Raw genomic sequence first — 72089 nt, forward strand, 5'->3', positions numbered from 1 at the left:
GATTCCACCACTATATTCGGTATCCCCAGTGGCAAGCATAACTGTAAACCCCTCAAAACTGCAATTAACTCAATTGTAGCAGGCCCCTCTACCTCAGATTCAATTTTAGTAGCTGCCATCACTATCTCACCACAATCATTTTAATCAGCACTACACCAATACCAGCCCTTCTCATTTCACTAAAAATAGCACCATCAAATTGAACCTGTGGAATTGCTTTTGTCAATTTACATATTTTAAATTTGCTTCACTTCGTTTCCCAGATGGACCAATGGCCCAGGTCTTTCACATGGATTTCCCTTAGAGGATCATAAAGCTTATTTAAGTTTAGCATTATGATAGAACTTTTCCTATATTTGAGTTTGAATTGCTCTAAATGTTATTTATAAGAGGGCCAAATGACTAATTGCAGGCTCTAATATAGCAGGACAAGGTCGAGTATAGTTAAAGAACATTAGTAATTGCCGCTTGCAATATTTCTTAGATTGCTCTTAGTTTTAGCTGATTCATTTGGAGAAATATCATCCTATCGTGTGATTCTCTTGTTTAAATTGGTCAGTTCTTGATATGGAATCTACAACCTTGAATAATTTTTTATTTGTTATCATTCTCCAGGTGCCGTGTTTGTAGTCAGATCCTCCCAACATTCTGCCAGCTGAGTAACAGTTTCCCAAAGCTTTCTTTCATATACGCAGATATAGATGAATGCCCACAAACAACTCAGCAAATTCGTTATACACCTACATTTCATTTTTACCGGGATGGTGAAAAAGTAGATGAGATGTTTGGTGCTGGAGAAGAGCGGTTGCATGATCGTGTGTGGTTGCACTCCTGAAGGCTTTTCTCATGGCTAACAAAAGCATTCAAGTTTGGCTCACAATCTGTTGGTAGTCTTTCTGTAATATAGTTATATATTTTTCTTTCCTTTTACCTGTGAGGGTGACATGAATGGGCGAACGTAAAGATCAGATGTCTTCAAGCTGCTATAGGTTCAAAGATTATGTGATTGTATCTCCTAATCATGAACTGCAAACTATGTACGACAGTGTTAAATCAGCATTTGATAGATTATCAGCTTATTCGCAGTTTCTTCTAACTTGTTTTGACTATCAACTGGTTCAAAATGACGAGGATTAGCATTGGCTTTATCAAAATTTTCAAAATTTGATAAAGAGTACATATTTTTCATAAATTTAAAATCTCTCTATCTATAACTCCATATTAAATTAGTCATTAGATTTATCAAAATAATAATATAATATTATTTTTTTAATAATGATGTTTTTAATTTTTTTTTCATATTTTACAATTACACTAACCATATGCACATTAATAATTTAATTTGATAATTAAATTATTGTTTCTCAACTAATTTTTTTCCTCAACCTAATTACCAAACAACCACATTTCACAAACTAATTTTCAATGGATTTTGGCAAAAACACCTCACAAAGCCGTTTGTAGCTTTTATTAGGAATAAAAAAAAAAACCAAAGACGTCTCCCACACTTGCATATGTACATCTCCATAAAGTATGAGCAAGAGGCTAAGTCACAATGCATCTGTGTGGATTAAACTGGAATAACAAATATATTTGGTTGATGGACAGTAACCCTTCAAATTTAAAAGACCCATCCATTTACCGTAGTTCAAAACTTCCCACTCATCCTTTTAGTTAATCTAATGTAACTATGTTTTGATGAAATTTATTATATTTTGCATTTGGCTAGGCTGTTGATGAAGCCAATGCCAATGCTAAGGAGAGTATTATAACCGAAAATGAATCAATTGAAACAAATGACATTGTAGAGTCCACGTCAACCATGCAGGTTGGCCGCGGAAACAATACATGAACAATGGAGTGGTAAAAGCTGAAGAAAAAAATAGAGAGTGATAAATGGTGAATGACAGATGCTGCGAATGCTACAAAATCCCTCTTTATGAAACACCTCAACTTAACGCAAACATCTCTCTCCACTTCTCATCTTGAGCTGTAATGGGTATACTCGACATCTGAAGTACGCATCGAAGGCAATTTATTCTTTCTCTGCAAGCATATAAGGATGGCTACAAAATGAACCAATTGTTGACTCAAGCCTTAGGCTTGAGGATCTTTACTGTTTCCCATGTAAAATCTGAATCATCACGGCCGAAATGACCATAAGCAGCAGTCTTTTGGTACCTGAAATTACCTCCTCTCTTAAGATCTAGATGGATGGCAATCATTCCTGGCCTAAAGTCGAAATTCTCCTTAATCAGAGCCAGAATGTCCTTGTCTGGAATCTTCCCTGTTTTGTAGGTGTCCACAAAAACTGACAGTGGTTCCGGCACACCTATGGCATAAGAAACCTGCACAATACAGCGTCGGGCAAGCCCTGAAGCCACCACACTCTTTGCTGCCTGCCTAACAATATATGCACCACTCCGGTCCACCTTTGTTGGGTCCTTCCCTGAGAAGGCACCTCCACCATGAGCACCCCACCCACCATAGGTATCGATAATGATCTTCCGACCAGTAAGCCCTGCATCTCCATGAGGTCCACCAATGACAAACCGACCCGACGGATTGAGGTGGAATATGGTCTTGTCATCAAGATACTGGGATGGAATGACAGGCTTGATCACATGCTCTTTCAAATCCTTGGCAATCTGCTCATTTGTCACAGTCTCATCATGTTGAGTTGAGATGAGAACAGTGTGCACCCGGATAGGGACCATGGCTCCATTTTCATTCTGATACTCAACAGTCACTTGAGTCTTACCATCAGGCCTCAGCCATGAGCATGTGTTATTCTTTCTGACCTCGGTGAGCTTGGCACCGAGTTTGGTAGCAAGAACATGAGTAAGCGGCATGAATTCAGGTGTCTCATCTGTAGCATAGCCAAACATGTGGCCTTGATCACCAGCTCCAATTTCCTCAGGTTTCTTGGTGAGGTGGCCATGAACTCCTTGGGCAATGTCAGGGCTCTGTTGCTCGATGTTGACTAGGACCTTGCAGTTATCTGCATCAAGACCAACATCTGGTGACACAAACCCTATGCCTCTGCAAGTATCTCGAACTATTTTCTCATAGTCTACTTTAGCCTTCGTCGTGATCTCCCCGAAGACCATGACCATGTTAGTCTTTGTGCAGGTCTCGCAGGCAACTTTGCTCTCTGGGTCTTGCTCTAGGCAAGCATCAAGGATGGCATCTGAGACCTGGTCGCAGAGCTTGTCAGGGTGGCCCTCATTGACAGATTCAGAGGTGAAGAGGAAGGTATCCATCTCTATACTGGGGAAAGAGATAAGATAAGTTAGTGATCCTCCACTTAAGCACAACAAAGAAGTGGAGTTTCATGCTTTAACTTGTAATCGACACTATCGAGCATGAAGACGAACATTAAAATGTAAAGGAATGATATACAAACACTAATCTCACACAGAGTACCCAATTCCATTAGCCAATTATCTGGAATGACTCAAAGTAATAACCATGATTAACTGGTCTTCAAGTTGTAGATCTAGCGGCCAATATTCTAGATAAGGTTGCTCGATGAACAGCTAAAAGCAATAACCACAATAAATGCAAGCAGCAAGGTAGATTGGGTACGACATGTGAGATATAATAACAACAAATCCAAACCTAATACCCCTACTGTCTACCACATTATATCATGCAATCACATTTAGGAGATTTGCAATGCAGACTGACCCCATGATCTTACTTATTACTTAGCATCAATGCAGGTGCCTTTGGATCACATTAGAATATGAGATCTAAATATGTTAACAAGAAAAACATAAATGCAAACGTCAATTAGTTTTCGTGTTGTTAATCTCAGGAGTCACATGACTCAATCCACAGCAGTCCCGCATAGATCTAGACTCTAGTGATCTAGTGGAATGGAAATTAACAACACCATATATAACCAAAGAAATCAACCACATCAAATAAAGGAACATAAATAGACAACTCAATTAATGGTGTACAAACACAAGATCCGATGCTGTCAATTAGAGTAGAGGAAAACAGATCAAAATTGAATGTTGTTCGATGAAAGGAATAATTGATGTAAAAACAAATGCAGAACTCAAAAAGAAAAGAACAAAAAGAAAATTGTTGGCATGATGGAATGAACGTAAGAAGATTGATACAGATCTAGAACAGACCTGGAACCGTACGTATGTATGTGACAGAGGAAAGAGAAGAGGGGAAGAAAGATGGGAAGGGTGCGGATTTATATAGTAGAGAGAGTGGCGGTGGCGAGAGAGAAATTACGTCTGACTCGCTCTTTCGTTTCTTAATTTTCTCTGTGCTTTTGATTTGTGCGGTGGCCTTGGTTCATGTGTGCGCTCTTTTTATCGCATTCCTGCCCGCTGTATTCGCAGGCTGGCTTTCCAGTTTGCATCAACCACCTACTCCATATGGTCAGTTTGTGGGTCCCAGTCTGTACCAAATTTGCATTTTTACGTCTCTTGCAAATAGACGGTTGAGATTGAACCAGACGTATCGAATGGGTGGAGAGTAGTGGAGCTCCACTACCACACCATCTGGGTCGTCCCTGATATTCTTTCTTACATCGCCATGTGCTGATTGGGGGACATGATCCCAAGTACAGGACTCTCAGATCCAGAGCCAAGATCTCGAAGTTACAGGACAGCGAAGCTTCCCTTGGACATTATTGAATTATTCAGGAATTCAAAAGGTGTCTCCACTTGTTCACGACCCAACACATAAGGCTTAAATCTCTCTCTCTCACCAAATGGGACAGTACCACATGGATTGAAAGGACAAAATTATAAGAGTAATGCTACCTATTCTTATAATTTTTATTTATATTTTTATTTATAAAACTCATTTTCTTAGTTTTGTTTTAATTTCAAATTTTAAATTTTAAATTTTATTAATTTTCAACATATTAATAACATCTAAAAAAAAATTTGTAAGTCTTTATTAAATACAAATAATATTTTTCTAATTTTAATGTCTGAATAGCTGATTACAGGTAAGGTGCATGTTGTACCATTAATTTGCAGCAAAAACGTCAAAAGGACAATTTGTAAATGGATCGTGAAGCAAGGTCTAACGGTTGCTTATTTTATGCAATATGTTTTGATGGTAGCTGAATCCATTTTTACTTGAAAATTGGTACCCTTGAACCTCCAAATATGTCAAACGTGAATTACAAAATCTCTAATTCAAGCTTTATTCGATTATATATGTTTGTTCAAAGAGGACTGCTATAATTACAAAGATATTACACAAAAATAATCTCACAAACTGACGTAGTTTCATGTGATTCGTTAGATCTATTTTATAATAAAAATAACTTTACGATCTAATGAACCATATGAAATTATTTCAATTTGTGTGATTATTTTTGCATAATTCATTTGTAACTAAAATATTTCTATTGTTCAAATACGAGTTAAGCTCAAGGTTATCATCCAATTAGTCCTTAAGTTCACAAACAACTCTGTTACGGATACACCAACTTAATTGTGGACAATAGCCAGAGATGCATTCAATGGGACGTGGGTTGCACGCAAGGGAAGTAAACCCTCAGTAAATGAGTCTGAATAGAGTACTATAGTCAACTGCGAGATGTTTGTTGGTTTATATTTATCAAATATGGCTGCTCACCAACTTGCCAAGGCTGCTCTAATCTGTTCTGAGGATTTATATGATATTGAAGAGTGTCCTTCATGCATTTACTCAATTGTAATAAGAGAGATGTTGTAAGCTCTTCTTATTAATGAGATCAGTTTCATTTTAAAAAAAAAAAAAAGTAGAGTATATATTAGGCCTACTACATATAGTACTTTTTGTGACGGACGAAACCGACATACAAAAAAAAAAAAACAAAAATGGCACTATATACTTTACTTGACATAAAAAAGTCGTCACCAAACCGACACAAGAACCACATTACCAAATAAATGTTGTGTCAGTTTACTATTTAACCATCACAGAATATATTTTTTGTGACAATTGTATATTCTCCATTCGGTTTATTGTTCAAACGTGATACTCAATTTGTGACAGTTTGTTTGTGTCACCTAAATAATGTTCAAATGTTATCGTCAAATGTCGTGGCAAATGCACGTTCGAATGTAATAATGTAACGTTCTATTATATTAGTGTGAACAATAAATAAAAAATAGTATGAACGCTGGTTATGTAACGTTAGAATGATACAATGTAATTAGTTTGAACACCAGTTTAAAATTCATTCAATGTTAAATTAGTAACATTTTGATGTACAAACCTATGTTTGCACGCTGTAAGCAACATCTTTGAACGTGGAGTTGTTTGTTTGAACGTTTGTCATCGCATTTTCTAAATGATTTCCGTTTGAATGTCAAATCGAATGTAAAGGTTAAGTTTGAACATTGTAAGTTTACATTTAAACATTGTGGTTTACATTCGAACATAAAATTTAATATGAATTAAGAAATATATAAAAGATATTATATATTCGAAATAGTCCAAATTGTATCATAGATTCATAATATACAGATAATAATTAAAATTATTTTCAAAGTTTAGAGAAGAAAATAAAAAGATTAACATCATTTCTTCTTATTTTTCGACTACTATGATCCTGCTGTGGTGACATTACGCGCTTAATTTATATCATCATGTCTCTTTGAATTTGTTCTTGCACTTGAATGCGTATTCATTCCTCCTACTCCTTTTTCTGCTCCCAGAAACACATTTCCAGCTCTGATTGTCAAGATATTAATCTTCTAACTCTTGTTGTCTTGCCTTCATTTGCTCAATTTCTTGGTACGGAGTGTCCAAATCCTGGTAAGATTATTTACTCCAGAACCTGAGGCCATGGACGTTGAACCCAAACGCTTGATAGAACGTCCCAGTCCTCTCACATAACTAGGCTTGGTCCCGAGGATTTGGGTAAATATGTTGATGTCACTGTTGGAAGATTGTTCAGGAGCATACTGCAACTCAATCATTTTCTCTTACAAGAATTATAGGAGTAATGAGTAAGATAATAAAAATAAAAAATAAAAAATAAAAAAAGAAGAAGAAGAAGGAAAGAAAAGTTATTAATAATGAAATAATTTGACTTACATAATTCTCTTTGGCTATAAGATCAATCCATTTGCAATTGGCATCAGCATGACTTGTAGCATACACATGAATGAGGGAGAAAGTGTCAGGATCCTCACATTTATAATTAAATCACATTAGCAAAAACATATTAGCACCTAATTCATAAACTTACCCACAAAAATATACACTACCTAATTACAATTTTTGAATGACCTCAAACCCAATATACGCAAGACACTTGATGGAATGACCTCAAACCCACTTGATGGTGGATTGTCAATTTGATCTTTTCTTTAAATTGATAGAACTCAAGCTATGCATGAAGAATTAAAAAAGTAAAGTTATACCCTATGAAATCATCATATAATTTTAATAATTTAGAGAAAAAATGTAATTGGTTGATAATCACGGCTTGAGAAAATTTCGTAACACTTCTTTCAATCGTCTAAATTCATTCATTGGAAAGATGTTTGGATCACCTTCTTGAACGTCTCAAATTTTTTAAAGTGTTCATGACACCTACCCTTATGACTCCAAAATAATGTAGACATCAATTCATTCATAGTTCATATATATTTTTTATGACCAAAATTGAGTTCAAATTCATCCTAAACAATAAATACTTAAGATATCGTTCAAAACAATAACACCACGTTGCAAAGAAACTAATAAATTCTATATAAGAATTTGAAAAAATTCGGCTCTGGATTTTGTCCTTAACTTCATTTGGAACCTCTTGCCAAAATCTCACGTAAAAAGATGTATAAGATCTAACTATTGCCCGACATGGGAGGAAAACCATGTACAAGTCTCATCCACACCGCCTGCATAGTCTTTAAGGATATTGACCTTAATTTTTCTCTTTCGCAGCACCTTTTCCAACCCCCCACTCCACATGTCATGCCACACCCGCGACGATGTAATAAATTAGCTAATATATTTAAATGTATGAGAAACATATAATTCTTCCTAGACATGATAGAAATAGTCAATAATATGAAACAATGTACTTATAGTCATCAGTCGGTTGGTCAACCTCAGGAGAATCGATGTGTGTTCTCCTCATTTGGTGAGTTCTCAAATTCCAGACTGGGTGGCAGAGACACATTTTTTGTTGCATTTTTGGTGGCGTTCTTCCGATTCACCATCATTGTTAATAGATTAGCATATAAGTGATTGTGGAAAATATATACATCAACTTAACCAAAAAAACATTTACTATCTTTATTCTCCATCATCCTTGAATATATTGTCCATGCTTATTCTAGAATTTTGAGGGATCTTCATCATCATCATATTCTTCTTCTTCTGCTTTGGAGTTCTCAACATCTTCATTTGGCACATCACTTAATATTGACACATCAAGACATCAAGTGGAACATCATATTGCATAATGGGATTAGTTCATATGCACCAAAGGAAATAAATAAATTCATACTTTGTCCACTTTCTTGGTGCTTCTGTACCACTCGGCAACTTATCTGCCCATTATCTTCATCAAGCTCTTTTATTGGATCAAATCAAATAATACACTTGGATCACTTGACAAACCAATACGAATGGATCATCTTCATATCATTTACATGCAATATTCACACTTGTGAAGTTGCTATCTCTATGCATTGACAACCTACTACCGCTTAGATCCTACCGATCACTTTTAAATAAATATGTTCATTTCCACCAAAGTATTTCAATCCAATGATGTATTAATGTCACATATGACACCATGGTGGTCAAACCCTCGACCAACACACCACAATTTTGAATCTTTCGATTATGCTCACGCTCCACAATATGAAACATAAAATCCCAAGCTGTGCAAACAGTGGTTCGAATGACTCTTTTTGAAGGACCACGTATCAATGCATACAATTTAGAAGATACAATTCGGGCTTGTGGTCACGTAGTTGTAAAATCTAAAATGTGAAATACAAAACATTAGTGTTTTTAATGTGTTTTAATTGAATGAAATTACGAAACATCGACAGAGGTTTCACTTTGGTATATAGACGTTATCCTAGTGACTATTGTAAAACTTGGTCTTTTTTAAGAGTAGGAGATAGTTTGTAATAGCGCTACACCAAAGAAATAATACAGTAAATCCACCTTATTTTTATCATACACCATCTAGATTTGTAAAATTCTGAAACCAATAAAGAAAACAAGCAGAGATGCCGCTGGCATCAATGTTAGACAGGGGTTAGATATACATTAGACCACACGAATTTCCCCTCAAGTAAATGTTTTGCTCATTTTATAGTCCAGTAAGTCTAATGCACGAAAATTGTTCTTCATCGCTTAAGCAAGATAATAAAGTTCCTCATTAACTCAAAATGGCTGCTATAAGAATGGTTGCAGAGAGAGGCTCTGTATTCTCCCCCCCCGCCCCCCCAAAATTATGAATATTGAATTATCTGTTTTTTCAAATTGTGGTTTCATTTAACTATGAACACTCTTAAAAACCTAATTTGAGTTTGCTAAATAATCATCAAAGTCAAATTAGTAATGCAGTGCATGGGACCGGAGTTTACTCTGCAGGAGTAGATCTGAAGGGCCCTGCCTTCAAGAGGTTCCCTGACATATTAAAAAAAAAAAAAAAAAGAAAGAAAGAAAGAAAGAAAGAAAGAAAAGAAAAGAAAAGAGTGATGCTGTGCTTCATCCTAAATTTTGACATCCCCAACACATTTAATAATGTGACACATCATAAGTGGCTGTGGAAGTAATTCATAGAAAAAGCCACTTAAAATATGTTATATCAAGTATGACTAGGGATGGCGGGATTTAAGATGAAGAATAACATTGCTCATACAAAATACTATTGTTTATCCACTCTCTGTGGCTCTGAAATAAGTACTTACCATTGGGGAGGTTAGAACTGATGAGCCGAACAGCATATTTGCTGACTCCTTTGCATGGGGAGAATTCTTAGGACTCTAGATTTTGGTCTAGTCTCTTCCCCTGGGCATCACTCTATGACCACCGGAGCATCAAATTCAGTACCGAAATGTTAAGACCAAACTATCACCACGGAATTTGACTTCCATATCCATTCAAACAGCAATTGATCTAAACTTTCATACGGTACAGATTTCAGATCAAAGCACCTGATTGCTTGCAAGTCATGTGCTGCCTTACCGAATGAATATGAAAAAAATAAAATAGAAAATGGGAAATGACAACAATACATTGCGATTGTGCAGCATAGGCTAAAAGTCTAGTGTTGGTACAAGATAATGCTATCAACCGGATATCTACAAGGTCTTCCAGGCCTCGCTCCATTTCTTTTACCTACATGGTGAGCTTGCTCTTTCTTCGACGCCACCTAACGTATTGACAATACATCCTTATTTTCTGTACACTAACCAAAACCACAACATGATAAGTATACAAAATCTGGGTTTCTGAGGCATGACTAAGAGTACATATCTAGAGAGCTCTTAAAATTTACAAAGCCGGAGATGTCACCAGAGAAACCAGAGACAAGCAAAATATGGCTTGAATGTAAATAGCCATGCAAAGGAAAATATTATATTGGACTATGATGGATCTGTGAGAACAGTTTTTTGTAAATTTACAGAGACAGAAGATCACCATTGATCAACACACTTCTAAAAATTCCTTGTCTATTGCCAATCTTGTCGCCATTTGTAGATATTAAACCAGATTGTTTCATAGTGACATGGATTAGACAAATTAGTACAAATGAGAAGTCAATTGTCTACGGCAATTCGTGAAAATTGTCAACAACTTCAATGCATATGGTATCAGATCTCCTTGTGACCATCTATTGATAGACAATCCATGTCAAACATCCAGTAATGGCGCTTCAAGTATAAGGCTGTGAGACAAGGACCTAATGTTACGATTCCATGGAGGATGACAAGCCTATTTTAAGATTATCAATTATTGCTGGTTAAATGAAAAACACTCTTAAGTAACTAAGTTGGCATACCTGGAGGCCGTCTATAATAAAAACATTTAAAAGAGTGTCAATATTAGGATTTTGAAAATCCAGAATTTTGGTCAAGCAACTTGATCTTCTAACCCTTTCCTCGCTTTGGTTTTTATGTTAGTGATGAGAAACCTCAGAAACTCTGTTTGAGTGAGAGAGGAACCAAGAATTATTTATATAGTTTCTCAAAGTACTACTGAGCATCAAGAGTCAGAATGAATACTCTTTTAACTTCTTTTAAAATTCAATAACATTTATGAATCTTTGGGTACAAATTATAATGGCATAAGTTGAGAAAACAAAAAAGGCATGCATTAGAAAATTAAAAGGCAACTATTTTCTAAATAATAAATTAATTAAATATAGTACTTTTCATTTAACTAGTGTAACTTGATCACATATATTGTCTAATTCTCATTTAGTAAAAACACCACTGAGAAGTGGATGACCAGACTTAGAGGACTAACTTTGTTTAGTAATAATTTAATGGAATAGTAGATGCATGATTTTATAGAATCAAGGCTCCGTGCTTTGAAAATTGTATGGTATATAGATTAAGGAATGGTGAAAAGTGAAGAATTTACCTAATGAGCAAATGGATGGCAAAGATCTCCTCACAGTCAAAACTGTATCAGTTTTCAACTCGGAGGACATTATTACATATGTTACCCCTTGTAAATGACTCTCTTTGAGGATCAATCTTCCAGTGGCCATCAACAATGAATTTTATCTGCAATAAACAGGATATCATATTTTTTTTATCAATATGACACAATGGAGTATCACCTTCACAGTAGGGACTAATAAAATGACTTCACGAAATCCAAACAAACGGCCATTATAAATCTCCCAGAATACCAAAATCCGCATGGCTGAAATAATTAATTCTGTTAAAAAATGGATATCAGCAATTGCTACGGAAATTAGGTGGTAGATCTTCACACCTCATACATCCCAGGATAAAGCCACAGAACTGTTGCCCAAAGTCTGGATTGCCTGGAAGAACATATTACGACATTAGGCTTATTTTTTAATCTATTAAATGATATAGTAAACACTGCACAGGCAGGTTTGAAGAGAAAAGTCATTGACTACAACAGCAGACAGAAAATGCAATATTGCATATTTCTTCTGCACATAGGGAAGTCATGCAACGCATTGCGTAATATGCCCTGGCCGACGGAATCATGGTATCAGACACCAAACTTTTTCACCTAGTATCTTGCAATAGATTCCACTCTGGATCAGATTGTACATAATACGCCTGATAAAAGAACCTTGGCTATCAAGATTCGAGAGTCCAGGCTGAAAAGCTGAAAATACATGCACAGCTCCTCTAGGGATGGAGGTAGGCCTAGCCCAGGCTTGTGCAGTTAAGGTTGTTGTACATGACCTCACAAGAAAAGAATAATAATAATAATAATAAAAAAATGAGGGAAAAAAAGGGGCTTGGTCACCTTTGTCATTAGTTTAACATATAATATTTTTTTAGAAAGAGTTTATAACGTGGCATCACACTTCCAATTAGCACACTAGATGCATCTCATCTGGCTCGATATTATTTAATTGGGTTCTAAATATGTTTCCATATTCTGAGTGGTAAGGAGAAGGTTGTATAAAGCTTTGGATGGAAAGCGCTGGGGAAATATAGGATATTGGATCGCGTTGAAGGGCTGAACCATCCAGAGAACCCCAATCCTAGAACTGGCATATGTCTAACAGAAAGGCAAAGGAGCCTAACTGTAGCCAGGCTTTAGGATGTAAGAGTATGGGGGCTCAAATGAAACGGAAGAAAAACGATAACATAACACAAACGTTATTCCAATGAGCAAAGGATATATCAACAAAATAATCTTCTCTCTCCTTTTCCTTTTATCATGATCAACTAGCAGAGAATACCATACATACCAGGACAAAAAAGTAAGATAGATATGACAAAATAAAGGAGAAGAAAAATAACAATATAAACACTCGTGCGAGAAACCCATGACCCTCACCCACTGTCGTCACCCTCACCCATCGCCGGCGTGTGACTCCTCACCGCTAGCACAGTTAAGATCGAAGGTCTCCGGCGACCTCCTTGAGGGTCGTCCGACATTGGTCAGCCCACCAGCATGAGAGAAAAGCTTGTGCAAGAAAAAAAAAACTGTGAGGAACCCCGTTCAGACGTAAGTGCCACCACCCCAACCCAACCACCTTAGTTCGGTGTGTGGTTCCTCATCACCGGCACAGTTGAGAGCGGCTGGCCTAGGCGACCTCGCCGTGGGTAGTCAGGCATCAGCCTACCCTCCAACGACCCAGATTCTTGCTAGATCCATTTCGGGGTTCTTGCTGGCAGTTTCTCCCTGGTGTCGGATCTGCCTCCACCGACACAAAGAGACCGGCTACTTCTCCGGTGACTCCAGTGTGCCCTTTCTCCGTGTCTTTGAAGTGTGTTGTTGTGTCATTCCATTTCTCTGTCATACATGAAACCGGTCACAAGTTTTCCATTGATCCGACGAGGTTTTTTTCTATTTTAACGGTGGTCTATTTTTTTGGTTTTGATGGGTTTCACTAGGGAGTTGTTGATAGACTCCAAATTATTTTTATTAGTAAAGGAAGGTGGTCTGCTTCATATTATTGAGAGAGGATGGAAGAAGGATCATGAGATTACGGTGGAATCTACTACTGTGGTTTGGCTTCAGAAGGCACTAGAGGTTTGTTTGAGAGGGGAGAAGAAGGAGGTGTATAGCACCATTAGAGAAGGTTACCGCAGCTTTTTAGCTTAGAAGTGCATAAAATCTCGAGGTTGTTATGTGGTGGTTATGTGAGGGTGGTAGAAGAAATTTCATCTTCATACCTGAAGGGGAGGGGGGAAGAGGATGGAGAAGGTTGAGAGAGGCACTGGGCAAGTGCTGGCAAGAAGGCAGAAGCAGAGGGACTTTCAGGGGGGTCTTCAGGGTAGTAGGAGGACGTGGCACGGCCTGTGTCTTACAAGGAGGCGTTGGTTCCTGAGAGTAAGCAGCATCAAGCCCCTCATGGTGGAAATGGTAGGGGGGAGGAGTGGGACGTGCACAACATGTGGGAAGAAGTGATGAGATTGTTGCAGTTTCTGTAGAAGGAGATTGCCAAAATAAAAAGTAGTGTCGAGGAAATAAGGCGATGTTTTAAGACACGGGGGTTATAAAGGGAATGGGCCGGGCCTGGAACAAAGGCCTTCTAAACAGAAGTATGGGGAGGGTTTGCAATGGGTTAAGGTGAATGGGCCAGTATCAGTAAAAGGAAGGGACGGGGTTTTTGATAAGGGGAAGGGCCAATTGGGTGGACCTAAATCCACAGGCCCTTCGGGAGGCCCCCAGGAGAGGCATCACAGGCTCAGGCAGTGGGCCAATTGGTAGGGCCTAAGCCCATAGCCCAACAGGATTTTTGTGATGGGCTGTTGAGGACCTCACCGTGTAGCTCACCGGCACAGGTGTTGGTGCCGGGGGCAAGCCAGAAATCGCTGTCGGTGCCAATGGCACCCTTCATCGATGGTCCACCTGAGCAAGAAGTTCGTATTTCGACGTTAGAAGATGCGAATGCTTCGCAACCTCTACATGGTGGTTGTTCTTTGTCGATTGGGGGCTAGACTTTGCTAATGAGTTGAGAGGAGGTAGAGGCGTTACCAGCAAACCTATCTGCTAGCCTTCATGTGTGGGACCAGATAAGGCAGATGAGGTGTGAGGAGGATGGGGCATCCCTGGCTAACCTTTTTGTCCAGGTCGTGTAAGAAACTATGGTAGATTTGAAGGAGGGGGAGTTCACGGTTGATTGGGTGGAGTTGGTGTTATCTGTTAATGATTTCTCTCAGAGTTTTGTCCAGGCCATGGGTGAGCACTTAGAGTTGATGGAAGAGAATCGAGATACACAAGTGGACAGCAGGGAGGTGGATCCATTGCCTCTGAATTTTTTGTATCCTGATCTTCCTGAGGTCTCGGATTGGATCATTGATAAGGTGAAAGAAATCCATAATATCATGGGTTTAGAGTGTGAAGGTTATGAGGAACAGTTTATGGCCTTGTTTACTGCCATTGAAGCGGGCCATAAACAACGAAGTAAGGCGGGCTCCAAAAAACAACGTGAACTCAATAGATTGATGTGGTCTATGAATTTCGAGGGCAGTGCCAATAGGGGTAGGTCGAAAGGGAAGGGGTTGGCCTTTTCCCAATGGGACCAAAGATTGTGTTGTAAAATGTTCGTGGGCTCAACAAGCTCAATAAATGTTTGCAGATTAAAAATTGGCTTCATGAGTGGAAGGCGGACATTGTTTGTCTACAGGAGACTGAGTTGAAGATGATCAATAGGAAAATTGTGAGAAGCTTATGGAGCTGTGCTCATATGGATTGGGTTTTTTTGGCTTCTAATGAGGCATCAAGAGGGATTGTGCTCATGTGGGATAGAAGGGTGGTGGAAAAAATGGAGGATTTCGTAGGGATGTACTCAGTTGCTTGCTCCTTCAGGAGTTTGTTGGATAACTTCTTATGGGCTTTTGCAGGTGTCTATGGGCCAAACTTAGACATTAACAGAGCTTCTTTGTGGGATGAGTTAGTAGGAGTACACAGTTGGTGGCGTATTGGGGGAGAATTCAATGTTACTAGATTTCCAAGTGAGTCTTCAGGTAATAGGAGAGGGCGGCCAGCAATGGTAGAGTTCTTGGAGTGTATCTTTGACTTGAACTTGGTTGATCTGCCACTAGTTGGGGGCATAGCCACCCTGGCTAATAATCAGACATGGTCTCGGTTGGGTCATTTCTTAATATCCCCAGAATGGGAAAGTCACTTCTTGGATGTTTGGCAAAAGCGATTGCCTTGTGTTAGTTCGGATCATTGGTCCATCATGCTTGATTGTGGTGGCCTTCATAAAGGACGACGGTATTTCAAATTTGAAAACATGTGGTTGAAATCTGAAGGTTTTGTAGAAAGAATAAGGCAGTGGTAGTCCACGTACCAGTTCGAGGGTACCCCTAGTTTCGTTCTTGCGGCGAAATTTAAAGCGCTAAAAAAAGACTTGAAGTTGTGGAACACGCAATCGTTCAGAGACATATGGTTGAACAAAAAGTGCAAGTTGAAGGAGATCCAGGAAATTGAGAGAATCCAAGAGGGTAGGCCTCTTACTCAGGAAGAAACAGAGCAGAAGGTGTCGTTGGGGGTAGAGCTAGAGAGGATCATATTATTAGAAGAGACATCTTGGAGGCAAATATCAAGATCTTTGTGGTTGAGGGAAGGAGATAGAAGCACGAAGTTTTTTTATAGTATTGCAAACTCTCATAGGAGATACAATAATATAGAGATGGTGAAGATTTATGGGGTATAATGTAGAGAAGAGCAGGCGATCCATGATCATGTAGTTGGTTTCTATGACCTACTATCTGAGCCGATGGGATGGCGGCCCTCCGTTGATGGCCTTGTTTTTGATATCATAGGACCAAGTGATGTCTCTCGGCTAGAGAGGGTATTTGAGCAGGAGGAGGTCCTTGAAGTAGTAAGGAAGATGGGCAAAGACAAAGCGCCGGGCCCTGACGGTTTCTCTATGGGTTTCTTCCAAGAATGTTGGAATGCCATTAAAGAAAATCTTATGAAGGTGTTTAGGAGCTGTTCGTGTTTGGAGAATTTGAGAGAAGTTTAAATGCCACTTTCATCGCGTTGATCCAAAAGATGGGGGGCTAATGAGGTGAAGGATTTTCGTCCTATTAGCCTTGTGAATGGGGTGTATAAGATCATATCCAAAGTACTTGCAAATCGACTGAGTGAGGTAGTGGGGAAAATCATCTCCAAACCCCAAAATGCCTTTGTTAAAGGTAGGCAAATCCTAGATGCGTCTCTCATTGCAAACGAATGTCTGGACAGTAGGTTGAAAGATGGTATAACAGGGATCATTTGCAAGCTTGACATGGAGAAAGAGTTGATCAGGTTAACTGGGACTTCCTTTTACACGTTCTTGGGAGGTGCAGTTTTGGAGAGAGATGGCGGTCTTGGATTTGTTGGTACATATCAACGGCGAAATTCTCGGTATTGATAAATGGTAGCCCAGCTGGCTTTTTCCATAGTTCGCGAGGCCTAAGACAAGGCGATCCGTTGTCGCCTTCGTTTTTTGTTCTTGTGATGGAAGGTTTAAGCAGGATGACATCGGCTTTGTGAATAACAACTTTATGGATGGCTTTTCGATTGGGACCCTGGATAGGGGTATCATTAATATATCCCACTTGTTGTTTGCAGATGATACACTTGTTTTTTGTAAGCTAGATCTTAATCAGATTCAAGCATTGAAGGCCTTGCTGCTTTGCTTTTAAGTAGTCTCCAGTTTGAAAGTGAATTTAAATAAATCAGAGATGGTTCCAATTGGAGATGTTCCTAATATTCGGCAGCTAGCTGGCACATTGGGGTGTAAGATAACCTCTTTTCCTTTGATGTAGACGGGACTTCCATTCGGGGTGGCTACGAGGGCGTCCTCCTTATGGGAGACGGTGATTGAGAAGATAGAGAATAGACTACCAGGATGGAAGAGAATGTACCTATTGAAAGGCGACATGATCACTTTGATTAAGAGTACACTCTCTAACCTACCAACTTATTTCTTATCATTGTTTCCTATACCTGCAAGTGTGGCAAACTGAATTGAGAAACTTCAACATGACTTCTTGTAGGGTGGCATGGGGGAGGAGTTTAAATTCCATCTAGTAAAGTGGGAAACGGTCTATCATCCTATTTCCAATAGTGATTTGGGTATTAGAAATGTGAGGATATTTAATCGGGCATTACTTGAAAAATGAACCAGAAGCTTTGTGGAAGGTAGTGATTGAGCATAAATACAGAGGAAGCTGGGGGGGATGGAGTACTAATGAAGTTAGATGAGCATATGGAGTGGGGCTGTGGAAACATATCAGAAGAGGATGGGGGTTTTTACTCTTCTGGCAGAATTAAATTCTAGAAAGATATTTGGTGTAGGGAGATCTCCCTACAAGTCACCTTTCCTTTGCTTTTCCAAATTGCTAATTATAAAGATGTTGCAGTGGTAGATGTCATGGGGTTATCGGGTGGACAGAGATACACTGGGATATTAGTTTTAGTAGAGCAGCTCAAGATTGGGAGATGAACAACTTTGATGATTTTAACAGCCTCTTGTACTCCGTCAAACCGAGCAGTCAACAAGAAGATGGGTTGTGATGGTCACCCACCGGGAAATGTGCTTTTTGGGTTCGCTCTTTCTATAAGGTTCTCACCCAAGAGCCAAACCAAACTCTCTTTCCCATGGAAAAGACTTTGGAGACATAAGGCACCATCCAAAGCTGCATTTTTCATGTGGACAGTATCGTTGGGTAAGATCCTTACACATGATAATTTGAGGAAAATGAGGGTCATCATAGCGGATTGGTGATGCATGTGTAGGGGAGGGGGGGAGTCGGTGGACCATCTGCTCTTACATTGTGATACAGCAAGGGCTTTGTGGACTGAGGTGATCGGTTGAGTAGAGTTGGCTTGGGTTATGCGTTTTTTTTTTTTGATAAGTAAGAAATTTATTGATTGAATGAAACTAGGCAATGCCCATGTAGACAGGAGGTATACAAAAGAGACTCCTAATCACATTCTAGAAAGCTGAAAAGAAAATGAGAACTCGTGAACGTTCCCTCCCTTTAGTACAATAGCAGCCAACCATTGAACTAAAGAAAACACGAAAAAATTCCATAATTCCCCCACATTTCTCTCCTTATTGTTGAAGCATCTCTCATTCTGTTCTGTCCATATACACCACAATAGACACAAAGGAACCATCTTCCATGTCGCTGCGAGTTGAGGACAATGATGTTATCTATTCCAACATGCTAAAAGTTCCGTCACACTCTTAGGCATGACCCAAGACAGCCCGGCTCGACTGAAAATACCCGCCCAAAGCTCCCTCGCCACCTCACAATGCAGGAAAAGGTGCTCAATTGATTCGCCGTTACTTTTACACATATAACACCATTCCATCACGATTATACCACATTTCCTCAAATTGTCAGCCGTCAAAATCTTTCCCAAAAGCAATAGTCCAAGTAAAAAAAGAGACTTTTGGGGGAACGGGAGCTCTCCAAATACCTTTCCAAGGGAACCGAATGGGCTGATGAGCTGCCAACTCTTTATAGAAGGACTTAACAGAAAATATTTTGCGCCCTGAATGTTTCCACAACATTCTCTCCCTCCCATTTCCTCCTAACTTCTTGGAATATAAAAGGCTGTAAAAACCTGCTATTTCATCCACTTCCCAGTCTTGCGCATTTTTGAATAAGATCAAATTCCCTAGAACACTCCCATTGTTACGGCACAATACGTCTGAGACAGCGGCCTGCTGATTTTCAGCCAATCTGAAAACAATAGGAAAAACAGTAAATAGAGCACTCTCGCCACACCATACACCATACATCAAACCAAAAACTGATTCTAGTCCCCACTCCCACCTCAAAACTAGTGTGTTTTACGAACTCCTCCCACCCCTTTCTGATAAATTTCCAAAGGCTTACACCAAAGGAACCCCTACCCTCCGTAGAACACCAACCCCCCCAATCACAACCATACTTCCAAACAATAACCAATCTCCACAATGAATCCTCTTCCAGTTGAAATCAACCACTTTCCCAAAAGGGCTTTGTTAAAAAATGACAGGCTACGCATCCCCAAACCTCCCGACTCCTTTGGGAAACACACCTTCTGCCAACTCACAAGATGAAATTTAATGTTCTTCCCCCATACCACCCCACAAGAAAGCCCTAAACAATTTCTCCATCCGATTGGCCACTCCCACCGGTAAAGGGAACAAAGATAAAAAATAAGTACGAAAATTGGAAAGGGTACTTTTGATGAGGGTAAGTCTCCCCCCTTTCGACAAGTAGAGCCGTTTCCAACCTGCCAATCTTTTTTCTACCTTCTCTACAACTCCATCCCATATGTATATGTATTTTGCCTTGAATGAAGCCCCCAAAGGAAGGCCTAGGTATTTCATCGGAAGAGAGGCCACTTTGCACCCCAAAAAACTTGCTAGATGATTGATATTGTCCACCACCCCCACTGGGACCATTTCCGACTTTCCCAAATTCACCTTAAGACCCAAGACAGCTTCAAAACACAAAAGAACAACCCTTAAAGCTTGCAACTGTCCACTATCAGCATCACAAAGGATTAAAATGTCATCTGCATACAATAAATGAGAAATAGAAAAAGCACCAGAGGTAGAGTTACCCACCGAAAAACCAGCAATAAAACCTCCCCTTACCGCCGCTTCTACCATACGACTCAAAGCCTCCATCACCACAACAAAGAGAAAAGGAGATAACGGGTCCCCTTGTCTCAAGCCCCTTGAACTCGAGAAGAAACCACAGGGTTGCCCGTTAACTAAAACAGAAAACCGAGCGGATGATACACAATGTTTTATCCAACCACACCACCTATCTCCAAAACCACACCTCCTCAACATATATATAAAAAAATCCCAGCACACATGATCATAGGCCTTTTCCATATCCAACTTGCAAATGACTCCTGGAATACCTTCCCTCAACCGCCTACCTAGACACTCATTCGCTATCAAAACTGAGTCTAAAATTTGCCGGCCACGTACAAAGGCATTTTGGGACTTGGAAATGATTTTATCCATCACCAGGCTCATTCGATTAGCTTGGGTTATGCTAGAGACGGTAAGGGCAGTGTTGGCTAGCTGGACAACTATAGGAGGTTTGCAGTAAGGTGAAAGCGGTTTGGAAGATGATCCCTATATGCATCATGTGGTGCTTGTGGCAGGAGTGTAATGCGAGGACGTTTGAAGACAGAGAGAGATCACTAGAGGAACTTAAAGCTTTATTCTACAGTACTCTATGTACCTGGGCCATCGCTGTTGATTTCAATGGCATGGACCTACATGATTTTCTTATTTCTTTGGCGCATTAATTAGGGCACACTGAATGTCCTTTTATTTGTATCATTCTTTGATCAATAAAGTTTTGTTTACCTATCAAAAAAAAAAAAAATACAGGAGAAAAAATAACTTCACAGTGATGCTTGATCGTAAGGAGAGAACTGGAAAAATATTAAAGACCTTGATGTCACAGGGCCCATGGTACTACATGGTGGCTGTGGATCCAATTTAATGTGATGATGCCAACCATTGAAGCTACCTGACACCTCCACAATTTCACCATCCCCATGGAATTGAATTTGAACCTAATAGAATCAGGAAAATAAATGTCAGCTAGCAGGCTTAACTTGATAGTCTAAGCCAAAGTACAAAGACCCTACATTCATGTTGCTGACACACAGTCTCTAAAACAATTTAAAAACACTAATCATACAGAACAGTTCTCAAATGGAAAGGTGTCGGTTTAGTTGCTGATGCCTCAATGATATCTGTGTTTCAAACCATCATAATCCTTTTCTGTGGTAAGGGGATTTATTGTGTTTCAACACATCCATTGTGTGATTGATGCATTCCAGCATGTCCAACCAGTGTCCGAGTGTTTTAGTGACGTGGCCACTTAAATTTGTCTTGTTACGTAATGCAATCATTTCCACTGGACTTCTGTTCAGTTTTTGCTTCAAGATTTGTTGGAGGCATATCAACGGGGAGCTGAGAGATTTTCACAATTGGTGGAATCTCAATCATGTGTGCTATAGAACTTGAAAGAGTATTGTGCAACGAAGTATTCCAACAAAGTATTATTCAAATTGACATTGACTACCGGCCCTGCATATATACACACTCCCAACAGGCAGTAATTGCATGCATTATAAATTATAGATGACATAGGTCCAAGCAAAACACAGCATATGCGGTACCTCTTTCAGTCCTGAAAGGCTTTCTTCAGTTCCTTGTAATTCTGCATCCTTTTTCAAGATAAACTTTTGGGCCTTCCTGATTTCAGTTTCAGCCTTGGTTTGCAAATCAGATAAGGAAAGCTAAAGGCAGAAGTGAAATGCAAAATAAAAATGCGTTATTATTGCCAATAAAAAGCGCACTTGCAAAAATGGGTTAAATAGTGAATATCAACTCTAAATACTTTACTTCAAAATATATTAATGTCTAGAATTGGTAACATAAATAAAATACATATTTTCTGGTTTGGTCAATATGGTAGGATTCATGAAATCTATAGGGTATACACTAAGGTATACACTAAGGTATAAAAAACATTACTGAAGAGTTCACTCATTCTTCTACCTGTTATGAAGCAGTAATTGTTTTTTCAATTTTCAAGTACTACCTTTTATCTATCCCATGCTTTCTTACAATAAGTCACAAAGTTAAGTTGCATGAACAAAAGGTTGAGAAGAATGGAAACAGATCCCTCAATGTGCATTGTCTCTGGATTGAGAGATCACTTTCCCAAGCCATCAGAAACTATCAAGAATTCTATAATGCATTTATTCAGTCAGCACTTTATTTGTCCAATCTGGCAATTTTATGTGGTGAATCCTGTGAAAGAATGAAATGCAGCCCCTTGTCCCAAATTGGTCGTATACCTTTTCCTTCTTGATCTGTTCTTTCAACCGTGACAGTTCCAACTCCTTCTGACGCTACCCATAACATGTACGACAAATAATGTAATCAGGTATTTAGCTCATATAACAGAACTCCATTTGGGTAACAAAAGTACAAAAGATAACTACCAGCATGAACCTGAGCTGGTTAATCTCAGCTTGCTTCTCTCTTTTGCCACTCTGCGTCAGAGAAAATACAAAAGTCAAGGAATAATGAAAAACTATGCAGCCAATGGAAAATGACTTCCCATAAAACAATATGCAGTATGACCTCTGTGTCCAAATCTTTGTCCAACTCAGCAGTCATTAATTCTTCAGACGACAACAGATCATCCCTATAATTAATTTAAACACTCAATAATACTGTTAAAGAAAACATTAAAGCTTATAATCAGCCAAAGACCACAAAGCAGAAAGAAAATTTGCGGAGGTCCAAGAAAAAGCAACATCTAATTTCTGACTTGTGGCTTAGTTGCTGAATAGATAATGTAATCAAGAAGGAAACAGAACTATTGGGAATACAATTTCCCAAGCTGCTTCTTTTTCTTCTTCTGTCACCATGTGGGGGAGGTGGCATTTTATTATATAAAAAATAAGTATTGAAGAATATAATTGATGCACTTAGAATAAGTGAAAAAACAAAAAAACTAACAAAAACGTGTATCAAGGATCTCCATGACAAATTTGAAGTTAATAAATTTCTTCGGTTCAACCTCCTTTGGGTCTAGATTCCATAAATACTTTTAACTTTCAAATCGTTAAAGAATACCCATTTCAAGAATAAATCCATGGATTAATACACAGAACACAAAAAAGGCTTAATTAATGTAGCAACGAATATGAAATTGGAAATTATATGACTTACAGGTCATGACTTTAAAAACATGTGAACTAGTTTAAATAGTTATAAGAATCTTAGAAGGGAAATAAGTAAGAACTGCAAGTTTGGGCACTTGTAACATGTTACAGAATGATAAGTTACTAACCTTAAAGACTGAGTTCCTACTATAACATCAGGAGCAACATGCTTGGACGTCAACATTTGGTCATTTAATGTCACAGCAGCGTTACCTCCATTACGCATATGTTCAGAGTGCTCTTCACCCGGGGGCACCGAAAAATTCTGTGGTTGGACAAATTTCTTCCCTTCTTCATTGCCACTTTCGTTTAATAAACCATAGGAAATATCTGAGCATCAAGCAGCTCCACATACTCAACTTCAATATTCAAAGGCACCAGATTGATAGAAGTTAACAAATCCAATTTTAAGATGGAAACCATTATGCAAAGACATAAAAATGATATCATGACAAATACTATAAGCAAAAGACATGGATAGCCATTTACTTATGGTCACTTGAAATCATCTATAGTGATACCAAACAAGAAAAGAAGCAACATCATCGGTGCAAACCATTTAGATGACACATTCTTGGTCATCTTTTCTATGGTCACTCCTCATGAACATGAAAGCAATTACTACAAAGATTATTTCAAAAGTATTGAAAGGACATAAAAAAAATTGTTTATATCCCTTATCCTTTTCTCCTTATCCTTTTTATGATTTTCTTCATGAAACAATATTTGAACTTCATAAACTAAACCTGTAAAACTCCAGGTACAACTGCCAACTCATGATAAAGATGATGAGAAGATGCTGGCTTCTCATTCATCAGATGTTTATCATTCCAATAAAGGTAATTCGCAGAACCCACATCCTGAGAGGTCTTTTTAACTGCCACAAAACCATCCCCTTTTGGGCCCAAAGCCTACCAAAAAAAATAGTCGTCTCATTTTAGAATTCAAAGAAACATTGGAAGAAAAATGTTGGCAAGACCTGAAAGTATAAAGGCAGATCTGACAACATTTATAATCCAGCCATTGTTGAGCACAGAACATTCTAGCATATTTTACTGAGGACATAGCCACATCTGTACGCAGTCTCCCTCATATAAACAAGGGCAACATACATTACACACACCCCTTAAAATATTGACTGATGAAGTAAACATAGAGCTATTTTGACACAGAATCTCACCGTCAATCATATCCAAATCTCCATTTTGAATAAACCTATCCACTTTTTCCTCAAAGGATGAGTTGGCTGACGTTTCTTTCGGCATGCAGCTGTCATCACCAGAGTTGGCATTCTTAGTCTTCTTGTGCTGATCTACCAAACTATGTGAGGGTCTCTCCTCCATGGACAAAACAGCAGAAGATTCTGTAGACATGCTTTTAAGGTTATTGGGATTGAAATCTGGATTTGAACTCTAGGAATAGTTTATCCTTTCATCCAATTGAAAAGAGCATACCTTCAACCATATCGTTCACCTTCTCATCCTGAACTTGTAGATTAGATGAAGGCTTCTCCTCCAGAAATGAATTGACTGAAGAGCCTATAGGCCTCCAGCTGTGGTCGTCACTGTTAAGATGTTGATTGATGCTTGGACTGCTTTCTATGGCGGAAACTTCATTTGACATGGAAACATCTTCAGCCACATCGTTTACCTTCTTATTGTGACCTCTTAATTTATATGATACATTTCCCTCAGAGAACGAATTGACTGAAGATTCTACAGTCAGGCCCCTAAAGTTATCAGAGTTGAAATCCGAATCACTACTTAAACCATCAGAATAGTTCCTCACAATGGAGACATCAGTTGATGAGGAGACTGCATTGTTCACGTTCTTGTCCTGGCCTTTTGAAATAAAAGAAGTAATCAATTAAAGCAGAGATAAATTGCAGTGAAAACTCCAGCAAGTTGAAAAGAAACAGATATTGACCTGTTAATATATGTTCATGATCACCGATTTCATCTTGGTTCGTATCTAAGCTTTTCTTTGGATTCGGCCCATCACTGTCTGATTTTGTTGAATTGGAAATAAGCTCTCTAATCAGTTTATATCCTCTCCGTCTAACAATATTTGCAAGGTCCTTCCTATAAAACATTAGCAAGCACATTACCTCTTCATGTCAAATTAAAAGAATATAGAGAACTTTCCACAAATTTTTCTTTCTAATAAGAAAATTATTGGCCTTTGGGAAAAAAATGTGAGAGTAACCTAAGAAATTGAAAAAGTAACAATTTCTAATTTCAGAAAGTTTCATATATTGACAAAGCCTAATATGGAGATTTTTTATTTTATTTTATTTTATTTTTATTTTTTTTAATGTTGGGGAACCTCTCCAAGGCTGGGCCCTTCAGACCCACCCCTACAGAGTAAACCCTGGTCCCATGCACCTAAAATGGAGAGATTAAAGAGCCAAATAATTATTCTCAGAAATTTTTTCCAGCCAGGACCAACAGCAAAAATTCATCTTGGCCTTTTTAACTAGCTTAAATGACCATTTAATTAAAACATCAAGAATTTCTGTTACAGGCAGACGTTAGAGATTTGTTTCCACAACAAACACATGACTCCGGTCCTCTGGACAATAAAGAACGAAAAAATAATGCATCCAGTTACTAGTATTCAACCCATGAGGCTCTTCTTTTTCCTTTCTTATTATTTTCTTAAAAGCTTCCAAGTGAATGTAATTCAACAAGATAACTGTAAACGGGACCAACTCGAAGCAGAAACATGGAGTAAAGCAAGATAATTTAAGAACCTTCCATGCTGCGAAAGCTCCTTCATCAACGGCACGTGATCCTCTGGAAGTCCGAGCGCAGTAACAAATTCCCGTATGTCATTGCACAGCTCGGCATTGCTCTTTACTTTTCTACTCCCCCTAAATCATCCATAAATGAATATGGATAAATAATCAAGTAGAAAACCACAAAAGAGATATCTGAGAATGAAAAAAGAAAAGAAAAGATAACACTAAGAATAAGAACTCAACCTGGTGGATTTCTTAGTTGAACAAGCACAGAATGTAAATTTTTTGCGAGGAGGTGGTTCATGGGTGGCCCAGTTTAGCTTGTGTTGTTGCTGCAGCTGCTGCTGTTGTTGTGGGGCCAACAAAAGGTTACGATAATAAAGTGAGAGGAAGCACGGGAAGTGAAAGAGGGTCGCCATGAGAGAGCAGAAGTATGTGATTTTGCAGGCATCGAGAGGTCTGACTGGATTTTGTGATAAGGATTTGGAACGGCGGTGAAGGATGAGAACCCGCAGCCGAAATGATTTTGTGGGTCGAATTGGTTGATCAGTGTCTCGCTGCTCGCACTAGAACAAAAGCCAGTCCCACATTTTTATTCTTATTTTTGTATGGAGTAATTGCAGTTTTTACCAAGGGGTTGTTTGATTTAACATAAATGATACTTATAATTGTGAACTGTACAAGTGTTGTATAAGATTTTTGAAAAAAATAAAGAAATTTAAGATTTATATTAAAATAAATTAATTTTTTAATAATAGATATTATTTTTTTTCAAAACGATTGTATAACGCTTGTGTATTTTATAATTATATGTAACATACTTTTTATTAGATTTTAAAAAATAAAAGAGAAAAAGTTGAATAAAAATATTATAAAATTATTTTTTTTTAATTTTTTAATATTATATTTATTTTGAGATTTAAAAAAAATTAAATTATTTTTTATGTTTTGTTAAGAAGTTTAAAAAAATTATAATGATTATGTAATGATTAAATGAAAAAGTTAAATATTTAAAAGTGAAAGTATTTGTATTTGAATAATATTTGAATATGCGATGAGATGAGAACCTCATCAAACAACCCCTTAGTTTAAATCAAGAATAATACTATATATAGTTGTAGAGTGCGCAAGCGCCACGTAATTATTTTCTAATTCAATTTTTTTAAATCTCAAAACAAATGTAATATTAATAAATAATAATAAATTTAACTTTATAATATTTTTATTTAACTTTTTCTTTCTCATTTTCTAAAATTTAATAAAATATTATAACTCAAATTATTTCATTATTATTTATAAATTATTTTACATTTCATCTCATTTTTCGAATATTTTTAAAAAGTTTTGGAAACTCTCGTTAATGTTTGGATTAAAAAATTATTAAAACTATTTGAGTCTTTTAAAAATATTTTAGGATGTAGTTTTTATCGAGCTTTGTGAAAATTCTGATAATTATTTGAATAAAAGATTATTAAATATAATTTGAATTGGCGTTGATGAAAAATGGGCAGATAAAATTTTTATTGACGCTGGCTAGATTCCACAAATCTAACATATGACGTTAGGAGTGCTACCTGCATGGTGTGGGGCGGGGGCACCCCCTCCCTGCCCCCCGCCCCGCACCATGCAGAGATTGCGGTTTCAACCCTGCACCCCGCCTCGGTAGCAGGAGTTGGGTTGAAACCGCACCCCGCCCCGCCCCCACACTCAATCCAGTGATTCACTAAATCTATAATTTTTTTTAGACCTAAATTATAATATAATATAAATTTTATTAAAACAAAATATAAACTCATTAGAGTTTTATTTTATATTGCTTTGGCCTCCTAGGCCAACATTTATATAGGAGGCCAAGGCAATACAATAATCATTCTTAAACAATGTGAGACTTATCTTGGCCTACAATAGTCATTCTTAAGTAATGTGGGACTTAACATTAAGTTTCACATTGCTTAAGAATGACTATTGTATTGCCTTGGCCTCCTATATAAATGTTGACCTAGGAAGCCTGTAACACCCCGTATTTTAGTGTATTTTGATAAAGGAATTATTTTTTATTGATTCAGAATTTATTCTCTTGTTTTAAAATTATTGGATTTTTAATTAGGCTATTTTTATGATTTTTAGTTTACGAAAATTATTTTTTGAAGTACTTTCTTTAAATTAATTATTGTTATGTGTTTAAATTTCTTCTCGAATTAAATTAACTTGTTGTTGGGTTTAATTAATTATTTTCATTTTAATCACTAGGTTTGAATTATTTTATTTCACTTGCTGTTTTAAAATCTTTTCCGTTTGATCATTTTTGTGACCCAAGTTATGAGGATTGGACCTCATTTCTTTCCCTATATTTTCTCTTTTCTCTTTTCTTTTTCCTTCCTTTTTCTTTTCTTCCTTTCTTTTCTTTCTTCTTCTTCTTTCCCCTCCCGCGCGACCCAGCCCCTCCCTCTCCCCCGTGCATTTTTTTCGTCCGCCCAGCCCATCGCCACCGCTCCGCCGTGACTTGCACCGCCCAGCCCAGCAGCTCCCCCACTCACCGGCAACCTTCCCCCTCCGATCTTAGCCTCCCCGGCGCCGCCGTTAGCCTCCACGCGCCACACGAAGCCGCGGCCTTCTCTTCACTCCAGCGCCGCCGTCGCACCACCATTGGCCGCCATTTCTTCACCACATCATCCTCGACTTCCAAGCAACCCATTGGACCCAACCCCACGTCCAATCCGTCACCGGTGAAGCACATCCAACTCCATTTCCGTTTTGGGTATTTTTGCACTTCAACCACCTTTTGCGCCGCCACCCCCGGCCAACCACCACCACCACTAGTTTCACCGACATCCCTAGGCCCTACCTTATCAACCTTTGGTCTTTGTTTGCACCCGTTGAAAAGTGGGTATCTGTGACCTACAGCCACAGTGTATTTTGCATTGTTCTGCAGCTGTTTTTCCACTTCTTGCGCCTCCGTGATCCTCCAGAAATTATTATATAACACTGTAAGTATTTTCTTAAGAATTCTCGTGAATTTAATGTATTTTTACACTAGCACATTACACTGTATTTAATTGCTGATTGGTTTTGCCGGACTGAGTCCGAGGAGTAACGGGGTTGATTGGATTGGGTGATAGAGTTGTTAGTATGATTGGTTTAGACTATGAGATTTGTTGGCTATTTGGATTTAAATATTGGTGTTTAGTGTATGACGTGGGTTGTGGCGGATATTGATGATTTTAGAAAGTGATGACATATTTTTGGAATTACGAGGGTTTTAAGTTTTGAGGAATTAAAATAGGTTATTTATGAAGTTTAGGCTTAAATATCGAAATATGTGATTGATTGGAAACTTACGGAAATTATGTCATTATTTTTATAGGTGACGATCTATAGTTGGCTCGACATTTTTTAAGAAAATTTTGAAAAAGTTAAGTCGTCCAGGTAAGCGGGGTTCCTATGCTAGATTTGCATAAAAAGAAATGAACTGAGGTTGGTTTGTAAAAATGTGCATGTTGTTTTAAAAAGAAAAAGTGAAAAACAACCTCAGTAAATGTTTCGCATTCCCTCATGAGATACATATGAAAGAGAAAAGAAATGTTTTTGACATGAAATGTGTAGACATGAGCAATATTTGACATGTTTATGAAATATGCAAAAGAGCGAATATGTTATCATTGAGATTTTTATGCATGTGATATGAAATGATTTGGATCTGTTTTTGATAGAATGGAAATGAAATGAATATGTTTCTCACATGTTTTGGATATGATAAAACTTTGGCATACTTATCTGTTCTGAATATGGTTCTGAGATGATACTGGTTCACGTGATATGGTTGGTACCACCATGATATGATATGATATGAGTGCACCCACTTTGGAAACAAAGTGGTCTTTATACGTGTTCTTTCCTATGTGCACACTCGGGGCTCCGAGATTGAAAAATGGGAAGTTCACCACATGATACTGTCTGGTTTGGCCACCAGGGATAGCACAATCCTACCACGGGGGTTAAATATGGTATATGATATGATAAGATGAAAATGTTCAGTTATGTTATGCCAAAGTGTTTTTGAATATGAAATGGATCCTCAAATATGAATTGTTGACTTGAGTATGAAATGATTGAAAAGTCGCTCTGATTTTCTGATACACGTTTTTTTTGAGATTTGTATATAAAAATAAAATGTTTTGTTTCTGCATATTGAACTTTCTGAAAAGGCTCATGTTTACATGCTAGTATATGTTCTCTGCTTACTGAGTTGTTGATAACTCACCCCTTATCTCCACCATCTTTTTCAGATGATTTGAATGTTTTAGTTGAGGATCAAGGATATGGAGCATGGGTGAGAAGAGTTAAGAATGATGGTTTAAGCATAGAAGGTTTATATGGGTATTGAAAATTTTCATTCAGTAAGCTTGTTGTGTTCTGATGTTGTGATTTGTTGGGAGATTGATATTTGTAGTAAGACTTTGTATTATCTTAGAATAGTTATTCTGGAGTAAGTGATGTAAATATATGAGTATTTTGTGCGATATAGAAATATTAGAGTATGTACTATGTGGAAGAAAAATGATTTTTTTAAGTGACATGAGTTAACTCTCCGGACCCTCGGGGACGGGGCGTTACAAAGCCAATGCAATTCATTAACTTGAATTCAAGTTTTTAAAAAATTGTATATAAATTATATATACAAAATTATATAAATATAAAAAATAATTTTTTTTATTATTTTTGGGACGGTGCAGAGTGGGGTGCGGGGCGGGGCGGACGGGGGCGGGGTAGCGGGAAGCGGGCCCCCACTACCCACCCTTATATGACATCTCTAAGCTGTGGCATTTTACTATTAGATTTGTAATTCGAGATGGAAGAGGAACTAATATGAGATTTAAAATCCAAATTTAAAATGCGAAGTAAAAATATAGAAAGCATTTTGCAAAACAGTTGGAAGTTTTTCCTTTTCCCTAAAACTTGATTTGCTACTTTGGTTCATGATTTGTATAAATAAGTTGCTTGAGAATATTCTAATTGACTCAAAGATTAGCTTGATTTAAACCGTAATGGGACTACTACAGTGAGATTTCAACGAAAACTCAATAAGTTAAAACTCATAGTAGCACTAACAATAAAAAATAATAATGATGAATATGAATGCACAAGTTTCATGTAAATTGCATATCATAAGTAAGGTGAAAAATTACTTTTGATTAAAAACACATATATCATAGATATGGTGAGGAATCATGAATTATCATGTGATGCCCCAGATTTTCGCTTGGGGTTGGATGGACTTTGAAGCATTGAGATAAACAACACAAGGTTATATGCCCCTATTCATGACAAATAAAGATGCAATGCACATAACATGCATCTAAACAATATGCAATATTCGTAACATATATATTTTTTTTAGCAATACTATGCACCAGATAAGACATATCCCAAATTAATGTAAGCGTATTTCATAACATAAGATAATAGACGTCCAAAAGTTACAATACTTATCCAAAATGTCTGTAACATCACTAGTACGAGAGACAAAACTCCTCATGTACATAACAAAACTAACATAATAACTGTTAGACTAGCTTAAGGAGTAGCTCGTGCAACTCGGTCAAGATAGCCATAATTCTAAAAAAAAAAAATTGGAGCATCGATGTGATGAGCTCCTCGTGGTTGGGTTGCGGTCTAATTGACCTCGTGCAGATGATCCTCTACGAGTCCTCCTGATCTTAACACATGGTCTAACATTCGGGGGCGAATAATAGTTGGGACTACCAAGTGAGTTTTGTTATAAATTTCAGCAAGTTAACAAACAGCTTAAACTAACAGTATACATATACATGCATGACAATAAGAGACATGATGTGAACATGAATGAGTGTGACATGACTTGGCAAATAGCATGACATGTGCTGAGATAACCTGGAAACTAACAGGAACTGAACTAACTTGAAACTGAATATGAACTAAACTTGAAAATAAACATGAACTGAACTTGAAACGTATTCTTGTCTCATGGGGTTACCACAATATTCTTATCTCATGGGATTTCCATGATACTCTTGTCTCATGGGATTACCATGATAGTGTAGTTTTGTCTCATGAGATTTCCATGATTTAATAATGACTTGAACAATAACTTGACTGTACGTGAACATAACATGACTAGACTTGAAAAATATTTCTTGATGAACTCGTACGACTCATGACATGGCATAACATGAAGTGAAATATTTGTGTGACTAATCGCATGGCATAACATGGTGTGTAACATATAAACATGTACTTGGAAATAAGTCATGGCATGACATAACATGGCGTGTAATAGATAAACATGTACTTGGAAATAAATCATGGCATGGCTTAACATGGTGTCTAACAGATAAACATGGCATGGCATGACATAACATGTAACAGATAAACATGGCATGTCATAACATAACATAACGTGTAATAGATAAACATGGCATGACATGACATAACGTGTAATAGATAAGTATGTACTTGAATTGAAAACATAGTATGGCATAACATAACATGTACATAAGTATAACAAACATGAATGATGGTTTCTACTACCATACATACACAAGTATCTTGAAAGTAAGTTAGAGGCCAACTTATAGTCATTGTAGTGTGACATAAATTAGAACGAAATAACGTGAACTCAAATGAGATATTTCTAAGAGTTAGAAACTCCTCATTAACATACTTGGAAACATAAAATTATAGACTTATGGCTAAAATTATCATTTTACCCATCTACTTGTGGAAAAATGATAATTTTACCCCTAAATTAAGGATTTTGCATCCTAACTTCAAAACTCACCAAAATTTACATTTTTCATGTAAATTTTGTCCTAAATCTATCTAAGACCCCACCTGCTTAGGATTCTCATGCAAAGGGGTATGTAATTCATGCATGGAAGACACTTTGCAAAAAACAACCTTTTTGCTCTCCCATTGTTGTCGTCCATGGCCTCTTGGCCTTCCCTTATTTTATTTTCCCATATTCCTAATCATTTCCTTCTAGGTACCTTCCCCATAGTGACATGTGTCAAAGGCTTCCTTCCACAAGTAAAGATCTACATGCATGCGTGACACATGATAAAAATGTGCTAGCTTTTCCAATGATAGGCGTGTAAGCCAAAACCTAGCTCCTTCTCACCCCTCTTCCCTTATTTCCATCTAGATTCATCAAGTCCTATACATAACCTCATTGGATGTCAAGTACCATGCATAAACCCCAAGTTGGGCGTGAGCCCTAGTTGCATTGAGCTTCAAAACAGTAATTTCCTACAAGGGCTGAAACTCTATTGGGCTTTTTTTTTATACATAAAAGCCTATAAAGTCTTGGTCGTCACACTTTGTGCCAAAAAGGACCAATCACTTGTTTGTCCAAAGGTATGGTGAAAAAGAAGATCTCTTAGGGAACTTTAGTGTTTCGGCAACCCATGTATATGCACACACTCTTCACATGTCACTAGGCACACATGCACACTTGTAAGAGATGGAGGGAGATTTGAGTTTAGTAAAAGACCTCTTAGCCATAAGGTACATTGGACCAAAACATGAAAAGAAAGGGCAAAAGAGGAAGTGAGTTTCGGCTTGGAGGAAGAGGACTCCACATGCAAGGAGGTGTCTTAGGGTTTCCAACTCAATCTAATGATGAGCTAGAGGGAAAAGGTGATAGGGATAAATGATAGTTTTTTTTTTAAGAAAAGCCGATAGCCACATGTCTAATGGTGGCCCCATCCCAAGTTTATTAATCTGCCCTTACTTATAGCGGAGTAATACCGTGGTTACAAACCAAATATTTGAGAGTTTACAAATATGAATTAAAAATAAACCTCCCAAACACAAAACAAACAAAGCCAAAACACAAAATCAAAAGCAACAACAAACTCTAAATGGGCCTAGAATAAAAACCATCTAAACAAGCCTAAAGAAAAAACAGAAAAAAGAAACTTAGGTATGTATAGAAGGCAACTCTGCCTTTTCGATCTGAATAACTCCCTTAAAAAACCTCGGGAAATGCTTGAGATCTTCATAAATAAGATTACTTCCTAACTCGCCTTGTTTAGCCAAAAAATCAGCCGCGATTCCCTTCTCTAAATTGATGTAAAACACGGATACCCATTCCTTGCATTTCAGAAATAAACTCATTCCAACAATCTCATAAATACCATAGAGTGCATTTACCTTTCCGGAGCCAATCCACATCCAAGTTGGAATCACTTTCAATAATTACATTGAAAAAAGATAGTCTTTTGCAAAGCCAAATCCCTTCCAACATAGCTCTCAATTCAGCTCCATTATTAGTACCAACACCAAAATGGGTCGAGATGGCTGCTTTGAGATTTCCATCCATATCCTGCAAGATACCCCCACCTCCCGAAGACCCTAGGTTATTACTACTACTCCCATCACAATTAAGCTTGATCCATCCCGACGACAGCTTTGACCATTTCACTAGCATACATTTATGGGCAACAAGTTTCGGCATCTCCAAATTTAACTCTTTTAACAAATAAAGATCCTGCTCATTATGTTGCCTATGCACTTTCAATTCACCCACCATCTTATTGAGCCACATTTTCACTGAAGTCCACACTTGCATCACACTAGTTTTTGGCCCCTCCCTACGTACTTTACATCTCCTATTCCATAAACACCAAGTGATCATGCAAGGTATCATACCAATGAGATACCCACAAAAGAAGACTTTTTTGCTCAAATCATCCAAGCCGATATTCTTGCTTTCCAGGTATTAAACATCAAACACGACACCTTTAAGAGTTGACTTGTGAATTCCCAAACCAGAGAAGCTATCTGACCCATATCTAAAACATGATCAATGCTCTCCCTAGCTTGCGGCATACAACAATCACACATTGACACAAGAGAAATACCCTTATTTTGAACCCTCTCATCTATGGCCAGAGAAGCAAACTTTTGTTCCAAAACCAATCATGCCAAGGTAATTGATCCCCTTTTTCTAGAGTTACTTCCCAAGCAGTAGTAGTGGTAAATTTACCATCCAAAGTTGGTTTCCACACACAAATATCCAGCCCATTAAGCCCACAAATTTTAGTCTGCACAATTTCTTCCGTAATCGCCTCTCCCACTAACTCCTTCAAGAGTTCAACATTCCATGCCTAATCGATCCAACAATCTCGGATATGAATTCGTTTATTAGTAATGTCTATAATTCTGGCTGATAAAGGGCTGGAAGCTAGCCATCTATCAAACTAGAAAAAAAAAAAAAAGAATTTCCATTTCGCAACAAAATCTTAACATTTTCCATTACTTCCAGAACATGTTTCATTATCGATCTCCACATTCTTGAACCTGTAGCCTTCAGAATATAGGATAAAGGGTGACCATCCCTTAAATATTTTGATTTAAAAAAATCTGCCCACAAACCTTCAGTAGTAGGTAGTTGATAGGCAAACTTCATGTGTAGAGATTTTTGAACCTCATGTAAATCCCTCAGCCCCAATCCCCCTTCATTAGAGGGTTTGCAAATTTTAGTCCATGATCACCAATGCAATTTCCTCCCTCCCCCCACTTCACCCCAAAGGAAATTGGCTAATATAGAGTTTATCCGATCAAGAGTCACCTTCGGAACATTGATCACCAAGAGGATATGTAGAGGTAAACTATATAGCACATGTCACATTAAAATTAAACGACCACCTTGAGACAACAACTGGAATTTCTAGCCTGCCACTTTTTTCCTTCAACTAGTGGCTCAATTATGCAGGAAGTCAATCTACCTATAACAAGTGGCGCACCCAAATAAATCACAAGGAATTGTCCTTCCTTAAATCCTGTAACTCTCTCAGCAAATCATGCTTTCAAGTTGGATTGATAAATTTAGAGGGAAAAATCATTGATTTCTCACGACTAGTCTTTGACTCGACCACCTTTCATAAGTGGTAAGAATCTCAACAAGTCTCTTAATAGACTCTTTCCCCCCATTAGAAAAAATCAACAGATCATCAGCATACAACAAATGAGAGACTAAACGAGCCCCCACTGGGTGAGTAAATCTTCCAATCCAACCATTCTTAGAATTTTTCCACAGCCTTGTTAACACCTCTTCCATAATAATAAATAAATAGGGAGATAAAGGATTCCCTTGTTGAAGCCCTCGAGCAGATTGAAAAAAATATTTACAAACATGGCGACTAAAATACATTCACCAATCAATTTACAAAAATTATTAGAGAAGCCGAAGGACTTTAAAACCTCCAAGAGAAAACTCCAATCAACCTTGTCATAAGACTTAGCCATATCTATTTTTAACATGACATTACCACCCAAAATTTTCCTGTGGAGGGAGTGTACCATCTCTTGGGCAAGTGTGATGTTTTCAAAAATACTGTGTCCCAAAACAAAAGCACCTTGTTCATGGGATACCAACTTATGAATAACCTGAGTCAATCGAGACACAATAGTTTTTGAAAAAATCTTATAGGCCACTGAACACAAACTAATAGACCGAAATTTATCAAAACTGGAAGGATCAGGCACTCTCGGGATCAAAACAATAAAGGATGACGTAAAGAACTTGATTAAAGGGCCGCCCCTGAAAAAATCCCTGGCAACTTCAATAACGTCATCTTTAATGATTTCCCAACACTTTATGTAGAAATTAGACCCGAACCTGTCTGGCCCTAGACTGCTTTGCTGAGGAATTGAAAAAACTGCTTCTTTCACTTCCATCTTTGTCGGCTCAACACACAGCATATTATTATCCACTTAAGAAATAACTGGATGAATCAAGTTGGGTAAGCCAGCTTGCATCACTTCACACAACGAGGAAAGGAAGTCTCGGAAATACTATGCAACACCCAAATGGACAAATTAAGCATTATCAAATGTTGTACCATCCAATAAAACCATTAGAGAAAGATGTGCCCCTTTACGCCTTTGATTAATCACAGAACGACAAAACTTAGTGTTCTGATCTCCTTCCATCAACCATTTCTTTTTAGCAATTTGTCCCAACCGAACTGTCTCCCTCTTTTCCCAGGTAGCAATCTCCAAATTAGTCACAAGATAATTCATTTTCACATCTTCAGAATATCCCAACTGCAGCTAGTTTTCTAAATTTCCTGCCTCTCCTCAAGAGTTCTTAAGTTCTCATCAACCCTACCAAAAACATTTTTATTCCATGCTCGTAATGCAATCTTAGTTCTCTTAAGTCTTGTAGCCAGTTTATGCAATCCTGAACTGGCATCATCTCTATCCCAATCTTCCTGCACACAATCTAAAAAAGTCTCGTGTAAGCACCACATATTTTGGAATCGGAAAGGAACCGGATCATATAATGAAAAAGGCCTCTCCAGATGAACCACCATAGGACAATGATCCATGGTTTTCCGCTTCAAATAGACTAACTGAGCCAAAGCAAACTGATTAGAGAAGGTGTTGTTGATGACCACTCTATCTAGCTTCGCCTAACTTTTGTTTACCCCAAAATGGCCATTACACCATGACATAGTACGCCCACTACTTTGAAGATCGAACAAACAGGATTATCTAAACAATCATTAAACTTTAACATAGAAATTAATGGCCAAGGATGACCAGCAATTCTTTCAAAGTCTATGCGAATAGCATTGAAATCACCCATCACCATCCAAGGCACATTATTCAACTGTCGATTCCCCGATTCTTCCCATAAACCTATTCTTTTTGTGTAAGAACATTTAGCATAAACAAAGGTTACAAGCAACCTTTGATTCGCCGAAGACAACCATCCTGATATCGCTTGAGAAGTACAAAACACCATCTAAAACTCATTCAACTCTTTCCAAAAAATTCACAAGTTGCCACCCGCTGACTCATTGGGACAAAAATAATTAAGATTCAAAAAAGAACTGGTAGCAGCCATACGGTTATTACCAACAAAAGATTCCACACAAATATTAATATATTTTTTATAATTAACGAAATTAATCTCTTCTTCGAACTCCCCAACCCTCTAAGATTTCAATAAAAAATGTTTCCAATCATAAGTTCAGCTATTGTGATTTGGTGTGAACCCGTTTCGACTTCCTCACCATCTTGTCTAATGTAATTTTTAATTTTTCCGTATCCAATCGACCAGGTCCTTCAGAATCGTAGGCCTTCTCTTTACCCCTTAATCCCATTATTTCTCTTTCTTCACGCTCTTAAGAATATCCCTTATCGGAATGGTAGAAGTTGATACAGGTACCCCTTGTACTACAGAATCATGAATTTGGATGGTTCAATGATAAAGGATGAGTTCACCCTAAGAGCTCGCCATGACTTCACTGTAGCCGCTTTAGGGTCTACAGTTCTGCTTCTTCAAGAAATACTAGTTAGTCTTAACGATTCTGAATTCGAGACTTTGCTCACTGACTCGACAAGGAAGTTGAACTTTTATTGGAATTTGGATCTAGTGACCAATATACTCAAGGAGGCTAGCGAGGCCTTTGTTGAGGGGAAAGAGTTAGCGAGGGATGCAGGGCTTTTGGCACCAGACTTCCGGAAGTCGCACGGAGTCTTTTTGGTTTTGTCCCCAAATGGATCCCTATTGGAAAGGTTAACAAGTGAGAATTTAGGAAAGTTTTTGTGGCCTCATTTCTTTGGAGAAGGTCCCATATTTTGGGAGATTAAGAATACTTTACGCTTTTGGAAAACTATATATATATATATATATATGGGAAAAAGACAATGTCAGGTATTTTGTTTAATAACAGTACCAAGTGCTTTGCAATTGCTTATCACATTGCTTAGATTATCTGACTTTTATTTTTCTGCTGTGATTTTTATTACATACTGCTAGTGTACTTAGGTGCATTGCATCTTATCTGTCATGAATGTAAGATGTGTACCCTAGTGTTGCATGTCCCGACCCCACAGTCTTCGTCCATCATAACGGGACTGATCGGTGCGTCAACCCCTACACTTGCCATGCCTATATATATATATATATTCACCGAGAGGGTGACAGCTCCCATGCACTTGCGTATTCTTCCATTATTTACATGAAATGCGTTCATCTCATTTTTGATAGCATTATATTTCATTAACGTTCTTGTCGTAGCTTGTGATGCCCCCTAAATTCAGCTTGGGATCGAACGAACATCTGAAGCGTCAGGACATGCAACACAAGGTTACCTGCCCTCATTCATGACATATAAGATGTAATGTTGATAACATTTATCTAGCATTATGCAATACTCGCAACAGATAATTTTTTTTGAGCAATACTATGCACCAAACTGATAATATCCCAAATAATTAAAACATAATCCATGCATACTTGACAAAATAAGAATCCATGATTACAGTAAGGGTCTCAGAAGACTGTAATCTCAAAACATGGGAGATCAGGCTCCATAATTACATCACCAAAATATACTATTGGGCTAATTCGTCGAGTAACTCGCATAACTCGCGTAACACGACTAACGATGCTAAAATATTGTCCAAAAAACTAACTATGGAAGCCATAAGCTCTGCATCGCATCTGCGGCATCTAATCAACCTCCTCCAATCTGCCAGTGTCTGCTCCCTCCTCTAGTCCTGACATATCGCCTACCATTCGGGTGGAATGGTAGTTGCGATTGTCACAGTGAGATTTGAATACAAATCTCAGCAAGTTAACAGGAAACTTCCACACAGGTTAATGATGCATGCATGGTAGTAAATACATAAATGCATAATCAAGGTCAATAATAAGCATAACTTGACATAACATGGCATGGCATGAACTGACATAACTTGAACTGAAATGTGAACTAAACTGGAAACTTGACATGACATGAACTTGAAATTGAGACTTGACTTGACGTGACTTGAACGTGATCTTGAAACATGACTGAGCTTGAAATTGAACCTGAACTAACTTGGACATGAACGTGAACTTGAAACATGACTGGACGTGAAACTGAATGTGAACTGACTTAGACATGAACATGAACGTGAGATACATGAACTTGGTATCTTGTTTAATAAACTTAATTGATAAAGTGGACCACGTGTGTTTTACACGGGTCCCCTTGAGCCGTATGCCCCTACCGATTATCGCATCACAACACATGGTATCTGGATCAGCTGTGAGTGCATTAATATGTGCTCCACAGTTGTTGTGGCCCCACGTATTTTACTTGTCACAATTGTTATGTCTCACGTAGTGTATGCACCACAATTGCCGTGACCCCATACGTGATCCATCACAATTGTTGTGAGCCCATGAAGTGTTTTGTGCCACAATTATTGTTAACACACATGAAATAAAAGATGGCTCCATCGGCGTTAGTGCCTGATGTGCTTCGGTGACCAGCTAATTATCATTTGCAACCTGTTGACTATATTTCATCAACTCAGGAAATTTAACACCTATTTAGACACTCTAGCGTGAACAAAGAAGTTCAACTAGGATATTACCCCTTCCTACCACTCAGGGTCGTGATAGATATGAACTGACTTGACATGACTATTCCTGAGATACACAAAATGTACCTGAGATGAAACATGACATGAATATGAAAGGACAGAAGTCGACGTACTTGACAGAAAATATTTTGTAACATAACATAACATGTAACAAAGAACACTTCGTAACATGGCATAACAATGTAACATACAAGATTTCATAACATGCCATAATATGTAAGAGTGAATATTACATGATATGACATACATGTAATAGATAGCATATGTAACATGACATACTTGCACAAGATAGCACTACGTGACGGAATATATTATGTAACAGATAAGTATTTCATGACAGTATACATTATGTGTAATAAATAAACATGTAATGACGTGGTATAGCATGGCATATATGGTAACATACAAACATCACTGTAGTTCTCTTACCCATCACACATACATAATAAATTGATAGTAAGTTAAGAGCTAACTTACTTCGATCGTCGCATTCTACGAGAATTCAAGCACGATTATGAGGAACTGTGAATAATGATTCTAAAAGTTAAAAATTTAATCACTAACAATTAGAAACATGAAAAAGGCTAACGTAGATTAAAATGACCATTTTACCCTCTACATGTGGAAAAATGACCATTTGACCCCTGTTAAGGATTTTGCATCCTAACTCCAAAAATAATCAAAATTTACATTCATCATGGAAATTTTGTCCTAAAATCAAATATCAACTTAGAAAAAATTTAAAACAAAACTCAAGCATGGAAAACTCACTATGGCTAAAACATCCATAGGCCATTTCTCTTTATTTTTATTGCAATTCTTCCAACTTCAAAACTCATGATTAAACCAAAATTTTGCAATAAAGATCTTCATATCCTAAGTTTAAAAACATACTTAAAACGTCCATTAGAAAAATGCTAATCATTACCACCAAATGTTTTAGAAAAAAGATCCAAACTTTTTAACTAAAAACAAACCCTTGAATCACAAGTTTTGACCTTATTCAAAACATCTCCAATAATTAAAAAAAAAAAAAAACAAATCTTACTTCTAACATATTCATAACATCATCTTAAGAACAATCATACTTTGAATCATCTAACAAAAGTCACCAAAAATCACAAAAACAACACTTGGAGTATTCGGCTCCACAAAAACTTTTCCTTAACTAGTTTTGATCAACACTTGATCCATGGCTTAAAAAGATCAGATCTTCAAACCAAAATATAACATGGTTTAAAAATATATCCTAAAGAAGATCCAACCGTTAAACTTAAAATCACATTGTTAAAAATAACCCAAAACTTGGATCTAGCGAAAAACACCAATCCTTTGGCCTAACCGAATATCCTCTTGCATAAAAATTTATATCTTTGAAAATAATATCCTAACATGCATATAAGAGGCTTAGAATCATCTAATAAAAATATCAAAGCCATTGAAGTAAGATTAATCCACGAAATATTCAAACTTTCTCAAAACAGAAACTGTTTTTCTTCTTCCAGTTTCTATATTTCTAGATCTAAGAAAATGTTTCATAAAAAATCATGACCTTTCCAGGGTTAAAACAACTTTTGATCGACCAAATAACCACGAAATGAAGGAGTCATCAAGAGGAAATACATACAAGGGGTTGAAAATAACCACACAAAATGACTTAGAAATCTGCCCGAGATAGCTCTCAAGGGTTTCTCTTTAAGAATGGGGTGGAAAAGTGATGAAATGAAATGAAGGGTGTCTTTCACGACTCTAGAATTCTGGAGGGGGAAGGTATGGGCATGAATGACCCTTTGGTTGGATGTGCCTATGTCACAAAAAGTGAAGAATTGTGAGGGAGAAGAACTATTGCGACTGCCGTGAGGTATGGAGGGTGGTGAGGTGGACTTTCCTCTCACATCAAGGCACTATTTTGGTGAAGCCAAAGGCAGAGGATGGCCTGTCATGTGGTAGAGTAAACTTTCTCAAGAAGCTTTGCCAAGGTGGCCAAATTTGTGGGCCTTAACCAAGTGGGCTTCAATTTGGAGTTTAAAGGGAGTTTGGTTAGGTTTAAAAGGTTGGATAACAATGTCATAAAATGATTTTGAGGAATTAATAGCATTTGGAAGTGATTTAATCAAGGAACTAAACACAATGCTAGAAATCGAATCGAAAAGGGTTTCGAGGCCAACTTTAGGGTTTGAGGAAACCGTTTAGGCTTTCGATTTCAACCAAGATTTTGGGGTTTCAGTTGGATTCCAACCATTTAGGGTCTCACTAGGGTTGAAACCCTCTTTGGTTTGGCACAATTTGGTGGATCAGATGGAAAACAGAGTTTTACTTAGGTGGCATGATCTCACACCTTAATTTCCATCACAAATCCATCTAATGGTTCCTCATGTTGCCATGTGTCTAATACTATTCACCAAGTGTGGCTAAGATCTTGCCAATTGTCCAAATAAAACTTCTATAACCTAATTTGGACATCGCACGTTGTGATTTTGAAAACACTGTACTGGATGCTAATATTGAGGTTACTATTCACTTTAGGAAGGTAAAAAATAAACTTTGCACTGTAAAAACCTAAATATTCATAAAACCCCTAATTGTGCAATTTGCTTATTGGATTTCAATCCCGAAGTGTCTTGAAATAAGGATAAGCGTTTTTGAACAAGCGTATTATTTGAAAACTGAAAATGCGATTAGTGCGCCGTAAAATCCTAAATAAATAACTGGGTCTAATAACACAGACCATATCTCAAACTGACACTTCTAACTACCTCAAATAAATAAAATCGCGCTTCTGGCACAATAGTGAGTGATAGCTCTGACTATGCTGACAGACTAAAACCTACGCGATTGATCAAATCATGAAAACTTACGTTGTTTTCAAGAGGTTCCTAAAGCCTTTAGAAATTTCACCATTGAATTTCTAGCGGGCTGTTACATAGCTAGCTAACCTACCTATGGTTTCATTCTTGGGACCATATGTAACAGCCCGCTAGAAATTCACTGGTGGAATTTTTATTAACTTTAGGAATCTCGTGAAAACCCCATAAGTTTTTACGAGCGCACAGGTTTTAGTCTGTCAACATAGTTAGTGTTATCACTCATTATGGTGCGAGAATATGAGTTTAATTATTTGAGATAGTTAGAAGTGTCAGAATGTGTTTTGGTCTACGCCATTAGACTCAGTTGATTATTTAGGAATTTATGACGCAATAGCCAATTTTCATAATTTCGGACGAAATGGCTATTCGAAATTGTGAAATTATTTTTAGGGGCACTTCGGGGATAAATTTTGGTAAACGATTTTCACTACAGGTTAATATGAATATTTAGGATTATTCAGTACAAATTGTATGATGCATTTCTTTGGAGTGAATAGTAATCTCGATAAGCTCACCGAGTGCATTGTTTTCAAAATCACAGTGTGAAATGCCCAAATTAGGTTAGAGAAGTTTTATTTGGACACTTGGTAAGATCTTAGCCACACATGGTGAATAATATTAGAGACTTGGCACAAAGAGGAACCATTAGATGGATTTGTGAAGGAAGTCAATGTGTGAGATCATGCCACCTAACCAAAGCTTTGTTTCATCTGATCAACCAAATTGTGCCAGACCAAAAAGGGTTTCAACCCTAGCAAAACCCTAAATGGTTGCAATCCAATTGAAACCCCAAAATCTTGATTGAAACCAAAATCCTAAACAGTTTCCTCAAACCCTTTATATTCTGATTTCTAGCATTGTGTTTAATCACTTGATTAAATCACTTCCACATGTTATGAATTAATCAAATCCTTTTTATGACATCATTATCCAACCTTTTCAACCTTGGAAATTTGATTGGGCTAATAAAAATTGGTTTTGGGCTTGATAGCATCTCAAACCCTAACCAAACCTCTTTTAAACCCCAAATTGAAGCCCACTTGGTGGGGGCCCACCAAGGCCCACGAAATTGGCCACCTTGGCAAAACTTCTTGAAGAAGTTTCCTCCCCCACATGGCAGACCATCCACTACCATTGGCTGCACCCAATAGTGCTTTTATGTGAAGAAGAAATCCACTCCATCAACCTCCATCTCTCATAGCTGTTGCAGGCAGTCCTTGCTCCTCTCTATTCATCCATTTATGTCACATAACCACCTCCAATCAAGGGTCATTCAAGTCCATAACTTCCCCCTCCAGGAGTCTAAAGTCGTGCAAGACAAACTTCTCTCCATTTTATCACTTCTTTCCCCCGTTCATAGAGAGAAACCCAAAAGAGCTCTCCCGAGCAGGTTTCTGGATCTTTTTGCATGGTCATTTTGGACCCATTGTAAGTATTTTCTCACAATGACTCCTTCATAAAAATTGTTATTCTTTGAGTCTAGTTTTTGTGGATATCTTATTAGTCTCATTACATACTCATTTGATTCATATAAAGTATTTGTAACCATGGAAAGGTCATTCTGGGCATGAAACTGGAGAGTATGATATTTTTTGAAATTTTTGACCAAGCTAGTGGACAAATCTTGGTCCGAAAATTTTATGGAGTGTTGTTAGCTTGTGTTTATGAATTTTCATTGAGGTTTTTTTGCATGAATAAAGCTTTTCATGATAGAGTTCTTAGATTTTGAAACTTGAAAACTGGAAGTGGAAAAAAAACATTTTTTATTTTGTGAAAGTTTGACTATTTTGTGGTTTACTCTTATTCCAAAGGATTTAATATTTTTATATGATGATCCTAAGCCTCTTGCATACATGTTAGAATGTTATTTCAAAGATATTTAGTATTATTTTCAAAGATATGAATTTCTATGCAAGAGGATTTCGGTTTGGCCTAAGATTTGTTGTTTTTGGGTTAGATCCATGTTTTATTGAATTTTAGGCATGTGATTTTAAGTTTGATCATTGTATCATCTTTAGGACACATTTTTAAACCATGAGATGTTTTATTTTGAAAATCACATGTGTTTAAGACATGGATCAAGAGATTGATCAAAGTTAGTGGAGAGAAACGTTTTTGTTTTGGACTAAGTTTAAAACCAAAAACTCTAAGTGTTGTTTTGTGATTTTTGGTGGCTTTTTTTTTATGATTTAAAGCATGGTTGATCTTAAGGTGATGTTATGAATATGTTAGAAGTAAGATTTGATTTTTTTGGAATTCTTGGAGATGTTTTTATTGAGGTCAAAACTTCCGATTTAAGGGTTTACTTTTTCTTAAAACGTTTGGGTCTTTTTACAAAAAGTTTGGTGTTGATGATTAGCTTTTCTTAATGGATATTTTAAGTGTACTTTTAAACTTAGGATAGGAATACCCTTGTTATAAAATTTTAGTTTAATCATAGGTTTTGATGATGGAAGAAATTGCAATCAAAATCAAGATAAAGGGCCTATGAATGTTTCGGCCATTGTGGGTTTTCCATAGTTGTGAATGGTTTTAAATTTTTCTGAGTTGATATTTGAATTTAGGACAAAATTTACATCAAGTAATTTTTGGAGTTAGGATATGAAATCCTTAAGTTAGGGATAAAATGGTTATTTTCCCACATGTGGAGGATAAAATGGTAATTTTACTCTAAGTTGTCCCTTTTCACTTTTCTAATTGTTAGTAATTAAATTTCTAACTTTCAGAATACCCTCTTACAGTTTCTCGTATTTCGTACTTTAATCTCGTAGAACGCGACGATCGAGGTAAGTTAGCTCTTAACTTACTATCAGTTTACTGTGTATGTGTGATGGGTAAGAGAATTGCAGTTTTTGTTTGTATGTTGTTATATATGCTATGTCATCACATTTTATCTATTACACGAATTAGTCTATCACGAAATACTTATCTATTACATAATATATTCTGTCTCATGTTACTATCTGTTGTAAGTATGTCACAATACGTATGCTATTTGTTACATGTATTTCATGTCATGTAATATTCACTGTCACATATTATGCAATGTTACGAAATATTGTCTGGTACATATTATGTCATATTATGAAATATTGTATGTTACATGTATGCCATGTTATGAAATGTTGTCTGTTACAATTTATGTCATGTCTTTCATCTTACGTCATGTCACGTTACGAAATGTCATGTATGCCAGTTAAGTTATTCATGTCAATCATGACCCTAAGCGCTAGGATGGGGTAATATCCTAGTGGAACTCCTTTGTTCACGCTGGAGGGTCTAAACAGGTGTGAAATTCCCTGGGTTGATGAAGTACAATCAACAGGTTGCGAAAGGGGCCTAACTAGATGGTCACCGGAGCTCGCCAGGCACTAACGCCGATGGAGCCACACATTATGTTACGTGCGTCCACAGTAAGTGTGGCACAAACAATTCATTGGGTCACAACAACTGTGGAACATACACTACGTGAGACACAACTATTGTGACACGTAGAATATGTGGGGCCACAGTAACTGTGGAGTACGTATTAACGCACTCACAACTGGTATAGAGACCTGTATTGTGATGCGGTAATCGGCAAGGACACACGACTCAAGGGGACCTGTGTAGCACCCGTATGGCCACTTTATTAATTAAGTCCATTGAATAAGATTCCAAATTCATGTATTTCACGTTATGTTATGTTCAAGTTTACGTTCATGTCAAGTTTACGTTCATGTCAAGTTTCAAGTTCATGTCAATCATGGTAACCCCATGAAATAAGAATACACAATCATGGTAACCCCATGAGATAAGATTACTCAATCATGGTGACCCCATGAGACAACAATATGTTTCAAGTTCATGTTTATGCCATGTTATGTTCAAGTTCACGTTAATGTTATGTCATGTTCACGTTCATGTTATGTTTCAAGTTTACATTTATGTTATGTCATACTCAGGTTCATATTATATTTAAGTTCATGTTCAAATTATGTATGTTCACATTCATGCTATGTTTCAAGTCCATATTATGTTTCAAGTTCACGTTCATGATATGTTGCTAGTCCATGTTATGTTTTAAGTTCATGTACAATGCATGTCACGTCAAGCTAAGTTTCAGTTTCAGTTCAAGTTATGTCATTTATGCCATGTCATATGTCAAGTTATGTTATTCTTATTTATGACTTTGATTATGCATTCATGTTTTTACTGCCATGCATGCATTATTAACCTGTGTGAAAATTTCCTGTTAACGTTTTGAGATTTGTAATCAAATCTCATCATGGTAGTCCCAACTACCATTCCCCCCGAATGGTAGGCGATGTATCAGGATCAGAGCAGGGAGCAGACACTGGCAGACTGGAAGAGGTTGACTAAACACCGTAGACGCAACACGGAGCTTGCAGCCTCCATAGTTAGGTCTTTGGATAGTATTCCGGCATCGTTAGTCGAGTTATGCGAGTTACTCAACAAACTAGCCCAATAGTGTACTTTGGCATTGTAATTATGGAGCCAGGTCTCCGTTGTTTTGAGATTACAATCTTCTGAGATATGTGCTGTAATCGTGGATGTTTTAAGTATGCATGATTTATGTTTTAAGTATTTGGGATATTATAAGTTTGGTGCATAGTATTGCTAAAAAAAAAAATTATCCACTGCGAATATTGCATAATGCTAGATGCATGTTAGGAATATTGCATCTTATATCTTATGAACAGGGGCAGATAACCTTGTGTTGCATGTCTCGATACTTCAGATGTCTGTCTGATCCCAAGCGGAATCTATGGGCGTCACACCAAAGACTTTGATGCAGGTTTTGACCCTAGTATGATGCATGAGGAAGAGGAGTCAATCTCGCCCAAGTCCTAACTAAGGAGGCTAGTGCTCATTAGTAACTTAGTCAAATGCCTAAGGCAATTAACTCTATGTATCTTGAAGGATATAATGTTTGAGTTTATGAAGGGTGAGAAGCATCTATTTTTATGAAACTTAGTTTCTGGCACATACATGTTTACATTGTTGTAACAACATGTTTCGTAATATGTTCGCTACGTTGTCTTAAAATGAGTTTCATACATGTGTACTTCCCTTTGGATCACTACACGCCTAACAAATCCTCTGGGTGTTGACCAATCGGCCAGCATCCTTAGCACCACAGAACCTCACCTAGTCTTTCATGAGGGATGGGACACCACACCTGGTTCACTATCAGGTGAGAGTCCTCATGCACTTCTCACTCGCCCCCAATCCTTCTTTGGCCATGGAGCACTTCATATTTTGCTTCATTGTTTGTCGCCTAGGATAGAGATTTTACAGAAGAATATATTTCCTCGCCCGGTTTTGTTATGAGATAGAGACCTACACCCCCCAACCCCGACATTATGGCACAATAATCCATCAACATACACTTGCCATGGCTTTTCCCTCAGTGCCCTTGATGGCTCTTTCGGGGTGATTTCATGTAACATCCCCTTCCCTAGGGTTAGGAAGTCACATACATACGTAACTAAAGCCAAGCAAGAGACTTGCATAATTAAACAAAAAATTTCTTCAACCCAAAAGAAAACTTAAGTTAAACCATCGTCTAAAACATAATCATATCCAAGTTCCCAAACCCATTAAATGAAAAAGAATTCATAAATATAGTCTAAGGTTCATTAGTCCGCTCCTTCTAAACTTGGCCCACGTGCTTGTAGTCCTCATTCTCCTCACCTGGTTGGTAAAAAGAAAATACAATAAAACTAAAATGAGTCGAAAACTCAGTAAGAACTCATCACAATATAAACATAATAAATAAAAGGCTTTCATAAAATTTTATGTTGAAAGAATAAAATTCATGTCATATCATGCTGATTCACATGCTATGCATGACTGTCTTAACTTATCTGAACTAATTGATTGATTTGAATTAACTGACTGATCTGACTGGCCCCACATCCCGCTGCAGCAAGGGGAGCAGCTGAGTAGTATTTTGGCATACTACGGTGGACCATACTTGAGTCCATGGCTTGCACATCCACCTTGAAATTGAACTAAAAGGTTATCTGATTAACTGATCTTATCTTATCTTGCACTTGAACTTAAGTAGCTTACGTGTCTTATGCGACGTGAGATGCATGACATACTTAGTGATATAAATAACTATAAATTTCTGAATCTAAACATGATACTGAATGACATGATCGTGTGTGGTGTTGGGTGACATGTTTGTATGAGTGGTACATAAAAATGACTGTCAAAGAACTGGTTCTAATAATAATTTATATAAGTTGAACTGTGATGCTTCCAAAACCTCACTTTGTAGTTCATTACCTATACGAAGCACTAGTTGTTACTAATTTTCTAGAAAAACGTGTCATCACATTCCACTAAATTAACCACATTGTAGGAAAAGCAATTTAAAATATTTGGTTATGTACTACTAATATCATATAATTATTTAAGAATAATTCTACTTATCATCCTCACACACCACACACCACACCTATTTAAATATTTTTTTCATTTTTTCTATAAGAAGTATGTGGTTTATAGATGATAACTAGAACAACTCAATTAGTTTAATAAGAATAAAATGAAATAATAAATAATAAAAATAATGAATAATAAAAACTAATTTTAAAATATGTAAGGTGTGTAGTGTGGGATGATGAGTAGCATCCCTCATTATTTAAATGCTTATATCATATTTAATCTCTAAGTATACTTAGTAGCATAATTTAAACTTAATACTTATTTCTTAGACAAGTCAAAGAAATCTAACTTTATAACATAGGTTTAATTGCATTCAAAATGACTAAGAAATAAAATTTGAATCCACATAAAATGCTACTATAATCTAGCTTATAAAAAGATTTATACTAAATGACATAATTTAACTCCTACGTATTTTTTGAAAAAAAAAAAAAAAAAAAGATTTCTAGCTACTTGTTCAGATGGCAACCTACGTGCATACACATAACCTTAGCGCCATTCTCTATCTAGTGAATAAGCAACTTAAACTAGAAATAGAATTATACTTCACTTGGACTTTCCTCATTGAGACACACTCTCCTTCTACCCATGTCTTCTATGTTTTTTTTTATCACGTTTCCTCCTTCTATGACCTTCTTGAGGTTACCTTTTCTAAACTCAGTGTTGTACTTCGAGGTCTTATCCTCTGAAGTGAACCTCCATGATTTACCTTAGAGTTAAGGCACTAAGGCCTTTATCTTATTCTTGTTATTAACCTCATCCTGATGCATGACTCAGACCGACTAAGTCGCGCATCCCAACCTAGACAATACACACGTCATTCCCTACATTTGAGCTTACGCTTACGCTTACGCTTCCTCATCGTCATCATTATCGTCATCCATGCATATCACACGACTCTAAGACAACTCTTAGGCTCAAACATCATGTACTTATACTTAGGACAGATTACCCATTACATATGGTAAATCCATCTGGCACATATGTTTCACCAGATTACACATGTACCCTACGTCCTTATCACTTAAGATCAACATATAACACGTTAATCACCTGCTCGTATAAACAAGCCCATACTCTGATATCAACCTTCTCTTAACCTAGCTAGCATGACTCTTCATGCTACCCGTCCCTCTTGATAGTTCATCCCAACATTTAACACGATAAGACTCCATTCATAACTACACTTTACGTCACGTCATATAGCTCAAGACTACTCCCAAGCTACATCGTGACCTTGTCACGTCACCTGGCATCCCACTACGTCATTTCTACGCCAACTCCTAACTCATCATGAGTACGGTCCCTCACATACTCCTGCGACATCGTGACATCTCGTCACGTTCCCGCTACGTCATTCTAACACTAACTTCTCACTCATCACAAGCACAACTTCTTGTTTAACCATGTCACTTTGTGACATTCCCCCGTCATGCTTCCGTTGCGCTACTCTTACATTATTCTGCCACTTCACACATACTCCTAGCCATAAGTCAACTACATGGTGACACCTGTCACCTCAGACTACAAGCCACATCACAGCTACTTCAGGACATTGTTCTACAGTTCCCGACACTACACATCACGCTCTACGCTCATCAACTACGCAACCATCCTTACCTTTGCGACACACCACACGGTGTATCGCTTCACCTCTTGGAGTACACTCCACGTGTACTCCCTTCACACACGCTACGCCACATCACCACTATGGCATACACGCCATAGGGTGCATCACTCCACCACGAGAGTACACTCCAGGTGTACTCCTCCCAATCCACACAATGCCAAGTTTCCATTACAGCACATACTTCACATCCACACTTCAAAGCATGATTTCCAACTATGCCCAATACTTCACGTACACTGCTGTAATACCCTACTCCTTCCTTCTTATGTACGCTTCTTCTTTCTGACGTATGTTCCGTCTTTATGACGTAAGCAAATCCGAAGGGCAGAGATTTTATAAATTGTCTGCCCCTTCTATCTAGCGACTACGAGACTCTTCATGCGTGTCGAACTATGATGACGTGTTTCAGAAGATATCGTGTGACTTCTAGGGCACGCCCAGTGTTTTAAATACGCTGGAAATATTTATAAGGAGTATTTCCAGTGTTATTGAATTAAGATTTATCTTAAATACAACAATCATAATATTCTTGAAAAGCTCCAAAAATATTATAATCGTCGAAAATGATTTTAATATTATTATTAAAATGATTTCAATTATTTAAGATATTATGAGATTTAAATTATGTTGAGAGCTTTTATTAATCAAATGGTTTTATTCTCTTTAATATGTTAAGTGAGACATCATCATTTTATTAATGATGAAGAATATTATTTTATAAACTAAAGTTAGTTTAAAATAATATTCTACCTTAATTCCTCTAAGCGCTTTTAATTAAGTTAATATTTACGCATTTTCAAATCAGTATTTGAGATCCATCGTTAGATCGTTACGTGGATCCCCAGATGAAGGGACTGGGTTAAATACCCAGACCCCCTCACTTTTCCCTCAGCTCTCTCTCTCTCCTCCCTCTCCCCAGCGTACGCAGTACGCGGCCTCCCCTCGCCCAAACTGCACCATGCCCCAGCCCGGTGCCGCCATGCGTCGCCAGCCCTCACCGCCGGCACTACCAGCTCCACCTCCCTCCGGTGAGCTCAACCAGCCCAGCCTTTCTCTCTCACGCTCTTCCTTTCTCCCTGCTGGAAGTGCAAAGCCCGAATGGGCTTGGTACACGTAGCGCCGCCGTGAGCCGTCCTCCGGCGCCACCACTCCCACGGTAACTTCCTCTACCACCAGCCACCACTCCCAGCGAATTCAACTCCTCCCATGCAGCCACCTTCCTCGTAGCATGCAAGAAGAGACCCACGCACGGCTTCACAATGCGCGGCCTCTAGCGCCGCCATGCGTGGCACCCACGACCACCAAGCGACGCCATAGACCTCCCCTTCCCTCCCCCTTCCTCCTCCACGTGACCCATGGCCAGAAGCCCTTCTCCACTGCACGGGCTTCCTCTCTTCACACGCACGGGTTGCACACCCTCCACCACCGTGCACCACCACCCACGGAAGATGACCACCACCTCCAGCCTCCTTAAGCCACCACCGAACTATCCCAACTGCCATTAGCTCCGATCTACCACCCATGCACGCACACTCTCCCACGGCTTCTCCTCCACCGTGTTGCCAGATCCGCTGCCGTGAACCACCATGGCTCCACCCCAGTGCCACCATGAGCTCCACCAGCAACCCCTCAGCCCAACCCCAAGTCCAAACCACCACTTTGAGTGGTGGTTAGTCACTGCATGTGATGGACATCCACTGCGCGTGGCTGACCGCCACTGTACATGGCTAGATCCGCCGTGTTATGCTCCTTGCCATCATCACAAGGCCACCACGAGCCCTTCCAAGACCACACCTAGCTATCCAAACGCCTAAACAGTTAACGTACATGGGTTAGCCGCCACGTACGACTCTTCCAACATCATCGGCTATGACGATCAACGAGCAACGCACAGGTTAACCTGTCGATGGTATAACCCTCTATCCCTTGTTAATTATGTTAGATATTGATTAGTTGACTAGGTTGTGGACTGTGCTGTTGGTATTTGTGGAGTTATGGTATTGTGATGTGGTGCTATGTGATGAAGTGTTGGGCATTCTGTGTAGTGAAGTGTTGGGCATATCTGTGTTGGATGGAGATGTGTTGTGCCATGTATTGTAGTGTGAAGTGTTGGACGTAATTAGGAAATGTGCTGTGTAGTGTTGTGGATCATGTTGTAATGGTGGCGTGGTATATGTGGAACGGAAAAAGTACACGTTGAGTGTATTCTGTGTGGCGTAATGTGTATGTAGAGAGTACATGTGGAATGTACTCCGTATGGTGGAGTGATGCACCATGTGGCGGATATGCCATAATGGTGTGTGGCATGTGGAACGGGAAGAGTACACACTGAGTGTACTCTGTGTGGCGTAATGTGTATGAAGGGAGTACATGTGGAATGTACTCCGTATGGTGGAGTGATGTACCATGTGGCGGATATGCCATAATAGTGATGTAGCGTGGGGTATGTGAAGAGAGTACACGTGACGTGTACTCTATGTGGTGGAGTGATGTACCATATGTCGAGTAAGCCATAATGGTGATGTGGTGTGTTGTGTATGTGGGGAGTACATATGGAATGCACTCTATGTGGTGGATTGATGCACCATATGGCGAGTAAGCTATAATGGTGATGTGGCGTGTTGTGTATGTGGGGAGTACATGTGGAATATACTCTATGTGGTGGATTGATGCACCATATGGCGAGTAAGCCATAATGGTGATGTGTCATAGTGTGTATGAAGGGAGTATACGAGGAGTGTACTCCATGTGATATAGTGATGCACCATATGGTGGGTATGCCATAGTGGTGATATGGCGTATGTGAAGGGAGTATACGTGGAGTGTACTCCATGTGGCAGCGACACTCCGTGTGGTGTGTCGTCAAGATAAGAATGATTATGTGATTGATGGGTGTGGAACATGATGGGTAGTGTCAGGAACTGTGGAACAGTGTCCCGAAGTAGTTATGGCGTAACCTATAGTCTGAGATGGCAAGTGTCACCGTGATGGACTTCTGGCTAAGAGTATGCGTGAAGTAGCAAAATAAGTATAAGAGTGAGCAGCGGAAGCATGACTGAGGAATGTCATGAAGTGACATGACTATTGACAGTCATGCTTGCGATGGACGAAGTAGCAGAACAAGTGTAAGAGTACGCAGCGGAAGCATGACTGGGCAATGTCACGAATTGACGTGGTTATTGGCAGTCATGCTTATGATGGGTGAAGTGTTAGAGTGTAGGAATGACGTAACGGGAACGTGACGAGATGTCATGATGTGATGGGAGTACGTGAGGAACCGTACTCGTGATGAGTCAGGAGTTGACATAGCAGAATGTTGGGTAACACAACAAGGTCACGGTGTAGCTTGGGTGTAGTCTCGAGCTATATGACGTGACATAAGGCGTAGTTGTGAATGGAGTCTTGTCGTGTTAAGTGTTGGGATGAACTGTCAAAGGGACGGGTAGCATGAAGAGTCATGCTAGCCGGGTTAAGAGAAGGTTGGTATCGAAGTATGGCTCTTGTCCCTACTGGCAGGTGATCAATATGTTATATGTTGATCTTAGGTGATAAAGGAGTAAGATACATGTGTAACATGGTGAGACACACGTGTCGGACGGATTCACCATATGTAATGGGTAATCTGTCATTAGTACAGTTACACGATGCTTAAGCCTCAGAGTTGACTTAGAGCTGTGTGGCTTGTATGGATGGGAATTAGGATTTAGTGTGGGCTAAGATGCATGAAAGTAGTGAGGGGCGTATTGTTAGGATTGGGATGCGTGATTCTATCGGTTGGAATCATGCGTCGGAATGTGGTTGTAAGAAGATAAGACGAATGTCTTAGTGTCTTAATCCTAAGGCGAATCATGAGTTCACTTTAGTGGATGAGCACTCGAAGCAAGACTTTGAGTTGGAAGATGTGGTGACCGTAAGTGGTCCCCGAAGGGTTTAGCATAGTAAAGGGCATGTAAGTGCATGGGATAGAAGGAGAGTGTTCCAAGTATAGTGTAGTTCTATTTATAGTTCAAGTTGCTTATGCATTAGATAGAGAATGACGCTAAGGTATGTGTATGCATGTAGGTTGCCATCTGATAAGCACATGAATGGACTGCATGACATGCAAATAGCATGGAGTCCAGGTAAGTGTTACATTCATACTTTTCTAGAGTTTTCCAAGATACAAGAAACGCTTTTCCTTTAAGATGCTCACGAAAAGAAACGAAAGACGTTTTAAGAAAGAAAATGCTAATTGTTCAAAGGTATAAGTATGTACGGCCCCTCCTTGGCAGCCCCTGTTTACGCAACCAAAGTATTAATTGTACGCATGGAATGGATGACTATACGCTGCATCTATTGTATGTATTTTCTAAGAAAATCTATAAACTGATGAGAATGCATGAAAGGCATGACAACGGATGTTTTTATGGATCCTACGAACCGACGCTCTCATGTGCGCCACAAGGTGATTCTCATGGATGCCATGATTGACGACGTTCAAGGTGACGCTTAGGGATGCCATGAAAGCTGACGTTTAGGCCCATGTATGTTCTTAAATGACGTATGCACGAATGAACTGTTAAGGAAAGGATCTGAATGAACTGAAAAATGAACAAACGATTTTCAGGCTTACGCCCCAAACAATGTTTATCCATGAAAAGAAATGTTTTCTCACGAAAGGACTATTAAATGAAAGAATGAACTGAATGAAAGCTCCAGCCTCTAGGGCTGACATGAACGAACGAATGAAAAGCAAGAAAGAAAGAAATGAAAGCATGAATGTATGAAGATACGTAACAGCCACATGAATGAATGAAAAGGGTACCAATGAATGGGCAGATTGCAATGCCGGGTAAGTAGTACTGGAAGTGCACCCAGTGCTGCCCCCTATGAAAGGGATTCCCATCCAGGTCCAAAGCAAGACCGCTAACCCCAAACACACAGAGCGTAACAGTGTGTACTGGCCTATGAAAGTGATAAGAACGAATGGATGTATGCATGTATGTATGAACGCACGAATGCACGAACCTTTAAGAAATGAAGGCACTGACGGGGGACACGTTTTAAAGAAAGGAAAGCCTTTTGAAAAGAAAAGCTTCGTCCAGTGATGTTTTCAAAAGAACGCACGTATGCACGTAAACATGCACGAACTCTTGAAGAAATGAAGGCACTGACGGGAGAAACATTTTACTAAAAAGGATGCTCGTGCTTAAAAGAAAAAACCTCGTCCAATGACATTTTCAAACGAATGCACGTATGACACGTATGCATGCACGTAATAGTATGTACAAATGATGAATGCATGAATGAAAACCTATATTGTCATATTTTAACTGTATGAAGTAATGCTTACGAGTCTTTGACTCATTTTAGTTTTTATGCATGTCCCTCCCCCCACAGGAACTGCATGATCGGGAAGGACAAGGCCCATGGGGAAGAGCACGGAAGTCTAGGCACGAGTTTTAAACATACGAGAGCTTTTTATTTCAAGATTTATGTTTTCCACTGTAAACCTCTTTTATTGTCAAAGTACATTTTAATTTATAAACATGGAGTCTCGCACCCTGGGTATGCAAGTGAAAAGTTTTTAAATAGGATGGTAATTCCCGTCGTCCTTTTATAAAAATATTTTGTAAAAAGTCCCACCACAACGATTGGCGTTACAACTGCACATCACATCACCACACTACACAATGAACTCCACAATTACTAATAGCACAGTCCACAACCTAACCAACCAACTAAGATAATAACGAGGATAAAGGGAAAGAGAGTTATACCATCAACAGGATAACCCATGCGTTGCTCACTATTCGGCATGGCCAGTGGCGTCAGAAGCCACTAGCTTGGGCAGTAGTGGTCACTACAGTGACCTTACAATGAGACTATCTTGGGGACCGGATCTAGGATTATAGTCAGTAGATCTAGGCTATGCAAGGGTGGCCGACATGGTGGGGAGTCTGTGGGTGGCGGCTAAGGCTATGTACAGTGGTGGTTAGCCAAGTACAGTGGCTATCCATCATGTACGACTATTTGAGCATTTGGATAGCTATGTGGTCTTGGAAGGGCTCATGGTGGCCTCATAGTGGAAGTGAGGGGCGGAACACGGTGGATCTAGCCTTGTATAATGCACCTGACAGGGTGAAAGTTCGTGTGAAGCAAGGGACAGCTAGGGACTACGGCTGGCCATGGAAGGGCTTAGGAGGTGTTATGGAGGGGCATGGTGGCGACTGAATGGCAACACGGTGGTTGGAGGCAACAGATCTAACCTTGAGGTGGAGGAACACCTGTGAGAGAGTGAAAGAGCGTGCGGAAGGAGAGAGGCTAGGCTGGGCATGGGGTGGCTAGGGGAGGTCGCTGGTGAGGAAGAAGGCTTCTGGTGGTGGTACGGTGGTCATGTGTGGTGAAGCTCGGCCGTGGGTATGGTGAACTCGTGCATTGAGGTTGGGTGGTGGTACGGCCTAGGGAGGAGCTAAGGCTGGGTTCGGTAGACGGTGGCCAGGGAAGACTCATGGTGATTCAGCGTGGAGGCGGGGCTAGCTCACATCAGTGCTATGGCCGTGCGAGGTGAGGAACCCGAGAGAAGAGAGGGCCTCGCATGGGGGAAGGGGAAGCTGTCGTGCTGGACTTTGATGGTGGGGGATGCTCGCCAGCGTGAGGGGAGGCTGGTGAGGTGTTCGGTGTGGTCGCATGGTGGTGCACAGTAGTACTGGCGGCTGAAGAAGGAGATCGGGTGAGGGGGAGGGGGAAACTGCGTGGGAGGGAGAATAGGAGAAGAGAGAGAGGGAAAGGGAAAGTGAGGGAGAAAGATAGGGAGCTAGGGATTTAATCCCAACCCTTCATCTTGGGATCTTCAAGACAATCTAACGGTGGGCTTTAAATACTGATTTGAAAATGCATAAATATTAACTTAACTAAAAGCACTAGGAGGAATTAAGGTAGAATATTATTTAAACTAAACTTTGGTTTATAAAATAATATTCTTTCATCATTAATAAAATGACGAAATCCTGCTTAATATCTTTAAGAGAATAAAACCATCTAATTAATTAGAGTTTTCAATATAGTTTAAATCTCATAATATTTTAAATAACTGAAATCATTTTATTAAAATGATTTTCTATAATTATAATATTTTTGGAGCTCTTCAAAAATATTATAATTGTTTTACTTAAAATCAGGCTTGGTTCAATAACACTGAAAATACCCCATATAAATATTTCCAGGACATTTAAAATGTTCAAGGGCTTTAAAACACTGGGCTTGCTTTAGAAATTATATAATATCTTTAAAAACATGCCATCGAGGTTCGGCATGCAGAACGAGACTTGTGGCCAAACGAGAGAGAAATGAGCAGGTTATTACATTCTCCCTTCCTTGTAATAAATTCTGTCTTTGGAATTTGCTTACGTCTGAAAGAAGGACCGCGGTGTTACAAGGTATAGCACCCCCTCACAGTCTTTGTCATTGAAGGATATAGGAGTAAGCTTCTCAGTTCTATCCTACTTCGAGGGTCTTTCTATAGTGAAAATGTAACATACAAACCCAAATAGGACTCAAAATCTATTATTTTATTTTATCTTCAAAACAAGTTAACATATCAGATTAAACAAAGTTTATATCTCATTAGGTTGCGCTTCCCTTATCAACATTTCCCTGTAGTTATCCCTTAGGTTCCAGTTTAAATAAGATCCCTAAATCGAAACAAACTCCTAACTCCAAACTCTATCCAATCTCCTGAAGACTCACATTATTCCCTCACCCTCATCTATAAAAAACCCATGACCTCAGAATTAATCACACAAGAACACTCACTCACAAAACCCTGTGTTTTTTCCCAGCCACTGCCAACCATAAAAAAATGACGTCAGGGCACCACCACGCTGCACAGAAATTGCCGACCAGCCCAACCCCGTTGAACCCACTCCTTTCTGATAAGACCACTGTTGTCTGCCACCCTTCTCTCTCTTTCTCTAGTGTTTATCGGCTTGTTAGTTTCTCTCTCTCTCTCTCTCTCACACACTCTCTCTCTCGTGTCGCACGTTGCTCTTCCTTGGTGAGTCTCAGATCTCGTCTCAGATCTCGTCTCATGGCCCTTCTTTCTCCAGCAAATGATTCTTACCTTTGTTCATACCTTTTATTTCTTTTACTTTACTAAAAAGCACATGCAAGTCTTGGTTATTACACAAATTCCCTTCAACCCATGCCCATTCGGATGTTTTCCCTTAATGCCCTTGAAACCCTTTGTTTTGTAGACTTTCGTAAATCCTCCTAAAGGAATTTTTGGAGAAGTTACTTTCTTTACCCTCAAGTAACTATGCTAACTTTATGTTTTAAACCCGATCATGTACATGGGCTAATTCCCTTGTGGGCTGGGCTTGAGGTTAATTAGACATGTATCACTGAGATGAACTGTGTTTTAAATTGGGCTTGATTTTATTATATTTCGTCAACTGTTTTAGTGATTTTTATTGGGCTGGTTATATTTTTAGAAAACCATTACTTTTACATGGGCTTTATCTACTTAAATAAATTTATTAGTCATAGACACAATTTTTATAAAAATTATTTAAGGGATTTTAAAGTATATTATGGAGCCTATTATTTTAGTTAAATTCCATTATATGTATTTAATTACGTAGAGTACTACGACACACTTTTCTAAAAAATTAGTAGCGTCTAGTACCTCGTATAGGTAACACACTACAAAGTGGGAATCAGGAAGCGGTGCTAAGAGGTAAGTAGGATGATCATATAATTTTATGTATATTGTAAATGTTATAATTGTGTATGAAAAATGTGATGTTATCTACGCTACACTACAAGCCAAGCCGAGGTTAGATCCCTTTCACGATCTTCGATTAATTATGACAATATGCTTGTAAGTGAGTCTATGTATGTATGGATTGTTGTTTGATGGATTGAATGTTATTAAATTCACATGAATGCCATGTAATGTTCATGTAGTATTAAGGTCACGTATGCCATGTAATGTTCATGTAATAGTTAGATCACGTATGTCATGAAATGTTCATGCATTAATTAGTTCATGTATGCTATGTAATGTCATGAAGTATTTAGATCATGTATGTCATGTAAGGTTCATGGAATGTTATACTTAGACCCTATTATGCCATACCATGTCATGCTATATCATGTACAAGAGTATGCCATGCAATATTCATGTAGTGATTAAATCATGTATGCTATGTAATGTCATGAAGTATTTAGATCATGTATGTCATGTAATGTTCATGTAGTACTCAGATCATGTATGCCATGGAATGTTATGCTTATGTTGTGCCATGCCATGTTATATTGTGCCATGCCATGTTATGCTATGCCATGTACAAGAATATGCCATGCTAGAAAAGTCCATGGAAGTCCAATAAAGTTCTCATGCATTAAGAAAGATAAGATGTTTTAAAGTGACAAGGACCCAAGCGTGTTCACCACAAGTGATGATAAGCAGTGCCATGGACCCAAGCGTGGTTCACCACAAGTTAAGTGAAATACGGACTCAAGCCTGTTTCGCTCCATGTTATAACAAGTTATGCAAGTTAAGTGAAACACGGACTCAAGCGTGTTTCACTCCATGTTATGACAAGTTATGCAAGAGTTAAGTGAATCTCGGACTCAAGCGTGTTTCACTCCATGTTATGACAAGATATGCAAGTTAAGTGAAACACAAACTCAAACATGTTTCACTCCATGTTATGACAAGTTATGCAAGTTAAGTGAATCACGGACACAAGTGTGTTTCACTCCATGTTATGACAAGTTTTGCAAGCTAAGTAAAACACAGATTCAAGCATGTTTCACTCCATGTTATGACAAGTTATGCAAGATTAAGTGAAACATGGACTCAAGCATGTTTCACTACAAGATAAGTTATGCGGTATCACGTACTCAAGCGTGGTTCACCATATGTAATAAGTGAAAGACAAAATGAACAAGCCATGTATGATTGTTAGGAAGCAAATGTAGTCAGTCATTTATACAATCACGTTACATGTTTGCCACGACTATGTATGATTTTGCTCATGTTAATGATGAATAGATATGCTATGTGAATTTGTGACAATATATGTATGTATGTAAAATTTTTCAAAAATTAAGCCTATGTTAAATTAAGTTATGTTTACGGTATGATTGTGAATCTGTGATGATGTATGTATGTTATGAAGAGTCTTTCAAACATTAAGTCTATGCTATGTATGTTATGAAAAGTCTTTCAAAAATTAAGTCTACTCTAAGCTAAGTCATATTTTACGGTATGATGTGCTATTTACCGAGTATTCAACTCATTTTTGTCATTTCTCTGTTTTCTTCTATGTTTATCTATCACAAATGGAGATTGTGATGATGTAGAGCTGGATGGCCAGGATGCAGATCTAGTACAAAGGCTTATAAAGGAATAAATGTTATTACATAAGGATTAGTTCCTTTTATGTTATTTAAATAAAAGTCACTCATAGGACTAAAAATGTTTTGAGAAACTACTATCTCACGAGTTGAGATAGAGAGTGTGTTTTCATTCCATATTTATAGTAGCATATACAAGCTGATCCATCTATGGAAAGTGTACAAAATATAGAAAGAATGCTATACAGAAAATATAGATTAAATACACAGCTAATCAAACTACTATATACAGCTGACAGATTGATTTACTTCCTAAGTATAGACATTAGTTGACTGGAGTAAATTGCTAAGATAACTTGGGAAGGTTGCTGAGATCTTATGCTGTGTAGCTTGATTGAAGCACAGCTGCTTGAATTTCGTCATCATTCCTTATAAAGACTACTATATGTTTTTTTACTTTACGTTTTTAGTTTCATGTTTGAAAAACAATTATGTTCAGTTTAGTTGATGTTTCAATAAGTGAGATATTTTTCATGACTTCGAATCTCCTCACCGGGCATCATGTTATGAATGTTCGTAATATTCCTAACCTACGGGAAGGGGAGTTACAGAAAATCACTTCATATTTGGCCATTCTGGCATGGGCCTTCTTAGTAGACAATGATGTCCAACTCCCCGTTCTTTGACATAAGCTTTATCTTGTGTTGTAGGTTGCGAAAGTACTCATTGTTGTGGCCCCTCACTCTATGGTAAGTGCATTAACAGTCAGACCCATGCATGTCAATGCCTTTTCCATCGCCCTTGGTGTCTGTGTTTCCTTACCTTCTTGCATGTTCGTACTCGAATGTGCTGTTTTAGCACTCCGGTGTGGTGGCTGGGAGCCCTTTTCCCATTTCCAGTCATCTTGACTTCCTGTTGCTCTTTCCTCATTTGCTCTCCCTTTACTTCCTTTGCTTCCCGCCTCCTTCACCTTTTTACCCACATTGTCCACTTCCACTCTTTAAGGATTAGTCAATGCCTTCAATGTGTCTTCTACATTGAAAAATTCGTCTGCCTTGTCCATGAACTCTCGCAAAGCTATCGGATTCTTTCTCACCAACTCCTCCATGAAGGGGCTTATGGGTCGTACACCACCTAGAAGTGCTGCCAGTGTGATTTTCTCATCTTGATCATCTGCCATCAGGTACTCCTTATTGAACTGAGTAAGATACCCGTTTACACTTTTGTCCTCTCAATGCTTCATCGTGAGGAGGTAGGTGGTCAGCCATCTCCTCTTCCTGCTGGCCATGAATTGCATGAGGATTTGTCTAAAAAGTTCCTCAAAACAAGTAATCGAGCCTGCATGTTGTTTCCAGAACCACCCTCTCACCACGCCTTGGAGGGTTAGTGAAAAAGCCCAGCACGCGATCTCTCCTGGGAATCCATGTAAGGTCATATGGGCTTTAAAGGTTTCTAGGTATTCTCCTAGATCCTTGGACCCATGGTAGAGGTCTATTAGCTGGACCTTAAACTTCAATGAGAGAGGAACTGCCATTATCTCCCCACTATATGGCAAGTACGTGCTATTGAGGGGGTTGTCGATTGACGGTGACACCCCCACTCATTTTGTCATCTCCTCATACTTGTCCATAAGATCTTGCAGGCAGTCATGCATCCTTTGCTTCTCCTCTTAGTTATTCTATGTCAACCCTCATTCACTTTGGGACTCCTGATCACGATGTCTCTCCTAATGTCGACCACTGCCTCCTTTGAATCCTACATCCTTTCTCTTTAGGGATTCGGTCTCCCTCTGCATCGCTTCCATCTCCAGTGTCATTCTTTGCAACCTTTCCTCCATTTCTACGAATCTCCTATCCATTTCGTTGTTCATTTGTCTATCCATCGCAGCTGCTTCCTAATTACGAATTGTGTGATAGTGTGTGGTAGAAGGCATCTAGATCTTGCCTAACCGGAAAATTAATCAATATTCTTTTTGAATCCCACAAATGGTGTCAAACTGTCAATGCAATTTCTGACGATGCCTTCAACACACACAACCAACCTGCAACTAGAGAAAGAGACTTGTGGAACTCGATGGGGGATGATGCCGATGGTTAAGTCAAAATGAAATAATTAGTTTCTCTCAATAAAATGAATCTTCTGCCTTAGAACATACATGGTTCGCTATTTATAAAAATTGTGGTACCTTATATGGCATGACCTTAGGGGGGGCACAAGTCTTGGTGCTCAATATAACATCAAACCTTCATCAACATGGTTCTATTGTAGATAGCGTCCTTCCGGCGTGGGTATCTCGTCCAGACTTATCTTCCCTAAATCTCAATCTTAGAGGGATACGGTTGGTTGAGATTTCTTGTTGAGTACGATGTCTTCACTGGACTTTATCTCTTAGCCCCTATGGTGTGTTTTGTTTAGTTTTATCCTCTAGTCGCCATCAATCGCATGAATCCCTTGAGACTGTCATTGCTCGCCAGCTATCCTTCCCTCATCAATAGTGTGTATTTGTTCCCATTTGTCTACTATGTTTGTAGCATCAAATCTGGTCTGCATGCTGCATCATCAACGCAAATCTTCTTGTTCTTGTTTTTGTTTTTGGTTTTTTCAAGTATGCAAAAGGTTTCTTCACGTTTTTGTTTTTCACCTCGGATATAGATCTAGGCATCATTGTTTCGTTTCCTTAAATGTTTCTAAAAAGATAGTTTTTCTCCTTCTCTCTGAGGAGATAGTGAATTTTAGCCCGAAACTCACTGGTTTCATGCATCATAAGCCCCACGAAAGGTAATAACAGAATATGATAGTAACATATATATATATATATAGAGAGAGAGAGAGAGAGAGAGAATAGCATATGACAGATGATCAGAACATATGGGCCATCAACGTTGTACTTCGTACCTATATTCGAACAACTTTGACGATACGAAACGTGTCTTGTTGTACTTGGGTTTTGAAACCAAAATTTGGTAGCCCAACAAACCTATCAACTATATATCATTCATTCTCGTTTAAACTCATCGTATGATTGATGCACAAGTAACGTCATAGAATCTTTGTTTGAATTTATTTGTTTTCACAACTCTTCTTAACTCATCTCATCTCATCTTATCTCATTTAATTATCACAATTTTTTCAAATTTTTACGTAAAATAAAATAAACAATTCAACTTTTTCAATTCTTAAATTAAAAATAATATTAAAAAAATATATTCTAATAATATTTTATTCAACTTTTAACTTTAATCTAAATTCATCTCATCTTATCTTCTCTACGGAAACAGACGAATCCAATTCAATTTTTTTCACGAAGAGCAGTCGTCAATGGAAATGAAGACGCTTGTCCTTTTACAGAGTTTTAGGTAGCGTTTGGTCGAGACATAAATCTACAAGCAATGCCTGCTAGAGGCATTATTCAAAGATATGCTTTTGTCCTGCCAAGTAAATAATAATTTCTTCGAACCCAAAAGATCAGTGCCATTATTTTTTTCTCTTATATTAGTTCAGGCCGCCAGTCAAGGAAGGCTACTTAATCAATTTGTCATCAGCTAGCATTATTGAAGTATTTTATGATCATTTAATTGGCCATTAAATTGTAGGATGTAAAAGTCTACAGGGTAAGATATTTCTATTAAATTAACAGATTTAATGTGGTCCATATCTTATAATATGATCGAAAATACGCAATATTCTATTTCACATTTTTGCAGTGCATTTGTGTTCAAACTTCTTACCAATAGTGGTTAGCTAAAACATTTTTAGCGGGCCGATTTGGATTGAGTGGTGAATTTAAATCATCTCAACTTATCTCACTACTATTCATAAATTTTAACTCGCAAATCTAACTATTATTCATAAATTATCTCAACTCATCTCATCTCATTTCTGAATCTAAACGGGCCAAGTCAGATGGCTCTATCTTAAAACATTTGTTACTTTTTCCTCAAAATGTCGGCCCTTTCACATTTTCAATAATGTCGGAAGTTTAGGAAGTTTCCTCAAAATCTATTCAGCAAGTCTCTATCGCATGCACTAATTATTCAAGCATTTATTTTTTATTTGAAATTGGTTTAGAAGCAACACAAATATCGCACAGAGACAAACAAATGCCATTAATGATGAAGGTGCCGTAAGTCTTTTTTCACAAGGTCCCGCCTACCTTGTTTCAAAACTTGACTGGGAAAAAGATCAAACACGTACGTACAGAGAAGTTTCCGTCTGGTCTTGTTCTCAATTTCTTTTAACAAAAATGTTAAAAATCCAGGCAATTATGGAAGAAAAATGTAAAAGGTGAGCTTGATTTATACCTAACTTTGCCAACTTGATTGAGGATTTTTCACTTTCAAACCCCTGGTTAATTTACGAGACGTACGATTGCTCTTTCTCGTGCATAAGGAACTTCACAATACTTTAATGCTATTCTAGCATTTGGATCCATGATCTGTAAAGCATGTTCTTTAATTTATTTGTGAAATCATAGTTTGCTACAAAAAGTTTAAGGTAATGGGAATAGATACATTTAATTATTTGTATTGTATTTTTAATACTCTCTTCACGTATGGGACATATCACTTTCCCTTAATAAATAGGCCAAACGTGTGGATATTTAATTAAATTGGATAAAATATAGAGTATGGGTTCAAGCTCAAAATTTCTGCTCTGTTATCATGTGAAATCATCACTTATCCAAAAATCTTAAGTGAATATGTAAATTTAATTATTTATATTATATTCTCAACAAAATTCAGATTAATTTTTTTAAAACACTATTCTATGCATAGAAAATAGAATAATCCATAAAAATACATAATAACTTTCTAAATTATGTATTCTCGCAATATTGAAGGCAAACATTTCATCAAAATTTGAGTAATTAATTCGTTTTTCGCGTGCATGCATTATTTTTTCATTTTAGTCATTTGTGTTTGTAGTGAAGTTCTGCAGATTTTCCAAGTAATTTTGCGAGAAATCCATCTACCATTAATTAAAGACCATACTTTCAAAATCAAACAAACGAGGGAAATCATACATGTGTGCTTGATATATGCATGTTGCATACATGTCTAGAAGATTGAATCGTACGTCAAAATTATATATATGAGAAATTTGATTGCTTAAAGTATGGAAAATTATTGCAGATATGAAATGCAGATGTAAACAGAATTTGTTTTAAAGGAAACAATCGCTAAAGATACTGAAAACAAGAAGAGAACTTAGTGACAGAGTTGCGTAACTCATTGGATGAAGATCATAACGAATTACATGTTTATGGAATATAATATATAACTGTTAAGAATATAATATAAATAATTAAATTTATCTTCTTTTATCAGTTTAAACTTTTGGGATATGTGATGATTTTTTCATAATATTAGATTACAGATCTTGAGTTCAAATCTTGATTCTACACTCTACCTTATTTAATTAAATATTTTACATGTTGAGCCTACTTAATGAGAAAAAGTCTTACCTACATGTAAGAGAGAGTGTTATGAATATAATATAAATAACTAAATCTGTATCTTCCTATCAAGTTAAGCTTTTAGGACAAATGTTGATTTCATAAAAATATGGGTTCAAAACCATTTTTATTTTCTAACCATGCGTTTGTTTAGAGAACTTCAACTGCCATGGTTGTTACTCCCACAGCATTGAAATGGTTAGATAAAAGTTTACACCAGCTTGTTCATTCGGGAATTATTAGGTACAAACAGTTTGGCGCACCAAATCGCGTACAAACACTCACATAATTTTTTTTATTATAAAAAAGATAAAATAAAAATTTTTTTGAGAGAATAATAAGGTCCACTGTCTTATGAAAATAATTTTCGTCTTCAATTCGTATTGTTTCATTAAACGAATATCTTGCATTTAACATTTGTGTGCGATTTGGTACGCGAAACTGCTTGCAAGAAGACTTTTTTTGTTCATAAATATTAATCAAGTTGAGCGAAATTTATATGAATATGATTCTATAATTAATAATTAAGTCTAATTTTATATACATGAACGACTTATTTACTAGTCGAATCAAGACGAATTAGATTCTAACCAAATTGAGCTTGAGGTAACTGTTGAGTAGCCATGTTCGTTTACAACCCTAATTGTTGTGGATTGAATTACTATAAAACGAGGGTTAAATACAAAAAAATCACAAGATTTCACTCATAATTTACAAAAGGTTCACATACTGATCATTGTGCATTGAACACAAAAGATATAGATAGTTAAAACAGCACCATTTTATTTTGAGAGAGTATAGACTAGCATTCAACTCCATCGTCGACAATGGGTACTTCAAATAAAATAAACTTTCAAATACTTTTGTTTACAATTATGCAGTTGTTTTGAGAACCTCACCTACTCGGGCTGTTACTATCATTTTCCCCACAGATTGATTGCTAAGTCAAGGCTGCTTAGGCTTCGTTTGGATCATCGACCCATCTCAACTCATCTTAATTTATCATTATAATTTTTTCAAATTCCAACACAAAATATAATAAACAATTCAATTTTTTTAAATCTCAAAATAATAATAATATTAAAAAATAATATTCTAACAATATTTTATCATCTCAACTCAACCCAACTCAACTCACTTCAACATCCAAACTCAACCTAAGTGTTAACAAATGTAAATGATTGGGCGTGTTTGAATAATGATATGATATGAGAATTCTGTTAATATTAGTAAAATTGTTTAAATTAAGATATTTTATTGGGTTATGCGAAATAAAAGAAAAAAATTGAATAAAATATTATAAAGTTAAAAAATTATTTGAATATTATTTTAGTTTTGCAATTTGAAAAAGTAGTATTGTTTTTTATATTTTATTTAGAAGTTTAAAGAAGTTATAATGATTAGATGATAAAATTGAAAAGTTGAAATTGAAATTTTTTTTATACAAAACATGGCCTAAAACAAAAGTTAAAAATTTGAAATTGAAATTGTTTAACTTAAAATGTTTTACATTTGTTTGGGTAACTTTAAGAAGAAAATTATGAAAATTTTTAAGATGAGATGATATGAGATATTCTGAACTCATATTGCTTTCCAAACATGGCCTAAATATACATCTTTCTGTCAATTTAAATTTTTAAGACAAATAATGATCTCAGGCTAACTCTGATGCCATGTAAGAATATAAAATGCTAAAAAGATCATTTTTTTGATATTGATAGTTGCTTATATACATTGTATGTAAGAGAGATTACAGCAAATATAATAAATACATATATTCTGTACAACTAAGCATGTTAGCTATATATGGCAGCATATATTCTGTACAGCTAAGAATGTGAGCTATATATGGCAGGAGCATCATAGAATGCTTGAATCATGCCTTGTTTAGCTAGTTAGATGAGATTAGAAATTTATGAATAGTAGTAAGTTGATTTTTGAATAATAGTGAAATAGTTTAAATTGTAATTTTTATTAGCTTTTTGAAAATGAGAGAAAAAAGTTTAATAAAAATACTATAAAGTTAAAATATTGTTAGAATATATATTTTTAATATTATTTTTGTTTTAAAATTTGAAAAAATTGAATTGTTATTTATATTTTATATTAAAATTTGAAAAAAATATGAAAGATAAATTTATAAAGTACTTAAATTTTAATAGTATTTAAATATTAAAATAAAATAAAATTAACTGAGATAAATTAAATATCTAGATCAGACCTAAGTAACATATGAGCAAAGAGGGGATAAAAAATGTCTTGGACGGTGGTAATATTCTCAATGGGCGGTTCTATGACCCTTTCAAAGTGGCTAGTCAAGCCTGCACTGACAACCTGGTTTACAAAAGAAATTATACATTTCGTACAACTACGAAGGGGTAAGGTAGACATTCTATGTTTTGAATATATTATCTTTTATATTAAATTTAATTTTTTTTTATTAAAAATTACATATTTCAATTGACTTTTGTTACCTAAATAAATTGAAATTTTTTATGAGTTTTACTATACAACTTCTATCATATTTTATATTTTATATTTTTTTAAATTTTTTAAATTTATTCTTTTTAAATTATTTCAAAATTTTTATTTATTATTCATGTAATAAATATTTGATAAAAGAAAAAAATAATAAAAATTAAAAATAATGTGGAATGTAGAGTATTAAGAGGTTGTGAAGATTTTTTAATTTTTTTATAATTTTTTTTTGGTAGCATATTTTTATTTTAGAAATTAAAAAATAAATCAACAAGACAAAAATTCAACTAGAAAAGATGAACCTAATTAACCGAAGAAACGGGTTTAAAAAGTCGCCACAATAATTTATTATGGAAGAAGAAAATTGAATTTACGAAACAGAGGTCAAAGTATCCTGTTTATGTGGTTGGAGGAAGGCGTACGCAGTCGACCGAAAAAGCAAAGAACCAATCCGAAAGCATTTTTAGAAGATTTGAGTTGAAATCAAAATTAAAAATTAAAAAAAAATTATTAAAAAATTATTTTTAATTTATAATTAAAAAAAATTTAATTATTTATTATATTTTATTAAAAATTTAAAAAAATTATAATAATTAGATAAGATGAGATGAATTGAGATAATTTTGATGTCAAAAATCCATTTATTTCGATCCAAACAAGAGATTTGAAGTATTCAGTGGGGTCACGTCAAGAAGTTTGTCGATGATGTTTTAAGAGTCGGGCTACTCTGCCGTCCAGAGTAGTCCGCTCACTTTGACCTATAGTTAATTTTTATAATTTTTTTTTATAATTTTTTTATTTACATTTTTTAATATATTTAAATATTTAAAAAAAATAAAAACATATATTAATACATTTAGAATTACTTCCTTAATTATTAAATAAAAAAAATTATTAAGAAAAAATAGTTTTTTTTTTCTTACATATCTTTGTCTGTGCGGGACGGGAAGTCTACGGATTTCTATTTTTTTTTTATTTTGTTTTTAAATGACAATTATTGTACAATGCATTGCGTCCAAGTACAGATAACATAGAGTACAATATCACATGGTTTTTTAAGTGTCGTGGTCAAGGAAGACCTGTAGCCAATTAATGAGGCAGGCATAGATGACAAGCTGCGTTAGCATAATTATTAAAAAGGTACCCACTTGCAAGCTGCACATCAATAATTATTGTATGATACTACTATTGATGACTTATATAAGATTGACACATTTAATTTTGAAACTCTTTAAAAATAATGCGTCAAATATTTTCTTGAAAATATTGATGGTGAGGGTAATGCATTCCAGAGTGTTACAGCCTCCCTTTTTTTCCTTCTCCGGTTAATAAAAATTATAAAATCCGGCCCTTATTTAGGGAGGCCGAGAGATTAGCTCCTCTCTCTCTCTCTAATCTCAACGTTTCATGGACCTATCTTTTGTTATATTTTCAACCTTTTTTTAATCTATATATAGTTATAAAATGTATAAGCGTCATACAGTTATTTTAAAAAAGAGTGAGATCTATTATTAAATTTTTTTTCATATAAATCTCGTATTTATTTATTATTTTTAAAATAATTGTACAGTATTTACACACTTACGATTATAATTATTATTTCTCTTTTCAATCCTTAACACCTTGTCATGCCAAACTTCCCACGTACCCATGCATTAGCGCTCCTATGCCACGTCATGTTTTATCTTATCTCGCTGGCCGCCCTCACACTCCATTCATAAGAATGACTTGCATCATTGCTTGTATCACCATTGGTACGCATGCATTGACCATATCTATCAACTTTTATGTTCTTTGGGATCTTCTCCCCCTTTTTCTAGGACTTCCCTTAGCAAGTTCAGTAATCCAAAGATCAGGTAATGGAGATCTTTTTTCACAACCACAAATCAGCCATATCCAATACTGATCCTCTGCTATGTTACCCAGGATCCAAATCAGCCGTAAACTTTGTTCAAATGTGAATGGAATTCTTTGTTTTGGTACACTTTACCCACTAATTTCTTTTAGCTCTAAAATTATGCCTATTCGGGACTGTTCCGACCATTCCAATCAATTCTATCCATTGCGATAAAAAATTCATATTACTGTTTGGAATGTGCCAGCCGGCCATTATACTTTTGTAATTTTATGAATTAACGGCAGTTACGTAATTCTCTATTCCGGAACGGCCTATATGAAATTCTGAGTTTTAATGATATTTTTCTTATTTTTTAACTGGCAATTTTGTAATTAGCTTGAACTTTTTGTAATTTACCAAGAGAGCAATTTAAGGATCATTGCTAGCAATTTACAATATCATCC

General features: G+C 37.3%; 3 protein-coding genes across 6 annotated transcripts in view; 1 reads left to right on the plus strand and 2 right to left on the minus strand.

Annotated features, from left to right (window-relative positions):
• The window catches only part of LOC109019121 (thioredoxin-like 3-3), a 2262-nt gene extending 1166 nt beyond the window's left edge, over window positions 1-1096 (plus strand). Inside the window, exon 3 of the mRNA XM_019001347.2 lies at window positions 616-1096. Within this exon, the coding sequence (XP_018856892.1) occupies window positions 616-835 (220 nt within the window). The 3' untranslated portion in view covers window positions 836-1096. The remainder of the gene's footprint in view (window positions 1-615) is intronic.
• Window positions 1097-1764: 668 nt separating this feature from the next.
• LOC109019125 (S-adenosylmethionine synthase 2) lies at window positions 1765-4346 on the minus strand. Of its 2 annotated transcripts, none has more exons than XM_019001362.2 (2): window positions 4149-4346; window positions 1765-3265 (listed from the first exon to the last, which is right to left on the minus strand). In XM_019001362.2, the coding sequence occupies exon 2, from the start codon at window positions 3261-3263 to the stop codon at window positions 2091-2093; it is 1173 nt and encodes a 390-aa protein (XP_018856907.1). In that variant the 5' UTR covers window positions 3264-3265; window positions 4149-4346; the 3' UTR covers window positions 1765-2090. The 2 variants fall into 2 exon arrangements, with proteins under 2 accessions (XP_018856907.1, XP_018856900.1); XM_019001355.2 differs by having other exon boundaries at window positions 1765-3270; window positions 4149-4345.
• Window positions 4347-10075: 5729 nt separating this feature from the next.
• On the minus strand, window positions 10076-26710 carry LOC109019140 (protein PTST homolog 3, chloroplastic). 3 transcript variants are annotated; one of them, XM_019001376.2, is made up of 14 exons: window positions 26372-26709; window positions 26141-26260; window positions 25315-25469; window positions 24843-25229; window positions 24569-24751; window positions 23517-23718; window positions 22802-22865; window positions 22660-22710; window positions 22513-22566; window positions 21829-21948; window positions 21092-21216; window positions 11953-12004; window positions 11593-11738; window positions 10076-10407 (listed from the first exon to the last, which is right to left on the minus strand). In XM_019001376.2, the coding sequence occupies exons 1-13, from the start codon at window positions 26545-26547 to the stop codon at window positions 11640-11642; spliced, it is 1788 nt and encodes a 595-aa protein (XP_018856921.1). In that variant the 5' UTR covers window positions 26548-26709; the 3' UTR covers window positions 10076-10407; window positions 11593-11639. The 3 variants fall into 3 exon arrangements, with proteins under 3 accessions (XP_018856921.1, XP_018856915.1, XP_018856940.1); XM_019001370.2 differs by having other exon boundaries at window positions 10076-10414; XM_019001395.2 differs by lacking the exons at window positions 10076-10407; window positions 11953-12004 and having other exon boundaries at window positions 11673-11738; window positions 26372-26710.
• Between the last annotated feature and the right edge of the window lie 45379 nt (window positions 26711-72089).

The sequence above is a fragment of the Juglans regia genome, chromosome 3 (genome assembly GCF_001411555.2).
Source record: "Juglans regia cultivar Chandler chromosome 3, Walnut 2.0, whole genome shotgun sequence".
NCBI classification, from domain to species: Eukaryota; Viridiplantae; Streptophyta; class Magnoliopsida; order Fagales; family Juglandaceae; genus Juglans; species Juglans regia.

Bases quoted from the DNA above. Each gene is read 5' to 3' on its own strand.
- LOC109019125 (XM_019001362.2), bottom strand. From the start codon at position 3,263: ATGGATACCTTCCTCTTCACCTCTGAATCTGTCAATGAGGGCCACCCT.
- LOC109019140 (XM_019001376.2), bottom strand. From the start codon at position 26,547: ATGGCGACCCTCTTTCACTTCCCGTGCTTCCTCTCACTTTATTATCGT. The intron at 23,719-24,568 runs GTGAGATTCTGT...CTTGATGCTCAG, and splicing joins AGATTTGGATATGATTGACG to ATATTTCCTATGGTTTATTA. The intron at 12,005-21,091 runs GTCTTTAATATT...ATGTTCTTCCAG, and splicing joins ATGGGCCCTGTGACATCAAG to GCAATCCAGACTTTGGGCAA.